Below are 71,800 nucleotides of genomic sequence, written 5' to 3'. Positions count from 1 at the left end.
CATACTCTGTCCCGGTGCTCTTTTGTTTGACATTTAGCAGCCTGGTGTGCTGAGAGACACACTTGAAGCCTACCCATATGCCACAGCTGGATCCCTGCAGAACTTGTCATCAAACATGTGCATCTCATTAGGTTTCAGTGCAAACACACTGTTTCACTGGATTATCTGAAACCTGCTCACTTTCAGAAGCTTTTGGTTTGATTGGAGTGGTGACTTCAGGTGGAAGTAATGAATAATTTGAAAGTTTTGCTTGGATTCACCCCAGTTTGACCCCAAAAGGTCAATTCTAAGCTGAATCTTAAAGGATTTAAGATACAGCACAGTCATCTGGACTCATGTGACAGTAGAGATTTCCAGTAATGGAATAACACTTGAAGCTTCATCATGTATATGTCACTGTAATTCTGCTTTCCTCATGTAGCTGCAGATTGCTTTATAACCAAATATAAACATATACATTTTCCAGCAGTACTCGATAATGAAATTCTGAACTCATAGTTCACACTTGAAGAAATTGTTATTATCAAATGACTGCAATTCTACATCTTCAGATTGACTATTGGGACTGGCCCTTGCAATATTGTGCTCAGCCAGTTCATCTCATTGATATAAATCTGATTTCACTCAGTGACACATCCATTGACTATACACCCCTTATATACAAGAGAGAAGAAAAAAATCCTCCAGCTTTGAGACTTTTCCCTACCTTTGTTGTATGAAATAGGTCTGTGTGTCAGTGTTCCATGAATAAAACCTTCACCCAGTGCCATCCTGTCTCTGTTTAAATTCAATATCTACATGTTCATGACTAAGGGCTCCAGGAAGAAGTGCTGCCATTCCGAACACAGTTTGCAACATCAAAAGATTTCTGCATGGTTGAAAATTTTCTCTGCTCCAGGAATTTCATTGTAACACAAGTGTGGATCTGTCAAACCAGCTCTGCCTCTCCTTTAGCATATTAGTGTCCAAATACCAATCCTGGTAAAATACAAGGCAGTGTCAACAAAGCTCAGAGCTGAAGAACTAGCCTTCCTCCCGTCACTCCTGGCCTGCAGCCATGCTACTGCTGGCTGTGCTCTGGTCACACAGAATTCTGTGTCCTCAGGAGGGGCAGCAGGAGAGCTAACTTACACAAAACTCAACTGCTGGGGGGCCACAGGGGTTTTGTGGAAACAGGGTTTCTTTTAGGCTCAGCCTATATTTCCATTCCCTGTGAATTTCACTCTCCATGTCATTTCCGTTTCACTCTTCAATACAAATGACACCAAGTTAAACAACAATGAGGGCAATCTTTTAGTCATGCTGGATTGGATGAACTGTGGGGTTACTGGAGATCTCATGCCACCCTTACCAATGGAGAGGATCGTCCCTGGGCTGTGATCAGTTTCCCCCTAGATGCTGGCTTCTGTTTCCTACTGTCTCTCCTGCTCTGGTATCTTCATTTCCCCATTTACAAATCCATGTGTAAATGAGGGTAACACTGAGGGTCCAAAGAACACCAGTGCCAGGGCATTAGTAAATCTGTGTGTAGGAGGAAGAGAGGCAGAGTACTTCCAGTTCCCAGAGTGCTTCTAGATCAGTCTGTGGCAAATACCATCTACATTTAACACTGCTTATATATGCACACATATGTATGTGGGCAATCCTGGATGCACAGACAGGCTGGGGAATGAGAGGCTGCAAAGCAGCACTGTGGAAAGGGCCCTGGGGTCCCTGTTTATGGGAAGCTGGATCTGACTCAGCAGGGCCCTGGCAGCCAGGAGGGCCAGCCCTGTCCTAGGGGCATCAGGGACAGCATCACCAGCCAGGCAAGGGAGGGGACTGTCCCCTCTGCTCTCCACTGGGGCAGCGTCACCTCGACTGCCTGGGGCAGTTTTGGGTGCCACAGTATAAAACTGACATAAAGCTATTAGAGAGTGTCCAAAGGAGGGCCATGAGGATGGTGAAGAACTTGAGGGGAAACTGTATGAGGAGCACCTGAGGTCACTTGGTCTGTTCAGCATGGAGGAGACTGAGGGAGGACCTCATTCCAGTTACAACTTCCTCCTGAAGGGAAGAGGAGGGGCAGACACTGATCTCTTCTCTCTGGTAACAGTGACAGGACTCAAGGAAATGGCCTGAAGTGACATCAGGGGATGTTTAGGTTGGCTATTAGAAAAAGATTTTTCACCCAGAGGTGTTTGGGCACTGGAACAGGATCCCCAGGGAAGTGGCCACAGCACCAAACCTGACAGAGCTCAAGAAGTGTCTGGACAATGCTCTCAAGGCCCATGATGGGATTCTTTGGGTGTCCCATGCAGGGCCAGGAGCTGGACTTAATGATCCTTGTGGGTCCCTTCCAATTCGATATATTCTGTGATTCTGTGATGTATATGCACATACATGAATGTATTTATGTATGCATTTATGTAGCTACTCTCATTTCTGTAGCTACTCTCATCTTCAGACTATCTCACAGTAATAAAAACACCTTTCTGAGTTAGGATAAAGGGGCATCTTCCCTTTCTAATATGCTACAAAACATAGAGGTATCTTTATCTACAAGAATAAGTCTCCCCAGCCTAATTTGTAAGTATTGAATGAAACTGAACAATTAAAAACCACTGTAGAAATTTTAAAGAGGCAAATTTATGGACTCAAGTGAGTAAAAGTCATTCATTCTTCCTGGGGCAGCCTACTATATCACCATTTTTAGGTTCCTGCTAGCCCTGCTGCAGCAGGAGCACACCCGGCAGCATAGTTGGAAGCTGCCAAGTGCTGCAGTTCATGGACTCATGTCTCAGTTCAAAGTCCCCTTTACCCATAGCTAAAGCTGAAATGTTCTTCTGCGGACAAGGGACAGATATCCACTCCCTTGCCTGCATTTTGGGCAATGCACAGTCCCATCCAGCAGCCACACATTCAGAGTTAGTGCTCTCTGAATCCTGTATGGGCAAACATGGCTCAGGACCTCATGTGGGATATCCATGATGATTAGACTCTGGAGCTATGCAAGAAGCAGGGTGTTTCTGGACACCAGATTGTACTGTGATCCATGAGGACCCCCCATGGCTATCCTTCAGGACAGGGGATTTTCACCAGGCAGCATTATGAACCTCTCTGGCTTCAGAAAACTAGACAGCTAGACTAGAAAACTAGAGTGCACTGACCAGCTCTGTAGCTTAAGTTATTTTGCACTCCACTGCCATGGTTTCCTTACCCCTAAAGGTAAGTGCCTCTCTTGGTATGTGCTGCCAGGCAGACAAATACATAAATACACTCCTCATTCACAGGTCAATGCAAAAAGTCAGCAGCATTCTGGTTGTTGCATCCAGATGAAGACATTAACAAAAGCAACACAGCAGCAGCCCCACCTTCCTTCTCTCCCTTCCTCCCATCTAACTCAGTGCTCAGTAATAAAATTTACAGCCTTAGTGTTTGGAAATGCCCCAAATGCCTTTCCCTTGGATACCACGTGCAAACTGAATTAGGTCTTAGTTTAAGAATGTTGTTAAGAAATTTAACAGCTCTGCAGAAACAAGTGCAAATCACTCTGTTCTCTACCTTTTTTCCCCAGTCATTGGGACAGTCTTAAAAGTCCAATGAAGAACCAAATCTGCTCTAGTTCCTCTGGATGGAATTCAAATTTTGGAGACAACATTTCAAAAATGTAAAGGCTTCATTAACCAAGGAAGACTCAACAAGCAGGGATGAGCAACAACAAGATCCCCATAGCTAATGATAAGGTTTGTGTTACTGGTGGAGATCATTGGTATAAAATGGAGCCCAGAGCACACATTAATTTTTGCACAGCCTGCACCTGAGAGCAATAAGGGATCAGACTATGTCAATCTGCTTTTTCACCTTGGTTTCCCACTTGTCTGCTAGAAATTCTCTGTGGCCAACAAGAGCTATGATTCAGGTTATCACCTGTTCCCTGACAGACTTTTTTTGGAAGCCTTTTGGGCTAAGGAAAAAGAGTCCGTGATTCTTCTGTCTTCCTGGTAATGACAAGAAGTGACAGAGCCAATCCATTGATTCAAATTCTAAGATGTTCAAGGCAAGGTTTTAAGGCTTGAGTGGAAATCTGAGCCGACCTTAAACTGCCATGGAAACCCAACAACTTGTCAGCTCAGGAAGGATCACTGCTACTGTGTGGAGGCTGAGCTCGTGCTTGATGACATTTATGCTGGCTGTCCATGGGTAGCTCACTTTCCAGAGACCCAGTCCTCTAGAAATCCTTGAAGGTACAGGGATGGGCTGAGTTTCAATGAGTGCTGAAGTAAGCACACACTTCCCAGCTCACCCCAAGGGTCACTGAACTTTCTGAGGTTTGGCACAAACCATTGCATTCCCTCAGTTAAGGGGAATTTACATTATCAACTTCACCTTATCAACTTCTTAATGAGGAACACCTCTTTGCAAAGGGCGTTATAGTATAAGATTAATATTTTGTGTCTGAGGGCCCTGAAAAAGGGAGTGAGTCACACATCCTTTTTCTATCATGCTTTGCAAGATGATGCAATATGACTTCAAGCACCACAGAAAAATACTCTTCTTTCTCCTCTTAAAGAAAAATGTTTATTTTTCTTTCATAAAGAAGACTGAAGCTTTGGGTCATGGCAAGTTGAGCTCCTTGTGAAAAGCAAGAGGCCAGCATGGCTTTTTTTCAAAGGATAAAACTAAAACCAGTGTTAAATAAAGTTTATTGCTGGTCCTAAAATTAAAATCATGTTAGTCAATGCTCAGATTTTTTTCAATGAATAGACTATTTTCCTAAAATGGTTTACCAGATAAGATTAATTCTGTAATTGAAAATAAAATGATGCAGAGAAAAGTCAATAACTCTTCTACAAGATTCTGGTACTATCACCACCCTGTGTCAGTCAACAGCTCTTTGGTTTCACAGTTCAGTTAAAACTGGGATCCTATTGGCAGAGCTTGTGTTGTCTAGGAGTGTTCTAGGAACAGGGCTAGGTGATTATATTTCTGATACTGTGCAAGGGAAGAAGGCTGGGATATGCCCTGGGCCAAATTCAGTTCAGTCATTTTCCCCACAGGCACAGCAGATATCCCTCATGCCAAGTGAGACCACACATGCTGATACTTGGGAAGCTTTTGAAATAAACTCCAATATACTACATTGCAATCAAGATATGTCATAAAAATCCAAAGTAGAGTTTAGAATTACTGATATTCAATGATTCTTAAAAGAATAATGCTTTTCCAGTTAAAATATTAAAATAAGAACTCAGACCTTGTTACCCACACAGGGCCAAGTGGTGAGGAGGTGACTTTGTTACATGAAAAGCACAGTGCAGGCTGTGTGCACCCACAGTCATACTGCAAAACAGGGAGCTCCAGGTGCAGCATGTGCTAGATGTGAAAATGGACAAAAACATCCTACCTGCACCTTTCAAGGGAGTGAGGGGTTATTGCTTAGGTCAGATGTTGTGGGTAAGTCTGCACAAAGAAAGGATAGATAATAATGTGTACACTGGCATGATGGACTTCAGCAGCTTCCAAATTTTTATACTGAGATCTTTATGCAGTACCATTCCTGTTTGTTGTCAGGAAATAGCTCATGTCAAAATACAAGAGTATCATGATCAACACCCCATCTACAATTTTGCAAGTAAAATATTATACCATTTGCCTTTGAAGTGTTAATTACTGTAGCACCTAAAAAAACATGATTCTAGGGAAAACACACTGCTGAACAGATCCAGAATTTGCTCTGCTATCCTCTTTTGGTGGAGACAGGTATCTAAGCAATTCTGTTCTTCAGCCAAAAGTTAAAAGATCCACCTCAAGACTTCCAGCAAGACGCTGGCAATAACAGTGATCCTTTCTGATTTAAGTTTGTAACTGTGCCTTTCTGCAGTAGCCCCATGGGAACAATCACACACATCTCTGAAAGCAGCAGAGCTTATAAAAGAAGTAGTGGGAAGGCAGGATGATCCTCATGGCAGAGCTGACAGTGGTGGCGGCTGTTGCTTAGGAATGCACAGAAGCAGCAGAATTACAGAGTGTCTGGGAGTGCTCTCAAGAAAGCAATGGCTGAGCCTCTGCCACAGAGACTTAAAAAGCTGAATCCTTAGGGAAAAGGAAAGCAAAGTGCTAGCATACACTAAATAACTAAATAAACCCTATATAAGTGATTTTGGTTTGAGGGTTTTTTTGTGGAGGTTTTTTTGGGTTTTTTGGTGGGTTTTTTTTGTGTGTGTGTTTTTGGGGGGTTGGTTTGTTTTTTGGGTTTTTTTTTTGTTTGTTGTTGTTGTTGTTGTTGTTTGGGGGGGAGGTTTGTTGTATCTTTTTTGTAATTTAAAAAGTAAATCGCCTGAGTTTTGGAGCAGGTGGTGTTCGTGCCTGGGCAGTGCAATCAGGGAGCTGCTCCATCGGCAGCTCAGCCCGAGCACTACAGTGCGGCAACAGAGGAGTTGAGGAGAAAATAGCGGGGAGGAGGCACAGTCTGACTACACAGAGATTAACTCCTTCCCTCCACTTCCAATCTTTCCGCAAAATTCTGCCGGAGGGGAAAGAGAAAACTCCACCTATGTCGCTTCCCCTCCTGTAATTGGCCAGAAGCACGCTATGCTGTGACTGATACGGGACCTTCTGCCGAGGGACCTGCTGGTCCCGTCCTCACCTCCTGGCATCCTGCGATGAAACCGGTCACTTGCAGCGGCAATGACCATTCAGTGCTCGGAAACACCAGCCGGGTTTTCCTTTCAGCTCTCATCTGACGCTGCTCGGTCCCCTTAATTCTTTGGGTTAGTTCCCGTTTTCATTATCTCTGCCTTTGTCTTGCTGATGGTGGCTGCATCTCGGTCCCGCTGAACCGGGCTAAGCAGAGCATGATGCCATCCCAGCCACAAAGGTTTTGAAGTTGTTTCTTTCAAACGCGGTCAGGAAAGTATTTCTCATTCTAAGGAACAGCTCGGGAGGAGAAAAGCGGATCAGTTAAACGGATTCTGCCGTTTAACTCTTTTCTGGATGGACGAAGAAATATCAGTGTAAATTAAACACCAGTGTTCACACACGCATCCGACCCCAAGCTCACGCTTCTTATTTGCCCTTCCTAAGCACTTTGTTCCCAAGGTTTTTGTTTGACCGGGATGCTCGGGGAATGGCAGCATTTCATACCAAAAGCTGCACACTGATACAATCAGAGCAGAAACAAAGGAACTGCCTCTTACTCGTTGACTACAATCTTCACGGATTAAAACAAAAACCCAAACCGAGAGCCATCCAAGACACCCAGAACAGCAACAAACCCTCGGCTAACTGGTCATTTCCACAGCTCTGAATTCTCTGTCTCACTTTCTCCCGTCATTCTCCGTGCTGTGTTTTGTAAGAGCAAGTTTGCAAGAACAAAGCACTGCAGAGAAGCAGATAATATGCACATACAGTGCCTTCTACTTGGCACCCAAAACACAAGTTTTTCTCCAGGCTGTACTGGAATAATAGTAATGTACAGAGATTAGTCAACCCATGATACCAAAAGCAACTTGAACATGCTAGAACAACTTTCTAGAGAAGAAAGTAAAAGGAAAGTAAAAATTATACATTTTGCTTAACAGCTGCAGCAATAACACCAAACCCATCAGCAAGTATGAGATTTAATAGCAAGGGCGTTGTCTCTTTCAATGAGCAGTATGAATATGTATCGATTGGCAGGCTCACGATAGAATTCCTTGAGTTGAGGCAGCAGGGGTCTAAAACAGAGGAAGGTCAGCACTTGAACCTTCTCCAGTTGCTTCAGTTTATCTCAAGTGTAGCAATTCCTTTTGCTGTACAGGTCAGATTTGGTACAGGTCCTGTGGGACCCAGGGTTTATGCAGGGCTGTAGATTATGCATTCCTGCCAATGATTTGGTGGGATTGCCACTGCTGTGTTCCCCACAGAATGCTTCTGCATGATACCATTGAGCATAATCTGAGTGCACAAGGCACAATTAAAGGATGGTATGAGCCTTGACTACTGCACATTCAGCTTCAGCTTTCAACGTGTGCCTGTGTGCAGGTATGGGCTGATTCCTGAAAAAAATGGAAAGTGAGAAAGTGCAAATATTTAATCACCATTTCTTGCCAATCCTGCCCCTCTGTAGGAAAAGTGATGCAGAATTAGGACCGCACGTTTTCACTTTTTCCATATGAAAATCACAGGTATCAGTGTAACATAAGAGAAAGCTGAAAAGGCTATAGGAAAACAGTAGAATTAGCAGGTAGATCCTGTGAGAAAGCGAGACCTTTTCTATTCTGTCTCTGTAATCTAGCTGGAGCATCTGCTATCCAAGTTGACATCAGCAGTCTGGCTAAAGAGAAATGCCTCCTGTCCCTTTACAGCTCCTGATATGTTGCATCAAATGCTGTCAGTTCAAATTAAGCACTGCTGTTTTCTCCCTGTGCCTGCTGCCTGACTTGTGGCACTTCTGCATGTAGCTGCAGTGTATGCACCCTGGCAGAGGCTGGTAACTGTCCTGCTCCCTTGATAGTTTGAGAAAGCAGCATGGCCAAGTTGGCAAATCACCATAGTAAGGATCAAACTTGCCCAGCTCTGCACATCTCTGAAACTGGTTCTTTCCCTCCCTGTTTAACTCCACCTTTTCATTTAGTCAGAAAGATTGCAGTCGAGCAGCCAATCAGAACAGGAGCCTTGTGCTTGTGCAGCCCCCAGAAAACAGATTTCCAGACTCAGCTAAGTACATGGTCTCAAATTAAATGGAGCAGCACTGAAAATAAGTGCGGTGCACCCAGCTTCTGCTGTACAGTATATTAAATAGTGTTCCATATCCAGATGCTTCTACTTTCTCCAAAGACCAGTTTTCTACTGATGTGAAACATCAACAGGGACCCTTCAAAAAGTACAAATAGATACAATACTGAAGCAAAGATTTTTGGAGGTGATAAAAAAATCTCAAACTGTGAAGATGTAAAATTATATTCTTCTGAAAGCTGCAATATACAAAACCCGTACATAATTTTTTGCACCTGGTGGCTGTCCTCCCAATTTTTAGATTAAGTATCTTTTTGGATCTGAGACTGTCACGGTTCAACACCAGCCACCACCAGCAACTCAGCCAGACAGAGCTACTCGCTCAATCTCCCACAGTGGGATGGGTCAGAGAATCAGAAGAGTAAAAGTGAGAAAACTTGGGGGTTGGGATAAAGACAGTTTAATAGGGAAAGCAAAAGCCACGTGCATACAAGCAAAATAAAACAAGTAATTAAATCACTTCCCATGGGCAGGTGTTCAGCCTTTCCCAGGAAAGGAGGGCTCCATCGTGTAATAGTGACTTGGGAAGGGAAATGTCATCCAACCCTTCCTTGTTCTTCCCCCAGCTTCACGTGCTGAGCACAATGCTGTATGGTCTGGAATATCCCTTTGGTCAGCTGGGGCCAGCTGCCCTGGCTGTGTGCCTTCCCAACTCCTTGTGCACCCCCAGCCTCCTCGCTGGTGGAGTGGTGTGAGAAGCAGGAAAGGCCTTGACTCTGTGTAAGAACAGCTTAATGATAACTGAAACATCCCTGAATTTTCAGAGCTGTTTCCAGAACAAATCCAAAACACAGGCCCCCACTACGTATTGAGAAGAACATTAACTCTACCCTAACAAAATCAGCACAAAGACCAAACACTCTTAATTTCCTCTCATCTCTTAAATGACATCACTGGACTGTTGAGCAAAAGATATTAGATCACAGCAAACACAAATTTTCCCTCATAACACACTGAAGATCATCTTTGACTCCATGCCAGACTCTTAAAGGCTACCAAATAACTGCTCTGTTTCACCTCCACAAAATAGCAGGCACTGGGATTCCAGGGCTTTTAGAAGCTGTGTGCACAAGGTTTCACACTGACTACTTCAGGAAGATAAGTGTGGGTCAGAAAAAAACTTTTGCTTTGCTGTGGGTTGGAAAAACACTTTTATCTCTCCTGATTTTAGAGACTATCTTCCTTTTCCAGATGCTCCAATAACATTTCAGGGCTTCATCTGTTGGACGAAGTTATTTGCACAGTCCAAGCTTTCTTCCTATGTTCATCCTGGAGATGTTGCTTTTTCAGACATGCTGCCTAATGTAGCCATTGACTCCAGCTGCCATTATGCCCCTAGGTCCATGGGGGATGGGAATGTCTTCCCTACACCATCTCACTGGAGCAATTCCTTGCCAGGGCATATTTTTGATTTGTCAAGACACACACTGCACTGCAGATCTGTCCAATGTTGAGCAATAAAGGAGGCTGCCTTCTCTTGCTAGTACAAAACAAGTAGCTAAAAAGGAAATATCTCACAGTTTATTCACAAAGCCTGCCCAAAAGAAAAACGACAGAAAAGGTACAGGTTTAGGTCCCTTAAAGTGCCCTGAGAACTAGATACACTCTCTATTTGATTAGACTGTAGTGTGATATAGTGGGAAACACTACTGGAGCCATAATGAACCCACAGGAACAGAACATCCCGACAAGTTTCCAGACTAAACATGAAACCACAGTCTCTTGACTGTTTAATTTGTGTTCCTTTTTCCCTTGCATTTCTTCTCTGGTTCCCAGTGCATTAATTTATCTTGTTCAGAGACCTGAAAATCTTCTAAATACTGTGAATACTGTGTTCTCTGCCTGCTCCCTCTCAGGAAGAGCATTGCCTTACTACTGAAGACTTCAAGAAGGTTTCTAGCCAGGTAAAGAAGTGCAACTGACACTTGCTGGGACTTGCACATACAACCACACCCTTCAAACCCTTTGGAAGGAGTGTCTCAGAGCAGGTTTTCCCACTGAGAGACATGATCTTCCACCTGTTGACCTCTGGAATGGAAATTAAGAAGGAATGTGTCTCAGTAGACAATGCAAATGTTGGGAGAAATCCTGCTCCTGATATTGCTGAGAAAATCCTCTACTCCTCTTTTCTTTCAACCCTTCTTTCCAAATTGAAGAAGCACTTCTCATTTGACATGCCTATTAAATTTAGAAGCATCCTGCTGCATAAGAAAGGCTGATGAAGGATTCTGCAGTCTCTTTCCAGCACCTCATGGTGCTAAAACAAATACCAGACATTCACCACTGAACATCAAACAGGTGAGCACAACCCAGCTCAGACTGGTCATGCCATGGGGAAAACCTCACTTACACAACATGGAGATTGAAAACTGGTGGGCTTCCAATGTCATCATGGCATGGAATCTTAAAAGAGCTGAAAACCTTAAAGCATATGCATCAGAAAGATTCATAAAGGCTAATTTACACCTGCTACTCTGCAGTTAGTTTGAATATCTCCATGGAGTTTTCCTGAAGGTAAACACAGAGAGAAAGAATGTAAAAAATTTAACATACATTGCAATGTTTACTATAAGGACAACTAACAATGATCCCTCTGTGATCATATAGCAGAATAAATAGATTGGAAAGAGCAGTGGAGAAGTGTTTCTTAAAGCAAAGAATCTACTGAACTTCATTCTTCCCTCTGATTTTTGCAGTTTTGGCAGTTTTATTTAGCAAGTGTTGTATTGCCTCTCACTGAACAAGCATTAGGTGTTAGAATAAGCCTCTGCCAATAATGCTGACTAAACACTTGTGATGCTGAGCAGATGGAGAAATGCAGCTGTGTGGCATCACATGCATTTTATTAATTTCTCCTTTCTTCTTCTATCCCATTCCTAACCCTAGTCTCCACTACTGAAATAAAGATTGCTGAATCTACCGAGTCCTCCCCCATACAGGGTCAATATCCAATTGCTTCTGTAATATGGTCTACTGCTTTATCCGTCCAGTCTTACATGTGTCAATACAATGCTTTCATCATTTTCTTTGTGAGACAATTCATCAGTCTCCTAGACAACATGACAGTAGAACATAGGTCCAAAAATTAGGCAAGAGAAGCTATATTCTAATTCCTCTGTAAGACATCTGATAAACAAACCTGGCTCCACAACTTCTCTCTTCACGTATTTCAACTACCACCAGATAGTTATCAAATCTCTGTAGCACAGCCAAGTTCTTCTTTCTTGAGTCCTCTCTTTTTTTTTCCCTCATTGTCTTATTTGAATGTAGATGCAATGCCTGGTTAGAACTGGTGGCTGAGTACTGTCACTAGGTAATTTTTAGTCTTGTTCCACACACACTGAAGTGACCAAGCATTTCATTTAAATTCAAATGTTCCCAGTTCTTTATTGAAAGTTGCTAAGGTAGGTTTGATGCATTTTTCTAACCACTTCAAGTTGCCCTGTTCTCTCTTAGTTTCCTGTGGAGATCTCTCTCATTCAATAAACCCCTTCCTCTGGCAGAATAAAGTATGTTGGATTAGACATTAATTTTTTAATGTCTGGCACTTGTCCTTGTTAGAACAGAAATCAAACAATCCCATATAGAGAGGATTCCCAGTTGTGTAATAAATGGTCCTTGTTTAACCCAAGGTTGTATGAATGAGTAGAGGCTTCTACAGAGCTGAAGTTGCAACATGTTTTAGTTTGCCAGTAACCACACATTTGCTGGAAGTCTTCAGTGACATCTACACAAAGGCCCAAATCCTAAGAGGTTGCTTAAGCAACCAAGTGGAAATTAGAAATCCCGTTACTCATGGATTTGAAATAACTCATTCAAAGTCATGACCAGGACATGCATTCAGCAACTCTGAAACACAGCCATGCTCAGGAACTTCAGGCCAAACCCTATTCTAAAACAGGGTGAATCCTGATGAATACAACTGCCTTGAAGGCCTCCTAGAGGCCACCGGGAGCTTGCCACACCTGTGCAGCAATAATCAAAAGTACATCCATCCTTGTTGAGATTTCAACTGGAACTCTGTCAAATATGAAACTTGAAGTTAGTTGAGAATTGTTTCTGTAGGTAAGCAGTAGTGTGTTAAAATTTTATAATATGGGGACTGGAATCAACATAACAGGAAGAAGGTAGCAACTAAGAAGAAAATTTAGCAGAGAATTTTGAGGGGATATCTTTTATCATATCTTACTTGTTACTGAAAGAAATGAACCAGGACAGGCTGGGGGGAACCTCCTGGAAAGCAGCTCTGTGGAGAAGGATCTGGGGATCCTGGTGGACAACAAGCTGTCCATGGCCATAGTGCCCTTGTGGCCAAGTAGGTCAATGGGATCCTAGGGTGCATTAGAACAGTATTGCCAGCAGGTTGAGAGAAATGATCCTGCCCCTCTACTCAACCCTGGTGAGGCACATCTAGAGTTCTGTGTCCAGTTCTGGGCTCTTCAGGACTAGAGAGACATGGAGCTCCTAGAACAAGTCCAGTGGAGGGCAACAAAGAGGGTTAAGGGACTGAAGTATCTCACAAGGAAATGCTGAGGGACCTGGGCCTTCAGCCTCAAGAAGAAAAGACTGAGACCTCATCAATGTTAATAAGTACTTCAAGTGAGGGTGCCAAGAGGAGGGAGCCAAGCAATAGAACGCGAAGCAGTGGGCAGAAAGTGATGCACAGGAAGTTTATCTGAACACAAGGAAGAACTTCCTTGCTGTGTGGATGATCACATGCTGGACTGGCCAGAGAGAGTGTGGAGCGTTCCTCACTGGAGATATTCAGGATCTATCAGGACACAATCCTGTGCCATGTGCTCTGGGAGGGCCCTGCTTAAGCATGGAAGTGGGATCAGATCACTATGGGCTCTTCCAACCTGACCCATTCTGTGATTCTGTGAAATGGCCCCAAACAGACAAATATGGTCATAGACTTATGACATTTTGGATTTAAAGAAATTGAGATTCAGTGCTAAAGCATGAATCTGTAACACAAAATACTTTTTAGGTAGAATTAATTACAATATTCTGCTAAATCGGGAAGATAACTGCCTGTTGACTTTGAAATGTTTCTGTCACCTTTTTAAGAAAGAAAATTTAGTATCTTAGTGATTCCCCCTACTCCTGAAATACTTTTCTTCTTCTTTAAATGGGCCATCACTGCTAAATGCTCAGAGATGTACATGGAATGCACAAAGCAAGAAAAGGTGTAATGCAAGCAGGCGTTTTGTTCTCCCTCTAAAACATGCTACTATTAAAGATAGAAAACACATATCTGAGTTTAGCTCCAGACCATTCAGATGGGTGAAATATTCATTCAGAAATTCAGGAATAAGTTCATGTACAGGAGGGGAGAACAATGGTGTTGCTGAAGGGAATAAAAAAAGGGAGGGGGACCTTAGATATGAAACATAATATTCCTCAGGCTATTATGTTACCCACTTGTGTTAACATCCAATATTTCTTCTTTTAAATTGCAAATTGTATGCCCTGTATTTTAAGGCATCAAATTATACTGCCATATTGAGGATTATTTAAACAATCCTAGTAAGTAGGTCAGTCAGTAATTTACTCTTGGTTTATTAGAGGGTGCTAAAAGAAAAGAGCAACACCATTATTTGTTAAATGAACAACTGGACCCAAACTGATGGGGGAGAAAAAGTCGTTAGTTGAGGAAGTGTTTTGTAAAGACTTGTAGCATAATGAAAAGTATGCCAAAACCTTTGTTTACCACAAAAATTTGTGTAGGGAGTAAACACAATTAGAGCAACCTCCTTTGCACAGCAGGTTGGATTAAGCATCAGGAGGAACAAAGCAAAGAAGAGCTCTGATAACCCAGGGGACCAAGATGGGGGATGCATTTGGTCTTGTGCAGCCTCATTAGACCAGGTTTTTCCACAACCAGAGTGGAAAGACTCCAGAAGCTGCTACTGAGTGAAAAAAAAGTGAAAACTATCTCAGTCAAATTTCTTTAGAATCACAAGCAAAAATTATTCAGTTATGATTTTGACGTACACAAAGGCAAAAAATTATTGAATTGTGCTTATGAAACCAGAAAAGCCTTCTGGCACCAAACCTCAGATATTTACTTGGTAACTAATCTCCAATTTCCCAGTGTTCCCACTGGAAATTCTCTCCAGTACTGTAATGCATCAAATGAATTCTAACGAGAAGGTATTGATTTTGATGTGTGTCTGCAGGTAAATATATAAGGCTAGAATAAAGCACCAGCAGAATGGCATTGAAGGGGTGAAAAGGGCAAAGACCTGGTCTTAAAGCTGACAGAACAAGGCCCTGAGACTCATTCTTCATTCTGAAAGCAGCATCAGGAACTCCTCCATGTGGATACTGTGTGGTGAGGGATTTTCATTGGTTTGGATAGAGATGGTGGTGATGTCCTGCCTGTGCACCATCATCCTCACCACCACCCAGAATTGGCAATTGTGTGCAATAATACTTAGAATTCATAGCAGATGTAAATGGTAATATTTTTTTGGCTCAGTTATTTTACATCAGTATAACTGTGCCTGGGCTGTGGTAATAAACCAAAAGTTTTGCTGATATTGGCCTCAAGAGCTCCCTTGAATGCTAGCTCTCAGTTACAGTTTGTCTTTTCCTTTGCTTAGAAATCTTACTCCATAAAAACAAGTTTTATTCATGAACCTAGCTCTAGCTGGCCTTCCTCAGTGCAAGAGACTGATTTCAAAAGTTCAGCTCCCTTTCCCTCCCCTCACAAAGAAATTTCTTTTCATAACCTCTGAAGCAAAAACATAATTAAATTTCCAAATCACTGCTACAGGATTTTATGGGAGGCTTAACTTTCCAGAAGAGTCTGCAATAAATCAGAAAGGCTTTATTAAGAGCTAATTTAAAATATCCTGGTAATTTTTTTGCCCTTACAGAAACATAGAGCTCAAGTAAGATCATTACATTGTTCCGCTATAGAAAAGAAGTCATTTGGGGCAGTGAGCAAGAAATGGGTAGTCAGAAGGTCAGTACTGGGACAATCCCTGGTCTCCATTTAGTTCTCAGTTTTCTAAGTTCATAGCCTGTGGAGGGTAACAGGATCTTTCTATTAAATACTGGAGAATGTTAAGCAGTTACAAAATACAATTTTTGAACTTATTACAAGAATCAGCTTTCCACAGAAGGCAGTATGTCCAAGTCCCCACTGTTTAGAGCATTAGGAAACTTTGGACAAATGCATACACACAGGCATCTGCATTTTTAAGGGCTCAGGAAAACAAGTATAGACATAAAATGTGAACTAAAAGTCAATAAATTAGGGTACCAGCCTGATGGAAGAAAAACATTCCATCAGAAATTCATTATGAAGGAAAGCCCTAGATCCTTCTCTGACACCTGTCTTGTGACTGAAGAGTTTGTTAGCCCAGATGCTCTAAACAGTCTTGTGAGCAGCAGTATCAGTTTCTCTTCTCCAGGTAACCAGGAATCAATCCATTTAGGACATCATGCATCACATTTCATCTGGCAATCCAGAAGCCAGCAAAAATTGCACAGCACAAAGAGTTGTTTCCTGAAGAAAACACTTTGTCTGCCCATTGACTCTTGAAGCTCGTGGCTAATCCTGAGGCACAAGCAGTGTGAAGAGCACAGAGTTCATGTGGAATCCTTCAGGTGGCACAAGCATGGACTGCTGTTTTCTCCAAATTCCAAACCTACATTCATTCCTGACAGCTGTGGTGACCTCATGTGTGTCCAGCCCCGTGTCCTGCCAGCAGGATAATGCACAGCTGACTAAACAAACCCAAACAAGAAATTCCACACCTTACAGATGGCATGGCCTGCATGGTCTCACTGTGACCTTGAAATGGCTCTAGCACTGAGGAGAGGCCGACAGAAAAACTGACAATTCTCAATTCACTTTGAGATGAGGAGGATGATAGAGTCCAAACAGGTAAGCCAAGCTGACTAGTGTCTTTTGCCATTAGAGGCTATTAGAGAACATGTGTGTCCCTGCCACAATGTCTAAGCATGTCAGTATTTCCACAGTCAAGGGAATCAGAGAGAGATGACACAAAAGGATCAAATGTTGACCAGAGGAAGCCACAAAACTAATGCAGTTACCCAAGTTTGTACAGGGTACACAAACTATGCAGGCTCCAGAGAGTCAGAGGGTGTCAGGCATCTTGAGCAATTAATCACCTTTTTCACGACTCTCTTCTAAAACAGGAGGACTAAGAGTAGACTCATAAATAAGACTGCAAACAGCATGAGAGCAAGCAAGGATCCAGTAATCCCTTGTCTGAAAGCAGACTTTATTCTGTGCTGCCCTGGCCCCCACAAAAATGGCCTTGTCAGTCTGTCCTGTCTATACCTACCATCTCACCACAAGAGGTTACAGAGGCACAGTGCATTAGCAGAGTTCCTCAGCAAAATTCCACTTTAGAAAATATTTTACTTGAAAAGAAACTGAAAATTCACATAAAAATTAGATCATCTGGCCCACAAGATATGAAAAAACTTTCCACAACAAGAAACAGACAGATGAACAGCTAGACTAAGGCAGGAGGATTTTGTAAAATGCCTGCTCTATAGTTGGCTGGTATAATGAATCAATAGATTACTGGCTTATGACCTGTGGAGTTTCCATTCCCTTGCAGAGCAGAGAGGAATATGGGCTACAACATGCTGTAGCAGAACAACTCAGTAGTACAGCATTTAGGCATTAGCTACAAAATGCTGATGAAAAATACACCAAAAGTAGAGCTCCTCCTGGAAATTCTACCTACTAGTATTTTAACCAAACACATTTTTCTGCCTTAAGTAAACAAATATATGAGGAAAAAATGAACCGCTAAGAGAGGTTTGGAATTTTTTTTTTCATTTTTAAAGTAACAAATAGCTGGCTTCTACACTGATGACTTCTCACTTACAAGGGGCCATTTGGTTTTTAAAAGCCTAACAGAGACTAGACCACTGCTGCTTGTCAGATTTGTAATCTAAAATTCCATCCCCAACACAAAGCAACTGGAAGAGGAATGCAAAAGAAGTGTTTGCATTTGTGTGAATGCAGAAGGTATGGCCTCAAATGCACACCCAGAGATGCAGCATCCTCACAAGAGGTGCCCACTGCCCAAGCTGAGTATGGCCAGATGGCCAGAGCAGCTCTGACAAAATGCCTGGGGGAGGGGGCTTCGCAGGAAAATGGCCTCTTTGGGGCAAGGATAATGAGACTGGCCAACCCTGTCCTACAAGCTCTGCCTGCTACACCTAATGGATGGATACTGGATGAAAAGGATAAAAGCCTAGAGAACAGGCTAATGGTTATTATGGGGTGTAACAGGACTGGCAGACTGGGGATCATACACAGACTGTAGTCTCACAAAGAAGCTGAGGCAGGGTAGGATCTTGTAAGCTAGAATCCCGGAGTTGATTTTAAAATTTAAAAAAACAAAAAAATCCCAAAACACATAATTGAAAGCATTTATCTGTTCTGTGTATCTATACTTTCAGGACAAAAAAGGATAGCAGAAACCAAAAGCACACTTATATCAGATGTTACTATGCAAAAGTTAATTTATATTATTTAACAATAATGAAAAGACCAGGACCTGTGAGGTCTTTATTATAAAGAACAAGCTATGATTTCAGTTGTGGAGTCCTTTAAAGACATTGCTCTTACATACCAGGTCCAAGGCTTTCTTGAGGACAGGAACACCCTACCAAAAGCAAAGCTGGACAGGGAAAAGGAAGGTTATTCTTCTGTATTTCTCAGTTTCAGCACAGAAGCTGTTTCAAAGCAAAGAATAAAGTCGCTGTATTTCTTGAGGCAGCTGAGGAAAACCTTCAGGGTTTGCTGTGAAGGTGCAGTACATTCTGCATACTGCATTCAGTACAACACTGCACATGCAGCAACATCTTTGGCAGCTGGGCCTTACACACAGTGCCCTTTATGCACAGGAACACAAGGCAGTCCTTAATGCCTGATCTCAAGCCTGGAATTCTGTCCATAAGACAGAGTCTATCAGACTACTCAGACATTTAATGAGACATTGCTCTTACCCCTTAAGGTTCCTTAGTGAAACCAGGGCCTTCCCACTGACTTGAGCTTTCCCTGAAAGATCACTGCATCCTGCAGCCACCTAGACAGCTGTTCCCTGCCATCCCCCTGTATGCCACCTACAGATTTGAATTCAGCAGCCTTTTCTTGGAACTAATAATTTATTAGATGCCAGCAAGTAGCTATTTTTCCAGAGTAGTTGGGATGTGAAGCAGGCTGTATTGATAAACTGTGCTCTGAGCCCCTGAGAGAGCAGGCTCTCTCTGTTCATGGCAGGTCAGGCAGATATGACCCCTCATGTTGGCAGACATCTGGTAGGGAAGAAGCTTTCTGACATGATGGCACATCATGTTCCTCTTTGTGGGAAAAAAAGAAAACACTGACTAGAAAAGCCAGAGCTCCTTAAAAGAGGTTCCCATCAATATTCAGAAGAATCAAGAAAAATTTCCCCTATCATCAGATGTTCTCCTGCATTCAGATAATGGGAATGAGAAAGGACAGCAAAGCAGGAAAAGCAAAACTGATTTTCTTTACGTAGATATGTGCAAGCCAAGTTTCCCTGTTTGTCTCCACCTCTCCTCAGAGGCACCTTGGAATTCTTCAAAGAGGTAAATGAGTTTGGCATTTAAGTGACTGGACTTCAGCTACAGACTCAGCACCCTGAATCAAGTGAGCCAGACGTCCCTCAGCCTTGGAGCTCAGGCTGCTTCTTTGTCAATGCTTCATTAAAGCAGTATTTGCACACTGGCCCCTCCTTGCTCGTGCTGGTGAAACCATACCCTCCTAGAAAGCTGATCCAGGTCTTCAAAACCCATAGGAATTTCAAGAACGCCAAAACTGCCAATCAGCCTTCATCTTGCACTGCACTGCCATGACCATGCTCACTTCTGTAGAAGGCTGAGAAGGAATGTCAGAAAGTTTCAACAAATCAAAAAGAACCTTTTTTTTCCAGCTCATCTAGAAAGCTGGATACAAGTTCATTCTTCCTCTAAATAAAGGGAAAGGAGGAGAATGTGAAAGGCTGAATTCCAGGAGGATCTTTTATTTCACTGCAGTGCAATTTTTAAACACGCTTAAAGTCACATAGCAAACCTTTGAGGTAGACTTCATTAACTTACTGATAGGGTATTAAAAAATAGATTAGAAGAACAATCAAATAACAGTGGAAGATTAGTGAAATGTTTCACATGCAAAACTAGAACTGTTTGAGGAATCTGTCACCCTAGCCTTTCCCTATCCTCTAATGGCACCATTTCCAGTGAAGGATTTGGTATTTTCATTATGCTCCCTCTGTAAACTGCTAGTGAAGTGTTACAACTAAGAAAAGCAGACAGGCAGCTTCTGAGACTGACCAAGAGGAAGGCGCTGTCTGCAGAAAAACAAAGTCAGAAGAATGGCAGGCATGTCTAGCACACATTACATCCCCTCTTTTCTATCCTTCTGTCATTTAAAAGTAACAGCCCACTCACCAACTTCAGAGCTTGCAATCCTGCCTCTTGCATCTACCACTTCGTGGTTTCACACAAATGCCAGTCATCAGGACAGAGCCTGCAAAGCAGAAAAAAAACAAAAACCAAAACCAAAAAACAACCAAACCAAACCCTGTCAAGCCAAAAAACCCCTTTGTTGCCAAGGCAAAGCCCAGTCCAGATGTGTTGGCAATTTCTCACTTGCCTGTATGAAAAATGAGTACAGATTAAATTTCCATCTCTTGCCTTCCATTTTGCCTCCAGGAATAACACAGTCTTTGAATAGAGGCATCAAGCCTCCTCCATGAACATCCATGGCAGTAACCAAATTTTTTTCCATGCTTCAGTCCCAGACAGAGCTGAGTGGAGGGTGAAAAGGCTTTTTACAGGAATATATTTCAATGTGCTTCACAGCCACAAGGAAGCAGGTCAATTATGACAGTTCCAAAGTAATAATAACTGAGGCAGATTTACTGCATTGCTCTTTGGAGTCCTGCAAGACTTTCTATCATATTTAGGGAAGACATCTTATCAAAGCTGTAATTCCATTGCACTGAGGTACACATAGCTACCAAAGCACACTGAGGGAAAGCCTCAAAAGTAAGCACAGACAAATGATCTATTTTTCTTTCACTCTGAGTACACAAATTATTTATCACAGTGACTTTAGCAGAACTCACCATTACATGAACAAAGTAGGCAACTGGGCATTATGACCAAAATTTTGAAAAGCAGAGAGAGTGACCACTTTGTGACATTTTACAGTGATCTCTGATTGCCAAAAGAGCAGAGCAACAATCTCTCTCAATCAGCCTAAGCTTAGCACCTCAAATGGATAATTATTTTGAAAAACCAAAGGGAAAGTCACTGAAAATTCCACCTCTACAGAGTGAAATTTGCCTTGGACCTTCATGAACCTCTCCTGACGCTGATCAAGCAGTTTTAGAGCCAATGTCATGTAAAATGGTGTGACACTCCCATCTGCAGAACTGTAAGGGTGATACAGCAAAGCAGATACGTTGCACTCTAGAGTTGAATCACCAGAGGAACACCAAGACTCCTGTATGTCTTTCAACATCAAACAAAACCAAAGTGGTTTTTCCCACATAACTGATAGCTGGTACTGTATCCAAATGTCTAACAAAAATTGGCTGGCTTTGAAAGAGATTTTTTTCTGGCTTCCTTCCAAACTGCTCTCAAAACTACCTCCATAAGATGCAAGCCTCCAATGTAACAGACATGCAAGAAAAAAAGATGCTCAGTACTTGCATATATTAAATCCTGAGACATTTTCCACTCAGGTTGCAGGTGTTGATAGATCATCTGGTCCAAACTTACCTCAGCTCAGATTTTTTATTCTTCCCCAAAATACATAAATGAAGTAAAAAAGGACAGATTTTTTTTTAACTCCTTATCCTTCCCTCCCCTAAATTAACCTCTTGTCTTCTTCCAAAATGTGTAATTAAATGGTAGAAGACATTATTCCCCTTTCTGAGCAAGTAGGGAACAAGTAAACTCCATCTTGCTTGATGGAAATGCTGCAGAGATGCACTCAACTTATTTTTTGCCACTTGACAGAAATTCTCTATTTTTTCAGTTTTTTGGGGTTTTTTGGTTTTTTTTTTTCCCAAGGAGAGGAAAAATTCTTGTGCCAGCCCTGGGACATGAAGCCAAAATTACAATCACACAAATTATCCATGCTACTGCACCATTGCTGGGTAAGACAGCCTCTCTGGAAAAAATAGCTGGGGCTTGAGGTATCCACAGGGAAAAGAGAACATTGTGCTTGATTTACTGCCCTTCTCATGGGATTTACTCTTGGCAAAGTGCCTGTGTGGTTTATGTCAGAAGAGATACATGATTTGCATGTGCATCCAGTGCTCACTGTGAGGTAACTCTTTCGTGCTGATGGAGCATAAAGGACCAAACATCCCTTGAATTAAAAAAAAAAACAAACAAAAACAACAAAACAAAATACAGCCAAAAACACACCTGAGAACCATCCTCCATCAGGAAAAGCCAAAGGCCTGACAAGCTCTGGTAGGAGAGGGAGAAAGATGAATACCCACATATCTCTCCAAAAACAGGGATGAGAAGAAATTACTGTTAGATTTTGTAATTAAATAATGGCAGTACAGTGTGAGTGCATGAAAAACTGCAACAAGAACATGAAACAGGCAAATTTCTGGATCCTTTTTGCCCATTTTCTGCTGTCTGGATCATTTTAGAAACAGACACTACTTTTTCCACGTGTGTATTAGTACAAGTAATGTAGATAAATATAGATGGACAAATAACACTTTGATCAGCATACTGAGGTGGAATCAGATCAGTATCCATCTGTACTTCAAAAACAAACCAACCAACAAAAAAAACCCTCAAAACCAAAACAATTCAGTCCAAGGAAAGAAAAGCACCCATCCAAACCTTTTACAAGAACAAAGCTTGCAAGGTGAAATCTGTGGTTTTGCTCTATCACTTGACACACAGGTTCCAAGTGCTGTTCACATGGCTGGAGACTGCTCAGTGCCAGAATTGCAAATACCATCTCTTTGGATTCAGCAGTCTCTAATGGATGAATGAAATTCCCTCCTGCCTTACAACAGGTGTGGTCCAGGCAGCCCAAAGAGCTTGCAGAGCAGAACCTGGTTCACTAGTATTTACCATGAGAGACAGTGAGCAGTCCATTGTTTCTTCTGGTGGCCACTCAGGATTAGGTCAGCTGTAACAACTACCTCTGCTTTGTCTCTATTTTAGTGGGCTTGGGGGACTGAGAGCACCAGGCACCTTGCTGTTGTTTGGGGAACAAATTTTCTCAGAACTTGCAGAATAGTCAGGAATGGGGAGAAACACTCTGTATCATAACTCCTTGGGACTCCGTAGCCTTGCACTGATTTGCCTGTCTATGCAGGGAGGAAAAGGCTGATTACAGGAAAAAAAAAAAAAAAAGCACAAAAAGCCCAAGAATTAACAGCCTTTCTTGCTGTTTTGACAAAAGAAAATGAAAAATTCAAGCCAATATAATGAACTTCTGAGCAACAATGGAGCTTTGGAAAGACAGTAACAATTCCTCCCTCCGAAGCATGAAAATCACAGAGATCAATACAGCTTAAGGGAGACACTTGCCAAGCTCTCAAAGTTTTTGCATAGCAGCCTTCATTTAAACTGTATCCAAAGAGAGGAAGCAAAGCAAAGACATATAGAGACAAGGAAAAGCAACCCCAAACAACCTAAGTTGAGTTTGAAAAAAAGAGAATGGATGGATTCAGGTACAATTCAAGAGGAAACGAAGAATGCTTTTGCAACTGCCCTGGAAGTTGCAAATCATGGGCTGGCTGTGGTCAACCTGTCACCTGCCATATGTGCAGCTCCTATGAAGTTAAAGGTGAGCCAGGAGAATAAAGCTTCCAGAGATGTCCTACTATAAAACCATAAGCAATTTTTAAAGCATCCAGAAGTCATTCCAGGGAAAACAAACAAACAAACAACCCCCCCCAAAAAAAACCAAAACAAAAAGAAAAACCAACCAATAAAAAAACCAACCAACCAAACCCCCCCCCAAAAAAAAACCACCACAGAGGCAAAACAAAAATAAAACAAAAGAAAAAAACTAAACAAAAACCAACAACAAAATGAAAACCAAGCCAAAACAAAAACCTGCATCTTTATTTGAAATACCTTTTTGATACCTTTCTGTCCATTTGTATAATATCTAACATTGTGGGTCCCTGATGTGACTGGGCTTTGTCCATGACACTGTAAGAGCAATACTAGGCTTGCTGAAATTCATAATTAATTGGAAGGGCTTTGCCTCAAGGCTGTGAACAATACCTGGAGCCTGTTTTTCTTCAAGTTCCAACCTTTGTTTTCTGTACCACCTTCCTTCTATTGGTACCTCTTACACAGAAACAGGTCAGACAGAGAGACACTGGTGAAGGAAAGCAGAAACAAAGCAGTATTTGCTCAATAGCAAATCAGCATTCCTTGCTGAGAACAATAACTACAGCATTCTTCCAAGGACTGGTGCAACCTAACTATCGACAAACAAAACTAATCCCAGAGAAGAGAGGAAAGAGAGAAAACCGGAAGGGTTTTCACTGGGTTCTAATGGCATCCAAACATTTGCTGTGAGTTCTCTCAAGAAACTCTGCATCTTTAGCAAATGAAATGTGCATAGTTATTTGCAAATGAATTCTGACTGTTCCTTCCTGCCATGCAATTCTTCATAATTTATTCTCATCTCCCTTTTCCTCTTCCTCTACAACTCGAATTACGTTTTGGAAATGCATTCCTTGTTTGAGAAACAGGATTTAATATCACCCTAATCAGCTCCAATTTTTTGGGGAGAAGGAAAAAGAATTTGAAATTATTATTGTTTCATTTGCTTGCATATGTTAGAAGGGTGTGATAAATCTAGGATCCATATTCAGAAAAAATTTATTTTCACCATTTTTATGGAAGAAAGGAATGTTTTCTCCCTGAACATGCAGAATTTCCTGCCTGTACACAAAGACTTTTGGTTTCTAGGCACCTTTTCTAGCCTTCTGTGTCCATTGCCTTCTTTCTAAACAGCAAATTCCAGTTATTATTAGAGATAGCAGTTACAGCTAAACTCCTCAACCCTCTCCCAGCTTTTTGTGCTGGACACAGCCCAAGGTGCACAGAGGCTGTGATTACAACACTGAGTGACAGAGGTTCCGGTACCTGAAGATAATGACATCATTTATATTTGACGGTGGAGGGAAACAAAACCCAAAACAGGACTTATATAAACCTCTACAGATGCTGATTTCAAAAAGAAAGAAAAGGGATGATGTTGATATGCAGCAGCGGAGAAAATCTGCCTTTAAACATGGGCAGGCATCTAAGCTTTTATACTCAGCATTTCTTCACTGTGCCCCTGTATTAGAGTCACAGAAGAGATCCCTATAAGCATCAAGAAATTCAAACCTACACATTTTATAAAAAAAAAATCTGCAGACCCTAAGTGAATACAAGGATGTAATTCAGCCTAGGATTTCTGCAGCTGTTAATAAATCGCTCAAGCTGCACTCTGGCAGCTTATGACATCAGCAGATCCCCTCAAGTGAATTACAGCCATTAATTTACACAGAGGAGGCCATCTATCATCTATTATTGACCATCTGCTACTAAGAATACGTACATTTTTGATAAATTAATAAGACTTTGGCGGGAAACATCTTTTATTTTCTTCCTAAGTATAGTCACTTGTGATATCCAGCTTTGGGTTTGTGACTGACAGTCAAAACCAACTTGTGACATCAGCCAGAGGTGGTCACACCTTGATGGCCTGGGCCCACCTGCCAGCACCTCAGGTAAGGCACGGTGGCTGGTGCTTAATATCCTGCTCCTGCACAGAAGGAAGGGACTGATCCTCTCACAGCTACACAGGATGGTATTTACTCACCCAGCACACAACACTAATTCTCAGTGTGACCATGCCAACAGAAGAGTGCTGTTTGCAATGTGAAACCTGTTACCTCTTTGCACATCATTTCTTCCTAGTACTGAAAGTGATGGCTACACAGCAACTCCTTGCTCTGCACAGAATTTTTAAAATAACCATTTTTAAAAGAAAGATCAGGCTCATTAAACCTGATGATTTTTTTGGCTCCTTCCTTGTAACACTCTCTGTTTCTGCATACTTCACCTCCACTCAGTGATACTGCTGGGCTCCTAAGACTGTCAGAACTGATGGTAAGGATTTGATATTTTCAGTTTAGAATTCCAACACGAGTTTTACATAAGACATAGCACAAGTCATGGCATGCTTTAAAACTTTTATGGCATGAGGGTGCCTCAGAGCCTGGCAGGCATGCTAAAGAGCCAGAACATACATGACAACTCAGCTTTGACACTGGCACAGGAACACTCCCAGATGTCTGTGTCACAGCTGCTGATGCTGGGTCTCTATAGAAGTCAGAAATAAAACCCCAACACCTGCATGGCAGAGTAGAACTGTCAAGCAGGCGATGGACTTTTCAATCATGGTTGTATGTTTGCAGTTCTCCAAATTACCCACTGCCACAGCCTGTAAATCAGATTTGCAAATAAAGTCAGAGTAGGCACACAGGCACAGAACACCATTTGCTCAGCTAGAGCTGTATCTTTTTCAGCTTAAGCTGGATTTGGCTTCCTATCAATGGCAAGGTTTTGTTGCAGGGGTGGTTTGGAAGAGAGATGTTCAGGGCTGCATTCTGACCCTGCAGCCATGGGCAGAGGTCTGGGCCCACACAAAGCCCCAGAGATCACAGTGCAGCAGCAGCTTCTACATGCAACTCAAGTCTAAAGTTCACCTTTTGCTTCTTAAAAGACATGGCTTGTACAAAACCACTCATCACATTAATATTTTAGTAACTACAAATTTTCAGTAAAAACTGGATGACCAAAAATGTTTATGATACTAGAGCTGTGCTGTCATAGCATATATGGGATGCTGAAAATGTAAAAACTATTCCCAAAGTGGGAACACCTAGAAAATCTGCAAAAAGCAAATTTCTTTATAACTAACAATTTGGGAAGACTATTTTGGGAATTTAAAACTACTGATTCTTGCCAATGCACATTGAAACTTATGTAGGCCTTGGTACAAGCTGAAAATCTTTTGGTCTAATAGTACTAAAAAAAAAAATAAGATCTCCAGAAGTCACAAAATAAACACAGATTATCTTGAGTAATACGTGACTGAAATTTTTACACCTTTAATGAATGATTGCATCATTCCCATCCTTTGATAACCAAGTAGAAACAACAAAGGTTTATTACCTGATTTTTTTCCCATGTTCTTGTGAGGGTCCAGGCTGATGTGGTAACATGGACTTAGAAGGCAAAACTGATGTTGAAACTAACCTACACAGTTTCTAAACTGAAATCTGAACATACTATACAAAATGTAATAAAGTACCCAAATTACATTTAGTGGGAGATAGCTGCCATGTATCTGCTGGTTTCCAAAAAAACCCAAAACAAAACACCGAAACAACACAAAACAAAACAAACCCACAAAAACCCCCAAACAAACAAAACCCAACAACAACAAAAAACCAAGAGGCACATTTAACATAGCAAACTTATTCTTGAAGCATCCTATCATAATTTGACCATGGTTTGATCACCCAGCTTTCTTATTTTCAAAGACAGCATTTTGTTCTATTGAATCAAAGGCTTACCATGCAAAAAATGCTACAATGCAGAAGAAATAACAAACTGTAATTGAATTTGAAATAGTGAATATTTTTTCATTAAACTTTTGTAATTGTTACCAGAAGAAATAACTCTCAGATAAATTAATTTGGGGTGGGGTGGATTGTCCTTTCAGATGTAGGCAGAGCTTTGTCACCAGATCACCTGCTGGAAAGGATGTAAACAGGAGTTTTTTGTGTGCTGCTTTTAACCGTGCTAAGGATTCACCAGCCATTGCCAGAGCTATGGAAAGCTCTTGTTGCCATAAACACTGAAGCCAGCATCTTCCAATCTAACAATATCCAACCTTCCAAGAGGACTGTAGCCATTCCCGTAAACCTACAGAGCAACCTGGTGCACTACAAAGTAATATACACATGTTACTAATATTATCACAGTGCCACTGCTTGCAAGGCTGCTGACAGTCCATTCTGGTTTGAGTTCAATATTTTAGATGTTTATAATTCACCTGCAAAGTCTTTGTTAACCTGGTTTAGCAACTGGGCAGGCAAAATCTGAGCTTCAGAGGTAATTTCTTGTTATCAAATTAGAGTAAAATCAATTTGCCTAGCAATTTGGCTTGTTGAGACACATGGCATTTCCAAATATCGTCTCACTGGTGTTATTAAAGCAAAATTAAAGTCACATGCAAAATTACATTCAATTGAAAACCTTTAGGATCCTACTACGCATAAAGCTGAGAATTTGGTATTCTGGGTGAGTAGCTGTTGACAAGATAGGTGTCACATGGAAAAGCTTTCCCTCTTCCACAGACGTTTCTGGTTGCCTTAGAACGAGTGCAAACAATCTAAAAGCTTTGGGAAACTTATAAAAATAAAGCTCCTATTCGAAAATACTTTGTACTACCACAAGCTTATTGTACAACAAAATACAGAATATGCAGCATGAAGCATCACGCACATCACAAATTCCTGAACTTCCAGCAGGAAATCGTTGGCCTCCGAGCTTTCCAAGCCCCGCCAACGTAGTACCGCTACTGCACTAACAAGCTTTTTTCCCCACAACCGCGGCTAATTCTGCCCGTTCCTGCCCTCGGGCGCTACCGCAGCCGTCCTTCCCCGCCCCACTATCGCGACAGGGCGCGACACTGGCGCCGCCGCCTTTGTTCGGGCGCAGGGGGCACGACCGCACCCCGCCACCGAGGGGCGCTCCCGCCGCCACCGCTCCGTGCGGACCGCGGCCACCGCCCGCTGCCCGCCCCGCCGCCGCTGCCTTCGGCGCTGCCCCGGGGAGGGGAAGGAAGGGAGGGAGGTGCCGTCCTAGCCCCTCCAGCCCGCGGGGGCCATTTTTAAATGCCTCTGTCAGGCAGCGGTGCGGAGGGGGAGCAGGTGCCGGAAGAGCTGAGTTTGCGGTCCCACTCCCCTCTCAGGCGGGGCAGGGGGAATTGTCTCCTCCCGGACCCCCGAGACCAGCACGGCAGGGGACCCGCGAGGTGTCACAAGGAGACACATCCCGGCTCCATCCCGGTGCTCGCCCCGCGGCAGGGAGTCCCCCGCGTTTAAAGGGCAGCACCGCGCGGAGGGATCCCGGAGCGGGACTTCTTCCCGCACACACGGCCGTGCGGGGTAGCCCGGACCTCGTTCCCCTCCCTCGGCGGGATCCCTCCGCCGCGCCGGGCGGTCATGGGTCCTGCGGCCGCCGCCGTCCTCGCTCCGCCGCCGGACGCTGTTCCCCGACTGCCCCCGCGCCGCCCGCGGTGAAGCGGCAGCGGGAGGAGGCGGCGGCGGGGAGCGGCGCGGCTGGGGGCGGGCAGTGTTTCCCTGCGAGAGGTGTATCCTTCCGCGGCGGCGGGAGTGCGCGGCGACGGGTGTCCGCGGTGTCCCTCCGCCGCCGGGAGCGCAGGGGCACTCGGCGTCTCCCCGGACGGGGCGAGGAGGTCGCGGGCTCCGCCGGGAGGAACAAGAAGAAACTTCGGGGCGCGGCGGCCAGCGCGGCGCTCGCCTGGCTCGGCAGGGCGGTGGAACGAGGGCTCCCCGCAGGGAAAGAGAAGAAGGACGAGGAAGCGGCGGCCGGTCCGCGCCGCCACCCCGCGGGGTCTCTGCGGGGGAGCCCGGGGGACTCTTTCTCGCGGGGTGCGGCGGAGGGATCTCCAGGCGGCTCTCCCCGCCGCCTCCCCCCTGCGCCGCTCGCCCCTCGGCGCCGCCATCTTGGATTTTAATCCGCCATTTTTTTTCCTCCCCCCACTTGGAATTATTTTTTATCACTATCGCCGCTTTTTTTTTTTCTCCCCCCTTCCTTAGTTTTCCTCCCCACTCCGCCCCTCCCTGGCTTGGTCTTCACTTTCCCCCCTTCAGCTTCCTCCCTTCCCCCTTCCCCCCCCCCCGCACCCTTGCCTTTGATGATTCATTTTCCCCCAGTAGCAGCGGGGGCAGCGCCGGCGGCGGGCGACCCCAGCGCGGGGCGGTGAGTTTGGGTCTCTGGGGAGGGTTTGTGTGTGCTCTGTGGGGCAGGGGACGCGCCGGGGCCGTGAGGGGGTTTTGCCCCTAAGCGCGGGGGGGCCGTGAGGAACCGCACCCGGGGTCCGGCAGCGTGCGGGACCGCCGCGGGCAGGGCGGGGGCGGCTGTCGGGGCGCTGACTGCGGCGGGCGCAGCGGGGACCCGCGGGTGGAGGGGCGGCCGCGGGCGGGGCCGGGCCCAGGGGCCGGGGGCGGTGGGGGCCGCGCGGGGCCGGGGCGTGCGGCGGCGCCGGCGCGCGAAGAACGCCAGGGGGCAGCAGCGGGCGCGGGGGCGGCGCCCCGGGCCGGACCCGGTCCCGGTCCCGCTCCCCTTTCCGCCGGCCCGGCCCTGCGCTCTGGGCCGGGAGTTTCTGCCAGTTCCAGTAGTTCTGCGTCTGGGTTGGTGGTTTTAGTGATCCTCTCGATCTTGCCTCGGTTTGATGGACTGGCCGGACTAGTTGCCTTGGGAGTTTTTCGGTACGTTTTTTGGTTGGGGTTTTTTTTTGGTGGTTTTTTATCGGAGGATAAATGCCATTAGGGAAGGAGTAAAAGGCACGTATTTGTCCAATATCTGTATCTGAAACTTTAAAGTGAAGTTGCCTTTAAGACGTTACTCTCGGAAACGCTAAAACCGGTGAGTGAGAGGGAGAGTGCGTGGTGTTTTGTCAGGGTGTGTCAGAGGCAATGTGAGAACCTGACGTGTAGAACTTTGTGGAGTTTTCTGGTGCGTTAAATTCAGTGCAGAGCAACATGTCTCAGGACAAGACGACAGTCTTAAGTTGTGCTGGGGGAAGTTTAGGTTGGACATTAAGAAGAATTTCTTCACAGAAGGGGTGATTACATATTGGAATGGGCTGCTCAGCGAGGTGGTGGAGTCATTGTCCCTGGAGGTGTTTAAGGAAAGACTGGACGTGGCAATTAGTGCCATGGTCTAGTTGAAAGGGTGGTGTTCAGTCACAGATTGGACTCGATGATCTCAGAGGTCTTTCCCAACCAAATTGATTCTGTGATATGAGACGGCAATATAATCAGTGTTTAATAGTGTAACTATTAATAGTTTAACTATACTGTCCGGTTTTTATCAACGAGGTCAAAATGTGTTGTAGGATAAATTCTCGTGGAGCTGTGCCTTGTTTCCATAATCTGACCGCTGTAACTTCGGATGCCGCTGCTTCAATTTTCATTAATACTGAACTTTTCAGTTCTTTTCTTTCTTCCTTGCAAGTAACAATATGAGAGGAAATCAAGCCTTACTTGATTGAAAAGTTGGATGTTATAGTTTCTTTATCAGGCTGTTTTCTAATTAGGACCAGGCAGACACTGCTTTATACCCACTGGAGCTCACAAACTGGAAATTCAGACTTATTTAAAGTCATTGCTTAATGTATTGCATTTAAATGAATGAGTGGGACGATGTATCCTTGTATACTCAGTAACAGGACTGATTAGGGCTCTTGAATGCTTTTTTTGCTCTGTTAGCACTATCCTATTCCAGGACTACACTTCCCAGTATGCTCTTCCCTGCAAACAGCACATGCTTTAAGGCAACAGACTGTTGCCCAAGTCAGCATGGTAAGCGTAAGGTGTGATACTCCTGTGCCAAACCAGAGCTGTGGTTTGAGGATGCAAAGAAGTCCCAGCTGAAGTACTCCTGACCACTTCCCTGACTTCGTGTGTTCCCCCTGTCCCATAACATCCACTCTTGGTTCAAGCCAGCCAGGCTCAGATTTGTCCGGTGACTCCCCCAATTTGGTGACCGAATCATTCGGGTTACTTGGCTCTGCATTTGTTTTGCTGGCACAGAGGGAGGATGGCATGGAAGAGGGCACAAGCAGGTGTGGGGGCACCAGTGCTACTTTTGGAGTTACACTGGTTTGGAGTCTTCATTGAACTGTTTGACCCAGTCGTGGTGGGGCTGCCCCAAACAGAGCTTGAACCTGTGTAAGTCACATAGCTGCACACACACAGAGCTAATTTGTGTTACAGAGAAGTCCACGGAGCACTGGCATTGGTGGAAATATTTGTGTGAATTGGCGAGTGGGAGGAACGGAGGTTCTCCCTCTCCTGGAAGCAGCCGAGCTTTTATATTGTCTCTGTGACTGCTGAACGCTGGAGTCGTTGCAGTGACTTGAGGGAATCACACATGCTTTGGGGTGCTGTGCTCAGCCCCACCCTCCCTGAGAGAGCGCCCAGTGGGGGACATGGCAGGGCAGAGGAGGACGGGCAGGAGCTGCTGAAGTGTAATTTGCTCTTTGACACTCATTTCGTGGTGGTACTGGATTGCTTCTGTGACATGTGCTGTGCTTGGATTAGTATCCAAATTGATGCACAAAAATTGCGTGGCTGCACAAGAAAAAAGGGGAGTGTACAGGCTGAGCTATTGATGAGAGACTGGAGCCTGGGTTTGGGTCAGTTTTGGATCCAGGTGTGCTCTCCCAAACCTGCATCCTGGGGCTGCAGTTCTGCAAGAGTCTGGACTGACCTGAGTCAGTTGTGACACAGTCTTACAGCCTCCCCATGCCACTATTGATCCATATCCACTTCTGCACTGAGCTTATTCTCAGCCCTAACTTGCTGAAAAGAAACACTCAAAAACATTTTCTGGGGGTCCAGTTTACTGAACCTCCAGATTCAATAGTCTTAAGTCTTCTCAACAAGACTTGAGACTGTTCTGAATAGCTTATTAAAGCTGTGCAAGTTTTCCTTCAGCTTTGGTTTTGATCAGTCATTTTTATTCCGGTGATCCCATAGAAAAACTAGTTGCACAGTTTTGCTCTGCTTCCAAATTCCAAGGTCTGTTTACTTCTTGTAGGGCTATCAATAATGAAACCTTTGTCTTTTTCTCTTGATACCTCTGATTTGTCCAGAATAGCTGAGGCTGGGTTTTTTGTTTTGTTTGGGTTTTTGTGTGTGTGTGTGTGTGTGTGTGTGTCTTTGCTTTAGGATCACTGTCTTGTTGAGGAAAACTTTCTTGCAGCTATTGTTAATTAAAAAAAAAAAAAAAAGAAGGCAAGAAAGCCAAAATGTAGGTGTTTGAGTTCTTAAAAATATTTAAAAAAAAAAATCCATAAACTTTATTTTAAAGGAGGTCTGTTGCCTGCCTGTACTAATTGTGTTTGTGCTTCCGTTGTTGAGTGGTGCTTCTGAATGTTAGTGACATGCAAAAAATGCTAAGAAAGTGTTAATAGGTTTAATAAATTTAGAACCAAGTAAATGAAACTTGAGTTTTCATTTTTAAGAGTACTGTTGCAATGACGTGACAGATAACTCAGTGAGAGGTACCAAAGGCAATTAATTGAGCTGTATTTTGGCATTTGAGGAACTGTGCCTGTCAGACTAGCATAGTACAATTGCTAAAGGCAGTGTGATTTAAACAGTGATGGCATTATTAATAAAGGGTTAAAGCAGCATTGTGGTCATTTAAATTGCAATACAAAAGGTCCCTTGGGAGCTCTAATTGTGGTGGTAAACTTACAGTTATAGTAAACCTGAAGTCCTAAGTGGTCCAGGTGTGGTGTTAGATTTTGATGGCAGAGCTCTGTAGCAAGAGTTTCGAACTATGTGGTAGTGTGAATATATTTGACTGTTTTCTTGAATGGGAAGATAGTATTCATCTCTGCCTTTTCTCCCTCAGTTCCTAAAGGACTTGTCAGTATGAATCTGATGTAGAAAGCAGTGAGAACAAATCACATCAGAAGATCTGATACCACATGGTGGTGGTTAGTGGTGCATCTCTTGCTTCCCTTCAGGTTTTCTGTTTGGTTTAGCAGCTGAGATATTCATGGGGAAAGGAATCCTCGCTGTTGTTTCTGGCTTTTGGTCTCATGTCTGGAAAGCTATTTTGGGGTATTGGGAGAAGGAATCACAGAGTCACAGAATGGGTCAGGCTGGAAGGGACCTCAGTGGGTCCTCTGGGCCAACCTCCCTGCTCAGGCAGGGCCATCCCAGAGCACATGGCAGAGGGCTGTGTCCTGAGTATCTCCAGTGAGGGAGACTCCACACCCTCTCTGGGCAGCCTGTCCCAGTTCTTGTTCACCTGCACAGTAAAGATGTTCTTCCTCGTACTCAGGTGGAACTTCTGTGCATCTGTTTCTGCCCACTGCCTCTTCTCCTATTGAATAGTGGCTGAAGAAGCACACTTGCAGTCTACAGGTTTGTAATTTGGCTGATATTAGAAAATAGAGGCAGCAGTAGAATGAGACAAAGGTTTTCTTGCTCATTAGGCTGATGAGCCCAAATAATGATTTTTTTACCAGAATTTTGCTATGCATCCCTAAATGGCCTGATTTTGTTTGAGGAGGACTTATGTTGCTGTCTATATCAATCTCTTTTGGAGCAGAACAAAGTGGTTTTGCTAATGTTTAGTTTGAGTATCATTCTGTGGCCACATTGCTGCTTGCCTTTGCAGTGGTACCTTCCTTGTCATTGCTGTTACTGGTTAAGCAGAAGCGCGTTAGCACAGACAGTACTTACCCTGCCCAAAGAGCCCTTGCGAAAGATGGGTTTCCTTCTCCGTGCAGAGAACGCCTTTACTTCAGCCCACTGTGGCTACAGGACCTGGTGATTGTCAGAAAGTACCACAGTAAGCATTTCCCCCAGACTGCTGGATACAAGACAGGATTCACCTACAGTCAGGCTTCATGGTAGGTTCTGTCCTGCTTCTGAGCTGTAGCACAGCACAGCGTGGAGTTCAGTCCTGGTGTACAAAGACACCAAGACTGAATTTCATATAAGTCTTTAATGTCATTTCTGTCCTAACACTTTTCGTGACCAACTTTACAAAAACATGGCAGAATTAGGGTTAATTAGAGTATATAGACCTGTAAAATAAATAGATTGAGAAGTAAGAAATGCAAAGTTTGAGAGTTTACATCAGAGTCCGTCAGTGGCAGATCTTCACAGAGTTGCTTTTCTGGCAGGTGGGATGCTTAACTAGGAAGTTTAAAAGGGTTGTTTGGTTGTTTTTGAAGTTTTGTTGGGTTGGGGTTTTTTTCAGATGTATGTTATCATAAGCTTACATATGTATGTTATCAGGCAAGCTCTGTGAAATAAAAAAAGCCTATCCAAGGGTGTTTTGGTGGTACTTTGTAAAAGGGCTAGGTCTACCTGTAGTTGAATGACTAGAATTAATCTTGAGGATAAAGAAAATCCCTTCTATTACCGGCAGCAAGAAAATTCTTCATCCACTGAAACGATCTCAATTCTTTTTCTTGATATTGATGCAGTAACTGAGCCAGTTTTTGCTCAGTGTGATTCTGTTAAGCTTTGTTGATAGTATTTACTGCCCTTCTGTAACAATTTCTTAGTTTCTGGGTGATATGTTCTAGTAAGATGCTTGAGCCAATGCGTCTGTTAATACACACACTTGTCTTTACTGCGTTTCCTGAATTGCCTCAGTCTTCTGCATCTTTGTAAATAACTTAATTACAAATCATCTGGCCATAAACATTTCTTTAGGTAGCTGGATCACATAGGTGTCTAACAGAAATCTAATCATATACTACTCTTACCTGATTAAAAAGCAGAATTTCTATAAAATACAGTATTTCTAACATCTGTTAATTCGTTATGACTTTCTTCCATCAGATTGAAATGTGTGTTGCTATGGTCTGTTACCAGCTGTGAGCAGAGCATTGCTTTTTTATATAATTGCAGTAAAGTGAAAAGGCACAATTTATTTCTTTGTGAGGAAGCAGTAGGGAGGAGGGTGAATTAAAATCAAGAGAATGAATTACTAATGTGTAAATACAATTGTACAATAACTGTGTAAATCAGATCTTTTCCTGCAAGTTATGCAGAGTGAGACACAATTGTGTACGAAAACATTATTCGCTTTCTTATAATTATTTATGCAAAAGACATTGAGACTACAGGCAAAAACTAGCGTGTGCTTTGCTAGACATTTATGTACTGTAAAAGTGCAACTCTACTTGTGACCCCACATAGTACTGGCATGTTGAACCAGGTGTTGTGACTGGTTTGATTTGTAAAATGGAATAATAAGAATAGTAGCCTGGGTCCTCTAGGTCATCATTGAGGGTTTCTTGAGCTCTGATTTTTGAGTAAAGATGTAACATCTTTCCCCTAACACCATTCCAAAAATGTGCATTTTCTAGTTGGGTTTTTTCCTTTGTTCTTCTAAACTGTGCTCATCTTTAGTTCTTGGAGGATGCATGTAAAATACATGCTGTAGAGTTCCCAGTAGGTTATCAGTTTTATGTATTAGGAGATTAGAATCTTTATTGGATATGTATTTGAAAATACTCTGGGTCTGGAGTCACATAGCTCTGGGCCTGTTAAGCCACGTGTACGTATGCTTGTACAGGTATATCTGTGGGTATAGTCCAGCTCTTAAAAATGAGCTGCCATTAGCAATTTATCAGTTTCAGAATTCTGTCCTTGCTGCCAGATGCCATTGTAAGTTGTAGGACAATACTTCACCTGTTCGCACTTCTGTGTACTGGTGCTAATGAATGGCATTTCTTTCTTCCTGAAGCAAATGCAGATTGCCATCTTTCCTCCCACTTTTCCCCACTTATTCTTTGGGGGGGTGAGGGTGTATTTCAGTTTTTTTCTTTTACTACTACTATTATGATTGTTGGGGTATTATTACTATTTTTTTTACTCTGTCTTGAAAACAGTTTCCCAGTAAGTTCTAATCATGTTTGTTTTACTTCCAGTAGGAATTGGAACTGAATTTATTCATCCACTTCTCCAAGCCTTTTGAAAAGTGACTAAATGCAACTGAGTCAGATTGTCTGTTGGTATGAAGTGGCTGGGAGAATCCAAGAACATGGTAGTGAATGGCCGGAGAAGTGGAAGCAAGTCATCTAATGACCACGCACAGACCAAATTGCAGCATGCAGGAAAGGAGAATCCAAAGACGGGCAAAAATGGAGTTGAGAGAAGATCAAGCAGATGTATGTACATGTTTCTGTTTCTTAGTGCTATGATTCACTTCCTAGTTTGGCAGCCAGTCTTCTGTCTTACTTAATTCATGAGGGAGGTCTGCAGTCAGCATGGAGCTAACATAGAAATATTAGTTATGTACGTTTTTTCTGGATGTGTTAACTCCCTTCAGGAATATAGATTTTTTCAGATCACTTTAAAAGTCAAGTAAGAATAACTGGGTATAAATTAATTTTGAACTGTTGTAATTATAAAATGCATGATTGGCACTAAGTGACAACTAGTATGATTTGAAGTGGATAACATAATTTGAAGTACTTGCCCAAATTTCAGTGAATACACTTGTAGAAGTAAATGACATTTTTTAATCAAGTCACTTACATCAATAGCCATTCTGCAGCCATGCTCCTTAAAACCTTAAAAAAGGTTTTAAGGAATATGGATTCTTATTTTTGCTATTGGTCTGGGATGAAGGATTAAATGCAAATTAGTCCTTTATTCAGCTATCCTTTGTTGTCCTTTATTCTGCTTCTCCAGGTACTTCATCATGTTCCTCAACTGTTCTGTATTTTTTGCCTCCAGCTGTGTGTCTGTCAGTCCCCAAATGTAGCTGGGCTCCAAAATGTCCCTTAATTGATATCTAATTTGTGCTATCTTATTTGCAGGTAGCAGTGCTTCAGGATTTGAGGGACAAAGTCGTTATGTGCCTTCCTCTGGAATGTCTGCCAAGGAACTCTGTGAAAATGATGACCTAGCAACTAGTTTGGTTCTTGATCCCTATTTAGGTTTTCAGACACACAAAATGAATACTAGGTAACTTGTCTTTATTTTTCTAGAAAAGAATTCATCTTCTTAATTGATGTAAATCAGCAAAACCATGGAATTTTGTGCATGTTTTAAGGAAGTGAAAGAATGCAAATTTGCAAGTAGCTTCTGCCTTCAAAAGGGTGTTGCATGTGAATCTGGAACTCGGCACTACAAATGCAGCCTTTCACAGTGCTTCGTCACTTTCCATTAGTCTTATGTATTTGTGCTGGTAATAGGCACCATTTTCTAGCTTAAATAGTTAACTAATTGTAAGTCTGAAACCAGTAGTCGTTTGAAATTATTCCAAGGCGGAAGCCAGTGTTTGGTAACTTTTCTGTTTATTCCGTGTGCCTGGATGCTTCATTTTTTCTTCCTTACTCGTAAACATCTGAAGAGAGATGTGGCTCCTGAGCAGTTCAGTGTTGGTGCTACTTGATCTGAAGTTCTGGCAGACCCCTGCTGAAGGAATTGCTACTCAGACATGTCTGTATGGATAGGATCAATGAGTGTGCCAGCTGGAAACTTGCTTACCAGAGTTGCACCTACTTTTGCACTGTTACACATCCGTCTGAATGCTTTGGTTGTGAATTCTGTGTGGTCTCAGGGTTTAGCTGTTTGTGCTTCTCCCTCTGTTACAGATGTATCACTGACTATAACTGTGTTCTATAGATCTCTCTTAAGCTTGTCTGCATGCCAGATCTGTATTGATAGCTCAGTGGAGAAACTGTATACAAACTATAGGTTTCTAAGGACAGGAATTGTATTGCTTACTACTGTGCAATAATAAGAGCTGGAGTTTCCTGGCAGCACATGGGAAACAGACTCTCAGCCCTTCAAACTGTTGCTGTGACTATTTTTAAAGGGCAGTTCACCTGTGCAGCACAGTCACATGCACACAGTATCAGTTAAGTAAATTGCATGTATGCAATGAGCTGACTGATTCAAAAATGACTGCTAGATGAACTGGTGTTGTCACATGACATAAATAGGTGTTGGTATAGTCTGAAAGCATCAGCTGCACATGAAATTGAGCAGTGTGGAGCTAATAACTGTAAAGACTTACCCCAAAGAGATCTTTCCTTTTTGCTGGAGAGTGCAACATCCACCTTTAAGAAGGATGTTGGAGTTTTTCCTCTTCCCTCCTTGCTGTTGGTTAGAGTAGCACAGTCCAGGAAGATATTCTTACAATTTAGTTTGAAGTATCTTTTGTATTTTCATCAGTTAATCAAGCTAAGAATATATGCTGAAAGGATTTTTTTGTTCTGTTGCAAGAATGATAGTCTGTAGGTTTTGCACAGGTTGTTAGTTCTTAAGTTTTTTGCTGTGGAAACGATGTCATTGTTTAATAGTTGGAGAAGCTGCTTTCATGGATGTTGTTTTACATTGATAGGTTGTCAGCTAAAGTACTTATTTAATTACGATTTTGAACCAAAAAGCTACACAAAGGCCATCATCATGTATTTCTTCCTTTCTCAGACTTGGAAAACAGTTACAGGCAGTCTTCAAGGACAGTAGTTAATAATCTTGGAGTGCTATGGGAAGTACTTAGGTGAGGCTTACAACTCCTACCAGATGCACACCTTCTGCCTCTATCATATTGTCCTATTGAGAAAGTTTCTGATGTTGTAATAATTAAAGTCCAGGCATCAGCATAGTTCTTGTTTATCTTTTTGGTGCAGTGATGACACATGCTTGTTAGTGTGGCTGTGATGCTTAGATTATTTTTTTCCATCTAGTAGGGCTCCTTACTGTTGTTTTAATGGCTTTGAGGGAAGGTGAGGGGAAAGCGGGTGTGGAAAGACAATACTGCTTCTGAAATGCCAGCTGCCAGTACCCAAATATTGTGATGTAGTAGAATTGAAGATTTGTAGCTTATGTTTGGGCATCTTCTGCTTCAGTGCCATGGAGTCATATTAGTTACATAGTTCATGTGTGGAGGAGGTATGCTTAAAATAAAACAGCCACTTATGGTGATAGCAAAGATTTCCTGTTCCCTTGTTCTGATTTGTTTGAAGATGCCCTGTGAAAGTGTCTATGCCACTGTTCTGCTGTGCTGTGTTGGAAACATGTAAGTGGTTTGTATTTTTGCAGCCCATTGTTACTGAAGTTCTTCCCCTTACTTTGGAAGCCAGGTCTGTACTTTTGTATGCATGAGTGTCTTCTCTATAAGCACTTTTTTACTTAATTCTTCCAGTTGAAGAGTTTGTAAATTTGATTTGTCCAGAGCATATTGATTGAAGAAAAAAAAAAGTAAAGTATATAGGTTAATGTTGAAATGTCCTTTTTTTCCATCTTCTTTATATTGAGTTAATGATCTTATGGAAGCATGATGACAAGAACATGACTTACTTTACTTGCTGGGGTTTTGTGTTTGGGTTTGGAGGTTTTTTCTGAGTGTATAAAAATAAAGTCCTGCAGTTTGTGAATGCCCACCATCTTGGGAACAGGGTCATTGGCTCTGTAAACTGTCAAGTCAGGAATGTCTGAAAGAACTGAAGACTGTTTCTTAAAAGCTTACAACTGAATCCCCTAATGTATTTGTCCAGTGTTCCTCTGAAATGTCTTCTTGTCACTAGGGATTTGAAGGACATGTAGCTTGGAAATGTCCTCAGTGGCTTTACCCAAAAGTATTTTTTTTCATTCTCTTGATTTCCAAGAGAAAGCAGGATGTTTTCAGAGCTTCCAACCCTTTTTACAGGCTCAGTTGTCATTCTTTCATCAATTTTGTAGCTCTTATCTCAACAAAATAGCAGCTTAGCAGTTAATAAAAGAAGCCCCATGTCTTAGAAAGTATGTTCTTGCCAAGTATCACTGTTCTAAGAGGTTTTGTTGCTTCTTGTACAAATCCTTTATATCAGCTTTTGTTTGTTTGTTCTGGTAAAAAAACAAAACTCATTTTGCAAGCTACACTTCCTGGGCTGAAAGTTTACAAACACTAGGGATTAAAACTGACACTTGTAAAATGCCAGGTGAGTTCTTGCCTATCTTATAATTTCTTATTTTTGGGTGCTTTTCCCTAGGCTGAGCACTGAATCTTGAAGCCTCATGCCTTAGTGGCTAATCTGTTCTTTATCCTATCCCACAGACCAAGGTGTTAATGTTTAAACCTTAAGCCAGACTCCCAATCATGTTGCTGATGTTACCAGTCAGTTGTTTCCTGTAAAGAGCCAGCATCATGCTAGGGGATACTGAGAGCACTTCAATGTGTCTCCAAATCTGCAAATGGTTTAGGAAGTCAGATATGTTGTGGTCTGTTTGCTGCTCATAGTGAAGTTACAAACAAGTGTATGATGTGGGTGGTTTTGTCTGATTACATGGGACTAAATGACCAAGCCTTAAGAATTTCCGTGTTTTCCTTTGGAAACGTTAAGTGCTTGGGGATGATGTACAGGAAGCTGCTTCTCTTGATACTGTCTCAACAGCAGTCACTGACTTAGGTGACCAAACCTGACAAGGTCCATCACTCTTCATCCCTTAGAGTCACCACTAGGCAGTAGAGACAAAAAGCACAAAGCAGATCCATTGCATTTATGAGCCTGTGCTGAATCTCCTCTGCGTTCTTTAGCGCCTTTCAATATATAATTGAAGAGTTCATTATTCATCTTGAGTAAGGTCTGGAGGCTGAAAAAGTGATGTGGGTTCTGCTAAAGAAGGTTATGTGGCCATACCGTTCAGCTTCAGTGTTGTAGTGCTATGAAGATGCCGGATTAGAGGTACACAGCTGTTAGGTAGTGGTAACCTGGTTCAAAGTGAAGCTTTTACATTCTTCAGACCTCAGTGTCTGTGTACTTTACGAAATTGTTTTTGACTTTTGCATAAAATCTGACTTTTCTATTTTTTCTAGATTATTTTTACTGATAGCTTAATTCATTAAGGTCCTTTACCTTGCTCCTCTTTGTCTTCCTTCATTGTATATAAATCACACAGTGATTACATTGGAACCAACTGTTTTGCTGTTCCCAGATGTTTTGAATTTTAAAAAAAAACATAACCAGAAAACCACCCTAAACAACCATGCCCTGCCCCTCTTTACTTTTAGGGTTTTATTTGTACTTTTAGCTTCAACAAAAAGTGTTACATCTTCAAAACATGGAATGACTTGCATCCAGTGGTCATGTTAACTGCTAAATTAAATTTACCATGTGGAGTGTCAGAATAGGATATAGGTCAGTGTTAGGTTGTTGGTTTGGGGGGTTTCTGGTGTTCCCCATATTTATTTTTTAGAAGTACTTCTTTGCTAAATTCTGAGAATTTTCTTTATTTCTGTTCTCAGCTATTTGGAATTTTGACCACACTGTTGTGTATTTAGTGTCAGTTCAAGAAATTTAAGTAATGTGGATTACTTTCTTCATAAAAAGTGCTATTTTGAAATTTGGCCTTTAAAGAACATTAGGTTTTTTCCTGTATGAAAACACTGGCAATAAATGCTGAACAAGTTGATCATAACTTGTATAACTGGCTTTGAGGAAAAAATACTCTACAGGGTTGGGCAGGGAGGAAGCCAAAATGTATGTTAATTAAGTTGTTTGTGCTTATTTTAAATAGATGATTTTCAACTCTTGTTTTGCTGTCTTGAATGCTTAACAGGCTTGCAGTTTCAGCTTTTGTGCTCAGTCTCTGGTACTAGGTGAACATAAACTTGCTGTTTTCCAGAGCTGCTTAAATAGAAATACCATCCAGACAAGGTGCCTGTTGTTAAAAGGCTAATGGGTTGATACAGTTTTAATAGATTCACTCCTCTTGATGTTCCCTAGTCAGAAGTTAAGAAACAAGGTTTGGAAGTAAAACTCTTTATCATGCACTGGTATGCTGTGTGGAGTTCCATACTGGATCTCTTGCAGGATCAATTTATCCTTTTTGTTCAAACTCACTGCTCTCAGTGACTGAGGCTGAGCAAGGTACTGTGCTTCTGAACTTACCAGAAACTCTCCTTTAACTTCCTTTATAGGCAAGCATCTCACTGACCTTTGGCTTTATACCTTGGAGTTCCAAGAGTCTTTAAGTACTCCTGAGGTAAGAGAAACTTGAGAGAGAAAGAGCTTTGCTTCCCCAAGCCGTTTTCCTTCGTCTTCCTTGTTGAGACTATGTCAGTTTGCCCTTAATTGGGATGAGATCATCTTCTACCTGATTTTGAAACTGCAGTAGCCACAGCTTTAACAGATCTTGTTGACTAGGTGAAAAAAGTATTTTCTAGGGAAGTGTGAAAAGTTTCTATTCTGCAGGTTGTCAGGAAGAAGAGCTGATACGATTTCTTTTAAGACCCTGTTGTAGCTGAGGTTTTCATTCTTTGCTCACTTCTAACACCTTACTGTCTTGCAGCAGGCTTCATGTCCCATGAGACCTGACCTGTGAAGCTGCTCCTAGGGTGGCTCGAGGAGTCTGTGTCTGTGAGCAGATTCAAACACCAATGTGTCTTGTTCAGTTTCCATGTTGGAATTTAATAAGGGTACTGTTCAGAGGAGGAAACCAAAAGTCTGGATAAACAATTCTGATTTTAATTCCCTTTTTTTTCAGAGACTAGGTTGGCTGGTTTGTTCTGTTGGTTTCCTTGTGCTTGTTCTATCTCTCTTCTTTGAACTAGTCACTTGTTTTACTGATGCTTAAAAGTCAGTCTCTTTGGCTCATTTTATATGTACACATGTAGCTGTAGGGCCTTTTCAGGCTCTCTTCATGGTGGAGCTCAGAAACAGTGTAAAGATTCTTCCAGCAGATGTATAGGTTTTTAGGGGTTTTTTTATGTCATGTGTAAATGTGGAAGGCCTGTAACATCAAAATGGTAGTATACAAGGTTGCTTCTCAAAATCAATTGGCATTTTGGTTGCAAAAAACTAATGAATAAACTAATTAATTCTACTCCTGGGAGAAATGAAGTATCTATCAGCAGACCTAAAATCTTAAGGAACATTGGACTTCTAGGGTTTCTTGGCTTCTTCAGTGTCTCAAATGAGAAAGTACCTTTTAAAGTATATATGGAGATACACCTGTGAAAAACTACAGCTTTCATGAGGAGTCTGGACTTTAGTATTCTGAATTTGCTTACAAACTTCACGTGCTCTCAGTGCAATTTCCACATGCTGTTGGAACTGTGAACAGCCCTCTAACTCAGGCTCGGGGTGCACAGTATTCTGTTTCATCTGTTTGGGAACCCTTGGAGTTCCCAAACAGTGAAGTGAAATGGAGTGAAATGTTGAACGTAATGTTGGTTTCCAGCATCTTTCTATGCACTTGTGGATGCTTCTTGCTTGTTTGGATTCTTGTTTATCTTTCTCATTATCTCTGTCTTGTCAGTATGCAAGAACAACTTTTTGATAGAGGTACTGCAGAGAGTCCTTGGTATTAATTTTTGAACCCCTGGGTGCAGAGAGTCATGTTCTTTGAAAAACCCAGTTCCTGTTTGAAATGCCTGCTATGCAGTCCAGAATTCATCTGACCTTGTAATGTCTTGGGGGCTTTACAGTCTTTTCATCCTTTTCTTGTTTCCAGCCATCTTTTTGGCCTTTGAAGGCCTTGGGCATACACTATTTTACCTTGTAGGAATGGTGCTACAAAAGTTTCTGCTAATCCTTTAAATTAATTCCACCAACAATGTGGTGCGTGAGACAAGAATTCATAGAGACACCTGCTGAATGTGACCCATGGAGGTGTGCCAGTGACTTTCAAGGGCTGGGGCCAGGTTCCAGGCTACCTAAGGTAGCTGGTCAGGTAGACATCAAGTCAGCCTCTGAGAGTAATGTGTTGTGAAACACCTAAAATATGAGCACTTGGGCCTGTAAGATGTGCTTTGAATTGCTAGAAAGAAATTGTTTCTTTTTCTGTAGGTCTTGAGAGCCACTGTTAAGCTTAGCATGTGCTCTCCTTTTTAATCTGTATTTCTTTTCCACAATGGTGGTTCAATTGGGATACTGCTTTCTTAGCTAGCCTAGAGCAGGCTTCTTGATGATAAATAAGTATGATGATGTCTATCAGCACATACATTGCCTGTCTCAGGTGCTAATGCAATTTTGAATGTGATGGTTTTTCCACCCATCTTTGCTCCTGCAGGTCACTTAGCTAAAAAAATGGTGTATTTCAACATGTAAAGTACAGTGTAGCAGAGAGGGCAGTTACTGATGTAGCCCAGTAAGAGCAGACATAGCTGAAAACCATTCTAACTGGAACTCCTGTGGGTTTTTCCCTTGTGTAATGTTTGCAGATAGAGGTGTAAGCCACATATTACTGCTACACATTTGTGCAAACTGGTGAGCTCCCTACTTCTCCTGGTGTAAGTGCAGTTGGCTCCTTGCTGGGAAAGTTCTTTCTGGTTGAAATTGAAAGTGAGTGCAAGTTCTGAAACTTAGGTTCAGTTCAGGCTACATGATTTTAAATTCCTTTCATGCATGAGGAAGCTCTGTGAGGTATGACTATCAAATCTGGGCAACATCTTTCTGGTTTTGGGAGAGCAGAGATATTTGTATTTGTGACTGGTGAGTTGAGGAAGACTTTGGTGTGCTGCAGAACAAAAATAATGACTGTGTCATCTCTAGTCTCTGGGGAGTTTTCTTGCATGATAAGGTCTCATCAGCTTGTTAGGTAGTTAGAATTTTTGGATGACAGTACAAGTATATTCTTTAATAAAGAACTTGATTTGAAACTTCATGGCATGGTGTGTGCTACAGTCGTAAGCAGGCATTTGTTTCTTGACTGATTCCTTGTCTTGTCAATGTCATATCCCAGCCAGAAGAGAACTGAGCCTGATGTCTGTCCAGAATTCCTTACTTGCCATGTCCTCTGAAAGCCCACAGGTTTATGCTGATAAATTTTGCTGGATTCAAAAGGGTCTAAAAGGGTACTTAGTTATTTTGTCACAGATGGAGATTTGAGAGATTTATAAAAGCAGTAGCATGGAACACTGAAAACCTGCTGAAAGTGATTCTGCTCTTTGGAGATCTGTCTTCATTGTAGCAGGTACATAAATACAGCATCTTCCTTCTGTGGAAGGACCTTGAATCCTCATGGTTGTTACTTATTTCTCATTAAACTCCTAGTATTTTTCGAAGTGAAACAAAATCAGGAGGTAACACTTTTTTGTTTCCTTTATACAAGTTGCATGGAAGAGGCAAGTCTTACGTGGTCATATTAAAAATAAGTTACTGGTAACATTCAGTGTTCTAAGGTGACAATAAGCCGGTTCATATGACAATTTAAAAAACAGGCTATCAGTGAGGAAGTTGATTGAGGTTTCCTTCCATCAACTATAAGAATTTTTCCCCCTTGTTTACTTTTGTAATGAAATACAGATTTCATTTGGCAAGTAAGAGGAAATAAAATCAACATAGTTAGGCGCTTCCAGCAACAAGTAATAGGACTTACTCTTACATGTTTGCTCAAAACTCAGTTTGTTTAGCACTTCTGTCATGTGCTCTATAAGCAGAACATTCCAGTCGTAAAAAGAGCTGCAGAAAACTGTTTCTCATGATCCTGGGAAATTTTTATCTTTGTGAAAAGTCCCCTGGGGTGTGGCATACATTTAAGATTACCCACACCCCACCTCTGCCCCAAAGCAGAGCATATATGGGTATGTGCTCAGTCAAAGGCAATTTATAAGGATTTGGCAAAATATCTAAGTGCTGCTTTCTCTTGGTGGTTTTGCAGCTCAAAAATGGAGCTTCCACTTCCGGCAGTCATGCAGGTTTTTTTCTGTTACTTGTTCCTACTGAAGATACGAAGGATAGCTTTTCTTAAGTCTCAAGCTTTGGGAAGAAGGCAGAATTCTCTGCTATTGTACAGGTGTTTGTTTTCATATTTACATGCCCAAAATTTCCTGGTTTGGGGGAAGAATTCTTACAGGCACACTAACTTTTGGAACCTTAGTCTTCCACAGATGTAGCATCTGCAGTATGTTAGCATTTGTAGATACTTCTTGTGTTGTCATTAAGAGCTGTATTTTATCTGAATGCGTGTGTTACGTTTGCAATCCGCATAAACCCATGTAGTGAATTTATCAGTATAAAAAGGCTTTGGGTTTGGCAAAGGTTGGTCAGTGTCTTTATGCAGGGAGTTAAATATTTATATGGGTAGCAAAAGAACTGTGTGCTGGAACTAAGGATTGAGATGACTGATGGTGGACTGGAATAGCTTTATTTTTTATTTCAGATTTCGACCTATTAAAGGAAGGCAAGAAGAGCTCAAAGAGGTGATTGAACGTTTTAAGAAAGATGAGCACTTAGAAAAAGCCTTCAAGTCCTTGACGTCAGGTGACTGGGCCCGGCACTATTTTCTTAACAAGAACAAAATGCAGGAAAGGTTGTTCAAGGAACATGTAGGTGTATTTGTAATTAATGTGCTTTTTCAGATGGTTGAAAGGCAAAGAAAAAGTAAAAATTTCTTAAGAATGTAGCAACAGTAAAGCAGTGGAGTACTCTGTTATATGTTGTTTTACTGGTTTTTAAGAGAAACTTCATTTGTTTTTTTTAAAGCCTAACTAGACACGCCCTCCTTTTTTTGTTTCTTGTTAACTTGCATTGCCTCTTATTAATAGAGTGTAGAAAGGAAGGGATTTTTTCTCCCTTCATCATTTGTTTCTATTGTGTTTTGTTTGGGGTTTTTGTTTTTTGGGCGGTTTTGGGGGTTTGTTTTAGGGTATTTTTACTTACAATTGGGTGACAATTAAATTGGGTGACAAAGGAGATAAAGGAAAAGGGAGTAGCCTTGTTACCTCAAAATACCCCATTTGTTATGGGTGTGGGGGCTATGCCCATACGGGTTGTTCCTCCTCCACTTCCCACACCCCAAATCAATTTTGTACATAGCATAACAGTTAATTCAGATTTTTCAAATGAAAAAACTCACAGTACTGTTTACTTAACAAAAAAAAAAAAAGATGTTTCTTCAAGAATGAGTCTGTTGTTTCCAGGTACAACCAAAAAGAATGTGGCCTACTTTAAAATGCACCAAATCTAGTAACGCAAGAAAGATTTAGCAGAAAAAGTTCTGCTTTGTTAGAGTGGTTTTCAGAGTACCACAGTCACACTTCAACTTAAAAAAAAGATTCAACAGTCCCTGAATTCAGCATCTAGGTTTGTTGTAATAGCAGTAATAGCACTTTTCAGAACTTCAAAAAATAAAATGAATTCCTAGAGATTATTAGGTCTCAGTGGTTCTTTAAGATATGAGATTTTTTGAATGCAACTATTTAGTGATTATAAGAAAAAAGTTATTGATTTTGATTAGTTGGACCAATTTTGTATCACTCCAGATATCTTTAATTTTCTTAAACTCTTTGGATAATCGCAGTACCCGTGTGAGGATTCCTACAAGTCACTCTGAAGAAATAAGACCAAGATAATATGTATAGCTTAAATAGAAACATTATAAAACTTATAAAAATGCATTTCAGCAGACAGCATCCTGCTCCAGTACCTATTTTGTGTGTGTCTTTGTACAGTTCACTGTCACTATTTATATAAGAAGTTCCTCACTGCTTTCATTTTGCATGTAACAGACAAGTACTGGGTTTTTTCATTGCAGGTATTTATTTATTTACGAATGTTTGCAACTGACAGCGGGTTTGAGATACTGCCTTGTAATCGGTATTCTTCTGAGCAAAATGGAGCCAAAATTGTTGCAACAAAAGAATGGTAAGAAATACAATTTTATGTTGTGTTCTGTTTTTGTCAATTATTTGAAAGAATCTATAAAAATGTATTTTAAAGTGTGATTTAGAATTAAAACTGCAACCAGTGAAATGGATAGGTTTATATTGTTACTTGAAAATTTAATTTTCTCTCTGTTTTTGCTAAGTACTTACTACAGGATCCCTGCCTCTGGAAGGCAGTCCTTTGTATGTTTGGGTTTATGCATGGTGTTCATTATACTTTTTTTTTTTTTAAATCTTGTTTTCAGTCAGGTAATTGTTTTTCTCTATTCAGGAGTTGTTAGACTTCCATGAGAAACACGGCATTATGAATGATTTGTTACACAGCAAATAATTGTGGGGGAAATTAAGTTTTTTGCCTTTTTTAAACAAGTGTTGTTTGCATATTTTGATTGTGCAAGATAGATCTCTCTTGGAAGCACAAGGCTTGAATACCAATGTGCCCCATCTCATTTTGGCACATCTGAGTTTCATTATAAGCATGTGTGTGGCAGCACCAGCAGATTTTGGCTTAATTCACATTTTAAAATCTCTTCAAATGTAGACACCAATTGTATGAGCTTTGCTTTGTGGCAGTACCCGTTCATACCAGCACACCTGAGGTGAGGAAATGAGGTTATGTTCACACTGGGATTGAGTAGCCGGACACCCTGCTGGTGGCAACACAACCTCCATGTGTTGTAGAGGAGGCTTTAAATACGCTGAGGACTCTGGCTCTTCATGACCAGAGCTGAGAGTTCCACAATCATGATACAACCCAAAAAATACTGATTGGGCTTTGGGGTATTTTGGGGTTGTTTGTTTGGGTGGGTGGGTTTTTTTGTTGTGGGGTTTTTTGGGTTTGTTTATTTTGGGTTTTTGGGTCTTTTTTTTTTTTTTGTTGGTGATGATGTTGGAGTTCACCCCTTGGCTGATTCTTTGAGGTAGAAGCTTTGCATGTAGGTGTGTTGAAAACAGATTAACTTTTAATGCTCAAAATCTAGAGTAGCCTGAGAAGTGAGCAAGAGAGGAGGGCTGCATCTTAACCCTGCTGGTATCTAGAAACCTCTCGAGACTCAAAAGTAGAGATTAGAGTTCTTAGCACTCTCTGTCAAAGGAGAAATTTGCACTTAAAAGGCTTTGCTTTTATTTTGTGTCCTTCATATACCTTTAGTATCTCCATGGTCATCTCTGTAAGAGGAATGTAGAATGGCCACTCTCAACAGCAGTGGAAACAATGCCCATGCAAGAAAATGGAAACTCATTGCTCCTACTAAACTGAGCATTCAGTGCCTCTGCACTGCTCTAGTCATGATGGCACATGGGCTGTCTGCACACAAAAGCTTTGTGGTTTTGTTGATTTTCGTAGGTGTCATTCCCCCTCCTCACTCTATTTCAAGGACCACCTTCATGCTGAAGAACTACTCATGAGTGAGGAAAACATCTTGCTTGAATTCCTCCTTTGTTAGAGTCACTACTGGGCCTCATTTAAAAAGCCATGGAGCTCTAAGCATTTTCATTATGCTGGGTATTCCTGGTCACAGGAAGAAGTTTAGGAAACACAAGCAAGAGCAGCTGGAGGAAGTCACAGTTTCTCAAGTGGTGATGGGGAGGGAGTGTACACGAATGAAAAGATCTTGCTTTTGGTTTTAACAATTGCAGAAGCTGAAGTAATCAACTCTTGCAAGCAGCCTCAGGAAATTGTAGAAACAATGGTTGTAATTGTTCCTGACATCAGATTTGATGTAATTGATTCTATAACAACTTTTCTTTCTGCGAAATTATTTTGTAATTTTGGCACATGTAGTCTTATTTCTGCTACTCTTTTTACATTAAAGGAAGCGAAATGATAAAATAGAATTACTTGTGGGCTGTATTGCTGAACTATCAGAAATGGAAGAAAACATGCTGCTGAGACATGGGGAAAATGACTTCAGTGTCATGTATTCCACACGAAAAAACTGTGCACAACTATGGCTTGGTCCTGCTGCATTTATCAATCATGGTGAGTAGTAAGTATAGGAAGCTTGTTGAAGAGCATAAGAAATTGAGAAGTGTTGTAGATGAGCCAAACAGCACAAGAACTTGGAGAAAAATGTCTGAATCTGTCATACTATATTAATGTAGTACAATATCATACTGGGATTTTCCCAGCCAGAGCTGATCAGCTGTGAAACTCAGAGAAGGCTCTAGGAAGTGATGCTGTCTTTCTTGAAAGAGACTTTGGAACTACCAGCTAAATTAGTGGAGCATATTGTGGGTTACCTTGAATTCTTTGTGAACTCAGTCAGCAGTAACATCCTTATTAGGTGAACTTCTTATGGCTCTTTAACCTTTTGCAGAAGCTTAGCTGATTGTGTTGCATTTGTGTACCAAAGGAAGAGCAGGTAGGATTTAAGATGAAACTGTTTACCCTAAAGAGGAGGGAAACTGGACATTTGTGATAGCATAGGGAAGAGCTCAGAAATGCAGCTATACCAAAGCAGCAATCTTTTGATGTTTGGCTTTGTGCAGTACTAACTTAACTCCCAGTATTTAGTTGAGATTCTGCAGTCTTTGAAGTCAAAGTGAATCCTTACTTTAGATATCTACAACTATTCATGTTTCAGGTCTTATCCACAGTTAATTGACTTTATCTTTTGGACCTTTTTCAGATTGCAGACCTAACTGTAAGGTAAGCAAGAAATTATAAATTAATAAAGTACTCTACTTTTTATTTCTTTCTCCTTCCAACTTTTCTTCCCCAATTGTTTTAGTTTTTATTTCTTACTCAGATACTGTGCAACCTTAATGATTAACCTTTTTTTCCCCTTCCTGTCATCTGCTTCTCCAGTTCGTATCAACAGGCAGAGATACAGCATGTGTGAAAGCTCTAAGAGATATTGAACCTGGAGAAGAAATCTCTTGTTATTATGGAGATGGGTTTTTTGGAGAAAACAATGAATACTGCGAGTGTTACACCTGTGAAAGGTATGCATTGATGTAAATGGCTTTCCAATGGAATTGGGCATATTCATCATCTATTTTGTGAAACTGAAAGTCCTTTATTATGGGTACTCAGTTTTTGGACACAAACTAATTGCTTCCTACCTGTATGCTGTAATGATTTTTTTGTGTTACAGAATGGTGATGCTTTCTGAGAACTCTGTGTTCTCTTAATCTCTTGGTTGTCCATTCTGGAGATTATCCCAAAAGGAGGCAGATCGAAACAGGGGTGTAGATTCTTAAAAACATTTGTACTGAATAAAGTAGAATTTGAAGGAAAAGCAGTTATAGTTTTTGCAAGACCACTGTGAACTGATCTCCAACTTTGCTCTTCTTTGCACTTGATAAAGCAAATTCCATTAATGTTTTTTTTTGCAGACCTGAAGTTCTCTTCTGCTGGGAATGGGCAAAGTAGTTTTTCACCCAGTACTGTTAGAACTTGGGGGTTTGTGTATTTGTAAATATCTACTGGTTTGGACAGTATTTGCTTCTCTCTGTTCATCATTCAATATTTGTTTTTCACATGTGCTGTCCCAACCTGGTTTCTTCACATCAGGTGAAAGAATTCCACAGCTGGTTTTTGCCATGTTGAAACTTCTGCTCACTGTGAGCAGGGAGGCTCAGCATCATCTGAGAGAGCTTCACTCAGTTCCAAGAGGAGCTGCACAGAACTCACTATTCTGTTTGATCCAACAGAAGAAAAACCCTATAAAGGACAAAATATTGTTCATATTGAGAAATAGCTTAAAGCACCTGCATGCAAATAGTTTAATAATCCTAGTTCCATTTTTTTGGCTTCTTTGGTCACTAACAAATCTTAAAAGGGGAAACGCTCTGGCATGGGCCTCCAAGCTCATGTGAAGTTATGTCATTCCAAGTGAAGGGTGCAATTAAGAGCTGCTAGTATAAAAGTGCTTCAGTCCTGGAGACTGGAAAGTGTTGAATAAATAGACACCAGAATTGTTCGTCCCTTGTGATATGGAGCGATGTGGGGTTTCTCTCAAGTTCTTTGGATTATTGATTTCAGTGTAATATGGGCATACTTTCTTTTTCAGGACAAACTAGTTTCATGTGTCTGAACATTTTCATTAACTTGTTGTTTTTGTATTTTAAGTACATGAAAATGTTATTTTTTAAAGCTAATGTTTGAGTAATTCTAACTTTAGGAATCTGCTTTTCAGTTAAAAAGCTGTAGCAGAGGCAGTCAAATAAGATTTTATTTTGGGGGGGAGTTAGTAAGGACTCATTTTTTGCTTATTTCAAGACTGATGAGGCAAGAGTCACTTTGTATACCACAAAAAATTAATATTTAAGTGTCTCAATTTTAACTATGCTGTAAAGGGTGTTAATTTGCAGTGTTAAAATGGTAGGATCTAAGGGTCTGTGGGTATGTTTGGAGCAGTGGGAGATTTGGCACAGTACAATTTCTTTCAAGCATCCACAAGTCATCACCAGAAAGATTTGCATCTCTCTGCATGTGTCCGTGTACTCTTCCTTGGTGATCCTGCTGTTCTTGCTGGCCTGCCGAGATATTTACACACCCAAGATGACAGGTAGAAGAGAAAACAGCCCACAGAATGCTAACCACTTTGGTGGCTATTGGTGTCATGGATCCCACGTGTATCTGGATCAAAACTACTGTATATGAAACAAAGCTTTAAGTTTGCATCAAGATTTATTAATACCTTGTGTTCCTCTTTTTATTTGTAGACGTGGAACTGGTGCTTTTAAATCAAGAGTGGGATTGCCAGCACCTACTCCTGTGATTAACAGTAAATATGGACTGAGAGAAACAGACAAACGATTGAACAGACTTAAAAAGTTGGGTGACAGCAGCAAGAATTCAGACAGCCAGTCTGTCAGCTCTAACACTGATGCAGATACCACTCAGGAAAAAGGTAATGCAAGTAAGTAAGGGGAAGAGCTTGGTGTCAATAAAGGCTTCACAAAAACATGGAAAACTTCCACAGTGATAGAATTCCTCTCTTAGTGTTGAGATGCTCCTCACGTACTGGTCACTAAAACTAATTTATTCAAGAATCTGAAGGCAATTTAAACAGCAAATTCATGGGTTTCCACAAGTGTTTGAAGAACAATAGGTGGTATGTTCTTTTGTTTTCCTTTTTTTAATATCAAAAGCAAATATTTATAAACATGGCAGTTAAAGTTCTGCCAATAATTTCTGTATTTTAAAATACAGTAAACTACCACAGGCAGTAGTCTGGTTTAGGAAAGAAAACTTACATAGTTTGAATTCTTAGGAAAAGAATTTTAAATAAATACTCTTAGTAGATATTGCTAAACAAATAGTTGTCTCCTTTAGAAGTCTGTTAAATTGGGCAGCTCTTCCCTTTCCATATCCAGAATTGATATTTCAGGTGCCTCTTGTGCAGTGAAAGTGCACAATTAGTAATTTCAGAAGAAATTGGAAGGTATTTTTGTTTGTAATCTTCCTGCAAGACATCTCTCCATGGAGTAGGGAGTGTGATTTTTTTGGTTTCCCCACCTCCACCAACCTCAGTATGGGCAAAATACAAATAATTTAAACTTTGATTTAACTGGTAAACAGTTTTGGAGCTATGTAAAATACTTTAGTTCCATTTGTCTGCTGTTTGCTGCTGTGATATTAAAAAAATGAAACACAAAAACAAAACATAAAACCCAACCAACCAATGAAAAAAAACCCCATAAAAAATGTCCCCAAATCTTTTTATGATCTCTAATTAGCAATATTTAGAGTTGCACCTCTGTTGAGCAGACAAAACTCCTTTGCTTTTCACAGTAGGCAGTAGTTTCACCTGAAATTGAAACCATTACATTAGATAAAAGTATTTAGGGTGTTTTCCTCCTTCTCCATGAAGAAAATCCTAGAGATAATATTAGATCATGCTGATCAGATTTTATTGGAATAATACTCGGCAAAAGCTGTGGATCATGTCAAATAATTTTGTAATTGGTAGAAAAAGAAATTCAGTAAAAACACAGTTTGGTATACTGGGGGTAGTGAGGGGAAGTGTATCTGGAAATGTTGATGTACTTGTGGCCTGTTTGGCAATTCCTTTCATGTGTTGAGTTGCAAGTTAAGTAGTCTCGTTCCTTACTACATACTGTCTATCCTGTCTCATGGATTATTTTGAGATTCCTCAAATAAGTGAAATGACTGCAGTATTGGGGAGTGGGAAATTCAGGATATAGTAGTGTCATAACAAAACTGCTTTTTTTCTTTTTCAGCTAACAGAAAATCTTCAATTGGCGTAAAAAAGAACAGCAAAAATAGAACATTAACCAGACAGTCTATATCAAGAATTCCAGCATCATCAAACTCTACCTCATCTAAACTAACTCATATAAATAATTCCAGGGTACCAAAGAGACTGAAAAAGCCTGCAAAGCCTTTACTTTCAAAGATAAAGTTGAGAAATCAGTGCAAAAGGCCAGAGCAAAAGAATGCTTCTCGAAAGCTTGAAATGGGAAATTTAGTTCTCAAAGAGCCTAAAGTAGTTTTGTACAAAAACTTGCCCATTAAAAAGGATAAAGAATTGGAGGGACCAGTCAAAGTTGCAGTCTCTAGCGGATGCTTAACGAGGCATGCAGCAAGAGAACATAAACTGAATTCTGTGAAAGGTGCTTATGAGCATGGTGATATTGCACCCTGCACATACATCACAAGGAGGTCAATGAGAACAAGGATGAGTTTGAAGGAGACCTCTGACACAAAGCTTGAACCAAATACATTGGATAGCTATAAGAGTAACTTGACTGGAACACAATCGGACATTGCAGAGCAGCAGTCTCGTGCGTTAAATGACAACAATGTGGCTCATGGACCATCACATAAAGGAGAGGGTCGGTGCCAGAAAAGTGATGCAGGCACATCAAGAAAGAAATCTCGACAAGGAAAGCTTGTGAAACCATCTTCAAAAACAGAGGAAACTGATACTATGCACAACACGCCTATGAAGGATGAAGTACCAGATTTGATTAGTTCTCATTCAGAACTCGAAGAGAGGAATAATGTGGTGGACACACCTGTTGGGTTTAAAGACTGTATCCCTGGATCTGGTGGCTGCTCTGTTACAACTGACAATTTTAAAGCAAAAGACAGCTTTAGAACTGCAAAAAGTAAAAAGAAAAGACGAATCACGAGGTATGATGCACAACTTATCCTTGAAAATAGCTCTGGGATCCCTAAACTGACTCTTCGTCGGCGCCATGATAGCAGTAGCAAGGCAAATGATCAAGAGAGTGATGGAATGAATTCTTCAAAAATAAGCATAAAATTAAGTAAAGACCATGAAAAAGATAATAATTTATATGTAGCAAAGCTAAATAATGGGTTTAACTCAGGATCAGGCAATAGTTCAACAAAATTAAAAATACAGCTAAAACGAGAGGACGAAAACAGAGGGACATACCCAGAGGACCTTCATGAAAATGGTGTGTGTTGTAGTGAAACTCTCTCCCTTTTGGAGTCGAGAATGGAAGTAGATGATTATGGTCACTATGAAGAGGAAACAGCAGATGAATCTTCATCAGAAGAGGACGATGAAGAGGAAGATGACTATGATGATGAATTTGATGACTTTATTCCTCTTCCTCCAGCAAAGAGATTAAGGCTTATTGTTGGCAAGGATTCAATAGATATTGATATTTCTTCCAGGAGGAGAGAAGATCAGTCTTTAAGGCTCAATGCATAAGCTTATAGGTCTTAAACTGACCTGGATGTCATTTCTAAAAAAAATTTAAAAAATAATAAAAAATAATAATAATAGAAAACCCAACAAAAATTCCATTTGATTATTCCTCAACTAAAGAACTTTCGGGAAAACTTAGTGGCAGCACTTCTTTATTCACCTATCAGCGTAATATTGTAGAAAGTGTACAGCATACTGACTCTTCTTAAGTCTGATTTGTGCAGATTTTTATTGTACTTTTTAATAGCCTTCTTATGTGCAATTCCAAGTTAGAGGTAATGCTCTGTTGTAAAATAAAGGCTCAAGCAAAGTTACGAAATTGCATCAGATCTTTCCATGCAGGACAATGAGAATACAGTGTGGCTACAGAATTATTTTTGATCAGTAGGAGCGTTAGTTTGCTCTTACAATATTTGACTAAACAATTTACAAAATCATAGTAGCAGCATATTAAGGTTTTCTAGTATATGTTAACATCACCAGCAATGATCTACAGCTTTCCAATTTATTTGCTAGATGGTTTTTCCCCCTTGGAGTTTGTCAGTTTTAACACTGTATGCTGTCCCAGACGTACTGTTTGTGGCCTTTGTTATAGTAGCAAACCGTTGGTTGGAAGTCAAATTGATTTCTTTAAAAAAAGAGAAAAAAAATATGAAAAGGTGTTGACAATTTGCTGACTTTTTAGTACATTATATGTACAAGGGTAGCAGTATGCAGAATAAAGTTTGGATATGGTGTATTTATTGCTTGTTACGTAAATTAAACACCTTGTATTTAACACTTTTCAATACTTTTAGATAAAATTGTTCTTTGCAAGAATGATTGGTGCTTATTTTTTCAAGAATTTGCTGTGAAATAATGTGATTACGACGGGCAACATTTATCCAATGAACTGCAGCTATCCTAAATTGGTTCTTCATATTTTTCTGTTGCACTTGTAAAATGCTACAAGGAATTTAAAGAAAAATCTATTCACTTTAACTTATGATAGTTTTATCAAATTAAAAACAACTAAGTCACAGCTTTTGTTCTGTGGTAACCTAAGAATTGTTTGTCTTTTAAGAACCAGTTGTAAAAGAATGAAAAAATATGTATATGTTGTAAATATTTGTGTGTTGTGAGAAATTTTGTCATAAGAAATTGAGATAACTTGCCAGAAAGGTTTTTAAGTTTAGAAATACATCCATGCCAATAAAATAGGAAACTGTAAACCTAGTTTTAAACTCTGCATCAGTTGGAGTTCTTCACTCATACATAATTCACTTAATACTTCAGAGTCTGCTTTATAACAATGAAGAGCATCAGGGCGATCTTTGGCTCTTTGGTTTTTAATAAAAGAATGTTAGGAAACTTCTGGGCACAATGGATTGTTTGTATGTATGTATGTCAGCTTTCTAAGCCATTTTTTTCAAACAGGTCTGAAACATCAGAGTTGACATAACTGTGTATTGCTTTGGTCTGTAGTATTTGTGTTTCTTCTCAACTGTGGATTAAGTTTTTGAGTTTTTGTATCTAGAAGCACAAGTTTTTGTGTGTGGAAGCACAAGTTTCATACTAAATCAGGTGTTATTGGGTCAGCGGAATCCACTGTTGGCTGCTCAGGATGTCAAGTCCAACTCTCTCTGCGCTACAGATCAAGACCTTGATTTAGACGGCCACTGTGATACCCAGTGGTGAAAGCATTAGTGTAGAGAATTAAGTGTAGAATGAACCTAATACTTGTAACTTTGGCAGTCTTTGGGAAAGGCCTTGTGTCATGCCAGGATGTGTATGTTTTTAGAACATGGGTGGATCTCTCTGTGCAGTCCACTCAGTTCAGGGAAGACTACACAGACACTTTGGAGGGTTTGCTCACAGCTGTGGTGACTCATCTTGTGGGGTCTTTAATTGTACTGTGTCATAAAATGGGTTAAAGGAGAGAGAGATGGGTTATTAAGGGCTTGCCTTAAAGTCGGAAGTGTCCAGGAAACAGCTCATGACAAATGACACTCATGCAGCTCTTCTAGAATTCACAGGTGGTGTGACTGGATGCTATGCTCTACAAGCATTTCTGGCTGTATGAGCGAAAGCTGAACATAGTCTCTGCGTATTTTTACCTGCAGCCCTTCTGTGTCCTGCTGCTCCTGCTGGCAGGTTCATACTCCTCTGGCAGTTTCACTGGGTGTAATGGTCGCAGGTTGGTTTGCAGAAATGTCATTCACCTGGACATGTGAGGGAAAGGGGGTCAATGCAGCAATTAAACAATGCCCACCACTGTAGGTGTTTATGATCAGTGTGCTCAAGAGTGAGGTTAGGCCTTGCTAAACTGAGCATCAAGCAATGAGAGCAGATGATGAAACAGAAGAAATTCTAAGCACATCTTGCCCTTAGAGGAAGAAGCTGTTTTCCTGGATTGGATGATCCTCCTAATTCATAGTTCAGCCAGCCCCTTAATGAGAGCTGCTTTCCTTTTCCTTTAGTGTGAAGGTAAGTACAAGTAACTCTGAGCATCAGGATCTCTGGATTGATCTTGTTCATGGAACAACCTTCCTGTCTTGGAGAATCTGGAGCAAAAGTTCCTAGTCATTTCCATGGCCATGTCCTGCTGTACAGATGTTTGTGTTACAGATACCTTGAAAACAATTAGTTTGAGAGAATTAGTTAGAGAACAATTAGTTCTCTCAAGTGGGGCAGGTGGGCAGGGCTTCCACAACCCCAGCTGTGTCCCCTTCTCCTGATGCAGAGAGTGGGCATTTTTTCTTTATTCATCTACAAGTGAATTGGTGGATCTCACTGTTTCCACACCTTAGTAGCAGGGGAAGGTGTGTGGTTGTCACTTGTCTGAGAACCTGATAACTTGGCTGTGTTTCTTGTCCAGATTGCAAAGCACTGTGGAGCCTGTAGTGGTTTGACTTTCAGGGACCCTGTTTAGCCTTGATGTCTCATTGCCCAGGATACTGGTAAGAAAAGATGCCACCACTGAGTAGGTTTGGGGTGACCACAGCACCTTTTAGCAGCTTGAAGAACTGGAGGAAGTGTATTATAGATGGGCTTTGCCAGCTCGTTGTGTGTTATGTGTAGTAGGTTGTTCAGCTGTAAAAGAATCATCCCAACCACTCTGAAAATGGCAGGCTAGCTGGCTGCAGATTTGGGAGCATCCTGTCATGTGCAGTTATGCTGCCAACCCCTTACATAGCCAAAGTATGTTCATATCTTGTTTTGGCTGGTTTTTTTTTTTTTTTTTCTGGTTTCTTGTTCATTTTGCCTAGTACTGCCAGTTTACTGTCTTTAAAATCAGCTCAGAAGCAGAATTTCTTTGCTGCTCATATTTGTATCGTTGGTTGCCCTTTTTAGAATGAAAGGTTGAAGGCTTGGGAGCTGCACAGAATGAGACCTACTAAAAGTCAGCCAGATTTGCATTGTATCTTCTAGAATCATGCCTATTCCTAAATCCCCCTCCCTTGTGAGTATTCTCTTGTTTGGGCTGTGTCTTAATTAAACCCATGGCCTTGCATAATCTCTCTTGGCCCTTCCTAAACTCTTGATTTCACAAAGTAGGGAGGTTATTTTGGTAACTATTTTTATCATTACAAGGTATACAGGTTATTTCAATGTTACTCCTCCCACAAAGGAAATCCATTACTTCTTCCCAGGCATCTACATTTGATTTAACTGTAATTTTACTTGGATATATCCTTGCAAGGAATTTGATCAGAACAGTTCCTGCCACAGACACAGAAGCTTGGGAGGTCAAGCGGTGTTGTTGTCAGACTCCTTGTTGCACGTGCAGGTATCAACGCTGAAACAGATAAGGCGCCAGTGAAACTGTGTTGCTTGGGAATGGCTGTAGCTTAACAAGCAGAGGTTTGTGTGTTTGATAGTGAGTTTCAGTCAAGTGCGGAGCCATTGATGGATCCGACAAACAATAGGTTTTTCCACTGGTGCTTTATGATGTTCATCAGAAGTTAGTTCTATTTAATAATTAAATTTTTAGTCTTTTTTTGCTTTGGTCCCTATTCATTATAGAATTTGACTCAATGATCCTTGTGGGTCCCTTCCAACTCATAATATTCTGTGTAATTCCCATGTTTGGCCACACTATAACAACACTGGTGATAAACTGGTAGATCCAATAAAATGTGGCCAGCAGGTCAAGGGAGTGATTCTTGCTCTCTACTGTACTGTCATAAGATCCTACCTGGAGTGCTGTGTCCAGGTCTGGAATGCTCAGCACAGGAAACACACAGACAGGTCCAGAAGAGGGGCACAGAGATGGTCAGAGGGCTGGAGCACCCAATGCTCTGTGAGGCTGGAGATTGAGAGAGACCATGAGGACAGGCTGAGAGAGCTTGGAGAAGGGCTCACAGAGACCTTAGAGCACCTTCCTGCACTGACAGGGGGCCTGCAGGAAGGCTTGAGAGGGACTTTTCACAAGTGATAGGACAAGGGGCGATGGCTATTAACTGCAAGACAGGAGGTTTAGATTAAATGTTAGGAAGAAGTTCTTTACTGTGAGGTTGTGAGACACTGGATCAGGTTGCCCAGAGAAGTTGTGGATGCCCCACCCCTGTCATACTCACATGTTCATTCATCCTGCCCCTTCGGCAGGATACTTGCACCCTGTTTCTTTCCAAGAGAATTCCTACCTTGCTACATAAATATTTTTTTCAAAATGCTTCTCTTTTCCTCTTTTGAGTTTGCAAAGAAACCTTGAGGTGAATAAAACTCAAGACAATGCTGTCTAAAATTCCATAGCCAACTGACAATAACATTCCAAGTGGTAAAAAGATAAAACTTAGCTGATCAACAGCAGAGCAAAATCCTTGCAACTCACTTTGAAATACAATTTTTCACAAAGTAATAACCTCTCATTTTGAACAAACCTACAAATAAAACCATGAGGCTGACTATGCTAAAGCTCCCCTAAAACTCAGCGTAGAGAAGCAGGCATTTTCAGAAGTTCAAATTTGACCAGATGGAATTTCACCCATTTTTAGAGAAAAGTCCCAAACTAATTTTAAAAGAAACAAGAAATTCAAATCCTGCTTTAATATCCCCCAAGGCAGCTAGGTGGCTCATCTCATCTGAGCATTGGTTTAGGATAGCGTAGGTTTAGGATAGTTTTTTTTCATCTGGAAATTGCTCTGTAAAAGGCTTGTTGCATTTTACTGGTTTATCTCCCATACCTGCACTACTTACGGGTTTACCTGTTGCAAACCAGGCTTCAGAAGGGATGCCAGTAATACTCAGCCAAATTTTCCTGTCTGAGGTGACACCCCGTGTTTCTCCCTGGACTTGCCTGTGCTGGCATCTGCCAGCTGCAGCTATCTGTGCCCACAGCAGAGGTGTGACTAGGAGCCACTGTCTGGGGTCAGGGCGAACCCGCAGAAGTTGCTCGCTATAACCTGTTCCTTCATAAAATGGCTCTACGGCGGGATACTGGGAGTAATGCTGGTTTGTATCAATAGGAAAAATGTCCAAAAGCCAAAACGCTTAATGCAGCTTTTCTCCAACGACGGCTTCTCCTGCCCTTTGTCTCCTTCACTGTTCTGGACAAGTTCTTTTATCCATGACTGTTAACTTTCCCAGCACAAGGTGGCACTAAGATTCCAAGAGAGGGACTTCTCAGCCCTACTCCCGGTTAAGAGATCAGTCTGCATTAGTTAAAAGTTGTTTGGCCATTTATTGTTTTGCATGAGAGGTGTCCCGGGAGTGCATCTGAGCATTAGATGAGGGAGGAAGAAAACCAGCCATGCTCGGCAAGGACAGTTTGGGAATAACTTGGTGCTGAATGCTGCTGTGCTCTTGCCGGTTTTAATCTTTTTGCATTCCACCAGGAGTTTGCCCTTCAGCACTTTCTAGCCTTCCCCATGCCTGTCTCTCGAGTTTCCTCTGTTTCTGTTGGTCAGAGCAACTCCTGCCAAGGGCAGGCAAGCTGCCCGCATGTGCTGCTGTGCCTCGCATCCTGCTGGGAGCCGCTTGCCACTGTGTTAAAGGTCCTTGTGCAAGGGGCACCACAAGTACAGGAGCAGTGGGGCATGAGGGGAAAAGAGTGGAAAAAAGCAAGCAGTGTATCATCCTCCTCTCATCCCCTGAGTCTCTAGGAATTCTTTCTTGGTCGAGATCCAGTATTAACACTTGCCTCAGGAATGCCGTAAGAGTTCTTGAGGGGGAAGGGTTGTTGGCTGGTCTTACAGCTCCCAAAATCAAGTGAGAGCAAGTTGGCTGCTGCCTGTCCTGGTGCTATGCAGTACTTTTAAATTAGTATTTGCTATGGGGTTGTACCTCCATGCTATGTGCTGGTAGCTGTAGGAAGATCCTGGCCATCTAGGCAGCATCTCTTTCTGGAATACTGAACTCTCTCATGTTTGGTTTACTTGCTATTCTCCCCCACACAGTGAGGTATTTATTATCTGAGCAGACCTGGTAGAATAATTTCTGTGAAGTCTTAACAAAAATGATGGATGAATACAAAAAATGAAAGATGTAGCTGAACACTACCTGACCTTCCTTCAAGCCAGGCCATGTGGCCATTTTAGTTTGTTCTGCAGCCCTGCCTTGCTGCTCTCAGATAAACCATGGGGTTTAGTCTACAGACTCTTACTTTTGCCCATGCCTTTTTTTAGATCAAGAATTACCCAGAACAATGCAGCAACAGTCTACCATATATCCCAATGGTCTTGAAGGAGATCAGAGTTACAGTTAGCAGTTAGTTCCTTAAGAGCAGTGACACTTTGAAATAGCATTGATCTCCTAAACACCGACTAAAATGCAGAGAAAAGACCTTCTGTAGAGGTTTAAGAATTCCCTGAGTGACTGGGACATCCAGTCAAGGGTGACAATGGTCAGGGTGCAGGAAATCTTGGTTGGCTATTATAAGTTGCTTGTGTGCCTTTGAACTGGCTTCTAGAATCCAAATTTTACTTGTTTAGTAAAAGTAGAACAATACCTAAATGCTGATCTGCTCTGAATGTCTGGCCTAGGTTGGTTGCTCCAGAAAGTCAAACTGACTCACAGAAAGGAAGGTGAGAAGATAGGCGGCTCTAGCAAATCTATATAATCTATCAAAACAGCATATTTAGAGGCTTTTAATCAGTGACTGAATAGTCATAGTTATCAGTGGGTTAAGGGCCCTGAGAACTGAACTTTTCCTCAACTTACTGGGAAATGCCTCTGCCAGACCTAGTAGGCTGGGGAGGCAGAAGGGGATCTGCCCCCTCACTGCAGCCCTCCCAATCTGCACACATGATCCGTGGTTGAGGTGAGTTGGTGACAAGCACAGCGCTGTGCACTGTGGAATCTGAGCCATCCCATGCTGCCATTCCATACTGCAGTCCCAGCAACAAAGGGGCAGTCTCTGGAGGAAAGGAGCAGTTTGTTTGAGTGCCTGGGAATCAAGACTTCTTGGCTGCATAGCTCAGGGAAGATTGCAATGGGTATTCTTTTGTGTAATCCTGAACTATTCCACCTTATATTTATTACTTCTCTTCTTGTGCTTCCTTCAGACTTGCCCTACTAGACTTGCCTTACACATCACGAAAGCATTTGAAGTCTGGCTCCTCATCTGCGATCTGTATGGAAAACAGAGATTATCTTGCCCATCACCTAATAAAGCCTTTAAGTCCAATAAATCTATGAGCTCCTCAGGACAAGGACTTTTCCTAGTTATGCAAATTTTTATGTATGTAGTATGAGTCTTGAATCAGGTACCTGTATCTCACGTAGTTAGAACAGTAAAATTATTAGAACACCTCTTTTTTTTCTTTTAGATTGTAGAAGATATAGAGCAACAGTGACTTTCCTACATTCCTTCTGTACAAGTGAGACTTGCACCTCTTCTTTGTTGCCAAGTAGATGCAGTTGCAGCCAGGAATAATCCATTTAGACTAATTAAATGTTGCAAATCCATTATGGTTTTCTTGTTGTCACCTGTAGACACAAAAAAATTATGTGTCCCTCACAGGGTCTGACTTCTGGCAGGCTTCCAAGTGCTTGGCAGGCAGGAGAGCTGCTGCACTTGACTTCAAAATGGTGTAAGAAGGAGGAGTCTTGGCTGTGGAAAGCAACTGTAAAGCCAGGAGGAATGGCTGTGTGTCTTGTGACCTTTGCTGATTGCGTGATTGCCTGACGTGGTATCATATGATAACTCTCAGAGACCATTAAGAGTCAAGCAAGGCTTTCTCACCAGGATGAAAGGTTCCACAAAGCTGTCATAGCACGTGCAAGTAGACAAGGTGGATGACTTTGGTCAGACTCCAGGGATTTGGAAAGTGTTCATTTGTTTAGCTTTCTTACACCCTGCCACTGCTTTCTGTTTACAGACAAACCTGTCCCCCTCTCTGTAAAATGGAAATAATTCTTTTCTCATTTTTAATGGTATGCATTTAAATCATCACTTTTCCACACCAGAGGTCATCAACTGGAAAAGGATTTAAAAGGAAGAGGCATTACTCATACCCCAGTATCAGCCACTATGGTATATACTCAGGAGCTGTTAAGCTCAGCAGAGCCTTTCACCTCTCTAGGGCTGGTTCATGTGGGTATTTACTGGCTGCAGTAACATGCCATTTTTCACCAGCTGGTTCTAATCTTACTGCAAGATCTTCTGAACTAGCTTCACTGCAAAGATTTTAACTGGACTTTGGAATCCTAAAGCAGCAAAGATTAAGTAAGTGGTGAATATTTCTCACCATGAAAGTATGTTTCAAGGTCGTTCTATCATTTTCTCACTCACAGACTCTAAAATTTATTTCTCTGGCTAAAAATTGTCAGTCCTTACCAGCACTAAAGACTGGAACTGGTGATTTCTGTCCAATTCCCAGCAAAGAGGAAATTGTACTTCAGCATTCACTCTGAAAAGTGCTTGCAAGCACTGTTTCCTAGATCCTTGTCTGCTGTGCCACTGGACCATTCCAGTGGTTTGTGAGTGGATGATGGTCTGGGTGGTGCTTGGAAGCAGCACCAAGCAGGGAGAAGACAGTGTTGCTGTTGTCTGCACAGGCTGGAGCAGTTGCTGTTGGCTGAGTCTGGAGGTCACAGCTGGCTTCACCAGCTCAGGCTCCTGTAGCCAGGATACAGATTGTCTAGGAGGGGCAGCAAGGGGGTCTTGCACCTTGCCCTCTCCAACTTGAACCTGGAAGAAGGGGGCCTGTCTGCCGGTAAACTCTAGGGGTGCACTATTTCCTTGAGGACTGGTTCAGGTTGTGATTTTTTTTGTCAAGTTTTCCCCAGGAGAGGGAGCAGTCCACACAAATGATGTCGAGGGGAACGAATCTTCTTATTCCAGCTCCAGCTTAACGGCGTTTGCTGTATTACTGTCAATGCCTTCTTTCCTCATGCTCCTGACTATCAACTTTTTTTTGTTTCACCTTCTGACTCCTCTGGTAACCTTGCAACAGCTCTGGCAGTGCTTTGAGGTCTCTTCGAGGCTGGCATTCAGGGCAGGAATTGCACCTCCTTGTTCTGTAAGCCCCCCTTCCTACCACTGTACGCCCTACCACTGTACCAGGCTGCTCCCAGTGCCTGGTCCCACAGCCCACATCTGCATAACCGGGTCCCGAGACAAAGTCACTTCATTCCCAGCACGGCATCCTGCTTCCCTACGTCCCAAGCCACAGGGCAGTGGCTCCTCGGCAGCTCCTCTGGTCACTATGGTGACAGTGGTCAGGCAAAGGGGGACATTGTTTAATTCAGGAATTCAGGGCTGCTGAAAATCTCCTTTTTATTCTAGCAATAGTAACTTCCAGAGGCTTGCTGCTGCTTAGATATCCATTTGGAGGTTGACTGCTTCCCCAGCAGATTATTATATTTCCAGTAACATATGCATAGAAAAACAGAGGAAAGTTGGGGGTTGTGGAGTTCAAAACCACTGCTGCCAAAGTTCCTGTCTTCATGGTGTCTTTTGTTGTGTCAGGAAAAGTTCCAAAGCACAGTAGCCTGGTTACCACTTAAGGAATGGATTGTGGTTTCTTGTTGACTTACTTCACTATTTATTCCTTCCTTTTCTTCTTTCTTTTAAAAATAACCAAGGTGGGGGATGTAACAGAGCTAACTTTGTGATACTCAAGCCTCTGCTGCATTGTATCCCAGTGCACCTGATATAAAACCACCTACTGACATGTGCTGTGATTCTTAGCACTGCTGTAAGCTGAACAACTCTGGGAAAATTTCCAAGGAATAATGGGCAGAATTCTCAAGGACAAGATGAGGAGGACAGCACAAGGTGTCTGTTCAACAGCATTCCTGGGAAATTAGTGTGCCAGGGAGGCTGTCACAGCAGTGACTGGCATGAAAAATAGTATTACTCTTTATGTTGGTGTGCCACTGGAAAGATCAAAGAGGTTTTGTGTATGGATGACCCTCAAATTAAGGGCAAAACTTGAGTAGGGGATTTTGCAGCAAAGACTTGAATTTATAAAGCTGTTAGGGGAATGAACTGTTTTCACTGGATGAGATCTGCAGCTGCCTGCTTAGAGATGGTCATCTCTGGTAAAGACATTCCCTGGGAGAGATGCAGTCTTTTAAGAGCACATAGCTGCAACAATTGCATCTCTGCAGTGTGCTATCTGAATGTCTGATACAAAGACTACAGACACATGCTGTGATTTTTAATGCTACTGTCAGCTGAACCACTGGGAAATTTTCCAGGGAGCATCGGGCAGAGTTCTGAAGGACAGATTGAGGACAGCACAAGGTATCGGTGCTAACAGCACTCCTAGGAGACTGCTGTTCTAGAGCCATAGCCTGAAACAGGGAAAACTTTTAAAAGTATAGCCTCTTTTAAGTTAGTACAAGCAGCCATGCTGAAGCACCTGCAAAAAAGCTTGTGTTGTGAGCAGCCCCCTCTGCTCCCATTTAACAGTATCTAGGCCATGCTTACATGGTCTTTTATGCGAGATGTGAAGCTGTGTGTGTCCTTTCTTTGGATGGAGCGGTATATTACACCTGAGCAGTGTTGCAGTTCACAGGCACTGGTTGGAGTATGACAGTTTGCTCTGTCTCTGTTGAGTGTTATCTGAATCATCAGATCATGTAGTTCATGTTGATTTTGCAGCCTGGAGGGTGACACTACACAGCAGTCAGGGTAAACATTTCACACAGCAGCCAAAGTTCACTCTTGCAGGTCTGAGTTGTCATCTCTGCTTCCAGGTTGCATTGAAAAAATGGTATAAAAAGGGAAGGAGGTGGAAATGGGTAAGGCAGTTTAACTCATATCATTATGTGTCCATTCAAAGGGCAACATCAGTCAGCTGAGCATGAGTGAATTCCTATTAATGAAGGCATGACCTTAGACTTTGGACCTCCACAGCTGAAGAATAGGGCCATAGAATTACATTTTTATTGAAAAAAGCATGACATGAATGTTAATATAAATACCATCTCCACCTCAGCCTTGTAATGTGCTCTGAGATAAGAGCATGTATTACTTCATTTTGCCATTTCAGCACAGACCTATTGGCTGGTGCCACCCAAGGGACAAGACTCTTAAGACAGTTTATAATCTCAATCTTATAATCTTTTTGTTCAGAAGACATCCCTAGGCAAGGAATTCCTGCTTCCTGTTAACGCTGGGTGTGCAGCGGTTTTGTCTGTTGATGTTGGCCAGTCTCTTCAGGCTTCATTTTAGTGTCTTTTTAGCTCTTTGCTTCCATGCTTCATTACTTCAATTGTGTGTCTTAAGTTTTAAAGTTATTTTCAGATGTTCCTTCCACTTGCTGGCATTGCAGTGCCTGGATATGTCTGTATCTAAAAGCACAACAGTGATGCTTAAACTATGACAGTCATGCATAGTGGGTCTCCCAGGATTTTCATTGTGTCCCTTTTTGCTTGAGTCTGGGCACTTATTTAAACATGGAGAAAAACTACCAAAGAGGATAGGTTCTTGCAAGAAGCCAAGTTTAACTGAAGTTTTGGATGTGGCCTTAGATGGGTTCTGAAAACTGCCAGGCTCTCTCACTTTTACTTGCATACAAATCTATGTAGGGAAGAAGTTCCTGTTTAAAGGGTTGTGATTTTTGTCAGTTTGTGTAGGAGTCTGGTTAAAGGGCAGATTCCCAGTGCTATTAAGAAAAAGGAAGAAGGAAGAAAAGGACATTTGTTTAGATAGCTCTTTTCTACTGCCCATCCTCTCCACAGTGCTGCAGATGAAAGATGTTTTCAATTCTACAGTGGGTTAGCGAAAGCAGCCCAAGTTCACAGAACCCAAGGGTGGCATTTTTCAATAGTTGCAGCTGCTTCATAAGCCAATAGCTGATTCGACCCTGACCTCCATTGTAGTGGCACCAGGCCAACACTGTATGCTCCAGCAAATCATTCCCTCAGGCTCTGTAAATCCTGTGCTATTGTCCTGCTTCTGGGGCACTGAGAGGACCCTATGTCATTCATGCACTGAGAGCAAACTATGCAGCAAGGGAGGTGACAGTGCTTTAAGCTGCTGCACTCAGAGTGCAGGGATGAAGCTGAATCCCTAAATTTGGAATATCAATAGTTAGACCACTGCCAGTGAGTGAGCATCGCTTGTCTGCTTTGGCATTTACAGAAGTGCATATGCCACGCTACCTGCTGAACATGAGGCTGTGGAAAAAGAGGCCTCCTGAGCTGTGAATCAGAAATAGAGCAGCTGACACCATGGACTGCTCTTGTTCCCAGCTGGAAGTACTATTTGCTGAAGTTCAAACTGACACAGCTTCCCAGCCCTTCCTGCTCTGTCTCTCCCTTGCTCTTACAGTCAGCATGTACAAACCTTTTTGTTGCAAACTGAGACACTGTGTGAGAACACAATGTCTTCATCCAGAGCAGAAAGGCAAAGTCTCTTTGCAAAGACTTCCACTTATGAGGGACAGCAGAAACATTGGTCCTGTAGCCATGTTTGAAAGCTGTTTTTCTCCTATTTCTACCAATGTCCTGCCTTTCAGTTGCTCTGGAAAGGGGTAAAGACTGGATGAGTTAGCAAGAGACAACAGAGAAGGTGAGTGGCATTTGCATGAAAGATGGTAACAGGAGAAAGGGGGAGAAGGTAGAAAGAATGAAACAAGCACAGAGGTAAGAGTGACCTTGGCAGGAGAGAATTACAGACAGTGATAGCCCAGGAGAAGGAAGGGCAACAGACGGCAGAAAGGGGAGACCTTGGAAAGATTAACAAGACTCAACTGTGCTAAGGCTGTGTGGTTGCACAGTTGCCTGAGATTTCCAGGCAACTGTGCAACCATTTTCTCATGCAGTGGAAGACATAAACAATCACACCATGTGGTAGAAAGCAGAAATACAAGAGTAAGGGATTTTTCTGTTTCCTCTCCCAGTTTGGTGAAAAAAATTGCCCTTTCTCTACAGTTGGGTTTTCTTCAGAAGACATGATCAATTTTGCAGTTCCCCAGAGTCTGGACTTTAACTATACATACAGTATAATGCCTTTGTTTGAAGAAGTGTCATGCACAAACAGAAATCTGAGATTTTATGACTGGTAGACTGATAATGATTTAAAGGAAATTCCTCTCTCTGTACAAGTTAAGACATGTCAATTTAACTCCTCCTCTAACATTTGTGTCACCTTCCATGCAAACTAGTCTGAGCAGGTAACATTTTTCATCTTCTTTGAAGTTCTAGTCAGAGGCAGACCCACTGAGAGACTGAGTAAAATCTGTCCTACCAACTCCACCACACACTTGGCAGATTCAACAAAGCTTGTAGTGTGGATGTCAGTGCACTGTTGAGTTAATAAAACCTTGAAGCTGCCCTAATTTTGCTGATGTAATTCTCTCTTGGGCCGCAGAAATGGTATGCAAGAGCTCAGGTGGCTGTTTCTTACCTTTATCCTCAAGTTCATTCCAGTGTACATGGAGGACAGGCCCTACTTTCCCTTTAGCAATCTAGGTAGGGCCCCATTACTCAGCTTTGCTTCAGGGAAAAGCTGAGGACGGATTCTCTTGCCTACAAGAGTACAAAACGAAGAGGAAGCACCTGACTGGGCACTGCCCATCCTGTTGCAGTTCAGAGCTTCTCTAGATACATCCTTGGCAGATGGATTTCTCCCTTTGCTCGGGATTTGTGTGTGACATTGGGTCCTAGAAGAGTAGCTGCAGCACAACAGTGGTGTTCTCTGTGCAGGGCATGTTCTGTACAGTCTGTCTCTGGGTACAGCATTTGGGAAACCTGGCCAAGGCAGCTTGCCTGGCATGCTACAGTTCTGGACGTTCCTGCTGGAAGTGCCACCCCACCTCTCAGCAGTGCTGGGGCTGCAGCTTGGTACCCAGGCTCCTTGGCTCAGGACTGCAGCTCTGTCTCTAACTGCCACATTGGAGGATCCCCAACCCGATGGCTTTGGCAGAGACCTTTTCCCGCTGAGCCAGGCAGGAGCAGCTTGTCTCAGGGGTGGTTTCATGATACTCAGATGGAGGCATGCTCTCCAACAAGCCTTTCCAAATGCCCCACATGCCTGGGAAGGATTGAGCTGCCCTCTGCCAGTGCTATAGATCAACAGAGACCACAAACGGGTTGAACATTGGAGGAATCTCTCATTTGAACACCAAGATTATTGGATTTTAGTAGATTGCCAGCATAGAGAAAATTAGAGTTAAGTGAATTGATTTCTTCCTTCCTCTCATATTTATATGTTAAAATAGTATTTTATATTCAGCAAGTCAATTAACTGTGCCTGCAACTGTGTATGAAACACTGAAATTTGCTTTAATTCTTCTTTCAGAAGACTCTGCACATCCTGCCTGTGTACAAGACATGTACCTACAGCTTACTTAGGAGACCTGTTTTGCACAGGATGACTAAAAGGTATTTTGGAATAGCTGGTTCAATTGTCCCTGGTTGTGTGTTCCTAACTCAAATCTCATGAGTGGGGCAGATGGTGGTATAGAACCTCAAGTGTTTGATTTGGTCGATGGCATCTTGTTTCAAGTAATAAAAGTGAACCCAGAGACAAGAAAGGAGATGTTATTGTCTGGTGTTTTTCCAGAGGTTTGCACTGCTAAGTTGGCAACTAGCCCTGCTTTCATTTCCCCTCAAACGGACACCTCTACCCTTCCTGTCAAATTAAGTGCCAGCTACAGTGATTTACATTCTTCCTTTCTAGAAGTGAAATTTCTTAACCAATTATAAACAAGCAAAAGATGTTTCTTGACAGTCATTTTATCTGTCCAGAAATTATAAGAATTAATCCAATGGACAGAGGTATTTCACAGCTAGAATAGTTCAGGAAATGTTTTTAGGATGTATTAAAGAGGGCTCCATACTGTATCTCCTTTCCCACAACAGCCCTAGGCACTGGAGAGCAAGTCCTTGATATGCTGGGCTAGTGATTAGTGTGGTAAGGACAAAGGTCTTTTACCGAGCACTGGTTTGCAGAGGTGGGAAGTTTAAAAGATATGGGAAATCAGAGAAGTGCTCATCAGAAAATTTAACGCCTAGTGTCTGCAATGTGTTTCAGTTTTGGATAGGCAGAGCAAGATGGAGGCAGCATAGGAAAGATTATTACAAAAGCAGAGATGGTCTTTAAAACTATGATAGCTTTTCTTGCCTGAAACAGGCAGATGAGCAACTTCTTTCTCTGGCTGTTGGGAGCTGTTGAATCGATGGGTTTCAAGCATTTGGCCCCACTGCTGTGGAGGGGATCATTCTCTAAAATGATCCAGCCTGCCTTCCAAGGTTGTATCCAGACCCACAGTATGTTTAGAGACTGGTATGGTGCTGATTTGTGGAATTTTCATTTCACATGGTGATTTTGCCTCACAAAGGGGAGCTGGGGTTAACACTGGAGCTGGAGATAAAATTTTGATTTGTGTGGCGCTTGGAGGGGAGAAGAGGCAGCCCACTGTTGCTGTCTCAGAGGGGCAGTGGGCTGGGGGACTACTTCTATGAGAAGTGTAAGCATTTCCTAGAGAAGGATCTCTGAAGTACCTGCTGACTGAAACATTCCA

At 41.9% G+C, this 71,800-nt stretch overlaps 1 protein-coding gene across 8 annotated transcripts; it reads left to right on the top strand.

The window, feature by feature from the left end:
• The first annotated feature begins 29,728 nt into the window (after positions 1-29,728).
• Positions 29,729-57,248, top strand: KMT5B (lysine methyltransferase 5B). 8 transcript variants are annotated; one of them, XM_030239827.2, is made up of 10 exons: positions 29,729-29,859; positions 36,575-36,811; positions 37,466-37,613; positions 46,740-46,905; positions 48,114-48,223; positions 50,058-50,224; positions 50,874-50,893; positions 51,053-51,189; positions 52,915-53,111; positions 54,436-57,248. In XM_030239827.2, exons 2-10 carry the CDS (start codon positions 36,658-36,660, stop codon positions 55,899-55,901), a joined length of 2,565 nt encoding a protein of 854 aa, XP_030095687.1. In that variant the 5' UTR covers positions 29,729-29,859; positions 36,575-36,657; the 3' UTR covers positions 55,902-57,248. The 8 variants fall into 8 exon arrangements, with proteins under 8 accessions (XP_030095687.1, XP_030095689.1, XP_030095688.1 ...); XM_030239829.2 differs by having other exon boundaries at positions 29,730-29,859; positions 36,572-36,811; XM_030239828.2 differs by lacking the exon at positions 29,729-29,859 and adding an exon at positions 30,197-30,368.
• The last annotated feature ends 14,552 nt before the right edge of the window (positions 57,249-71,800 follow it).

The sequence above is a fragment of the Serinus canaria genome, chromosome 5 (assembly GCF_022539315.1).
Source record: "Serinus canaria isolate serCan28SL12 chromosome 5, serCan2020, whole genome shotgun sequence".
Taxonomy (NCBI): Eukaryota; Metazoa; Chordata; class Aves; order Passeriformes; family Fringillidae; genus Serinus; species Serinus canaria.
The sequence above is the reverse complement of the archived record's forward strand: the minus strand, read 5'-3'. Positions and strand labels throughout refer to the sequence as shown.

What these genes read in the sequence shown, in the direction of transcription:
- KMT5B (XM_030239827.2), top strand. Translation starts at nt 36,658, where the DNA reads ATGAAGTGGCTGGGAGAATCCAAGAACATGGTAGTGAATGGCCGGAGA. An exon ending in TGAGAGAAGATCAAGCAGAT is followed by an intron (nt 36,812 to 37,465) that starts GTATGTACATGT and finishes TCTTATTTGCAG; the next exon opens with GTAGCAGTGCTTCAGGATTT. An exon ending in ATTGTTGCAACAAAAGAATG is followed by an intron (nt 48,224 to 50,057) that starts GTAAGAAATACA and finishes TTTACATTAAAG; the next exon opens with GAAGCGAAATGATAAAATAG.